Source organism: Syngnathoides biaculeatus, chromosome 20 (genome assembly GCF_019802595.1).
Source record: "Syngnathoides biaculeatus isolate LvHL_M chromosome 20, ASM1980259v1, whole genome shotgun sequence".
NCBI classification, from domain to species: Eukaryota; Metazoa; Chordata; class Actinopteri; order Syngnathiformes; family Syngnathidae; genus Syngnathoides; species Syngnathoides biaculeatus.
In genome coordinates this window covers 3549452-3621540 of record NC_084659.1, presented here as the reverse complement: position 1 = coordinate 3621540, position 72089 = coordinate 3549452, and the positions used below count along the sequence as shown (strand labels likewise).

General features: G+C 41.4%; 1 protein-coding gene and 1 long non-coding RNA gene across 8 annotated transcripts; both read left to right on the top strand.

The window, feature by feature from the left end:
- Positions 1-13323: 13323 nt before the first annotated feature.
- Positions 13324-46380, top strand: LOC133493615 (zinc finger protein 180-like). Of its 7 annotated transcripts, none has more exons than XM_061807159.1 (9): positions 13324-13508; positions 13816-13975; positions 28194-28586; positions 32484-32592; positions 32687-32827; positions 32908-32992; positions 33095-33271; positions 39556-39712; positions 44872-46380. In XM_061807159.1, the coding sequence occupies exons 3-9, from the start codon at positions 28244-28246 to the stop codon at positions 46038-46040; spliced, it is 2181 nt and encodes a 726-aa protein (XP_061663143.1). In that variant the 5' UTR covers positions 13324-13508; positions 13816-13975; positions 28194-28243; the 3' UTR covers positions 46041-46380. The 7 variants fall into 7 exon arrangements, with proteins under 7 accessions (XP_061663143.1, XP_061663145.1, XP_061663146.1 ...); XM_061807157.1 differs by lacking the exons at positions 13324-13508; positions 13816-13975 and adding exons at positions 14508-14712; positions 20160-20399; XM_061807156.1 differs by lacking the exons at positions 13324-13508; positions 13816-13975 and adding exons at positions 14508-14712; positions 18039-20399.
- Positions 46381-50677: 4297 nt separating this feature from the next.
- Positions 50678-65887, top strand: LOC133493661 (uncharacterized). The gene is made up of 4 exons (XR_009793091.1): positions 50678-50813; positions 51078-51150; positions 60128-60202; positions 65605-65887. It is a non-coding gene; the product is annotated as an uncharacterized LOC133493661 (long non-coding RNA).
- The last annotated feature ends 6202 nt before the right edge of the window (positions 65888-72089 follow it).

Sequence of the window (72089 nt, the reverse complement as noted above, 5' to 3'; positions counted from 1 at the left end):
GTGATGGAGAAGTATTGTTTAGGGCCAAAGGCCTATATAATACTTGTGTGTGAATGCAATGCATATCTCCAAAATCTGTATTTTCTGTTTTATTACAATAAGTTTGCAAAAACGAGTTACTGCACTGCTATCTGTTTCGCGAGTTGAGTTAAAAATGTAGCCGTGGAAGTGGAGAAAAAGGTGCAGGCTCCACATAGGAGTCATCCCGGTCAAACCTCGCTCTCTCTCCCTCTCAGTAACAAAAACAAAAATAATTCATTTACACCTCTTTCGTATAATAAGCATAATTTAACACAATGCTGTAATCACATGGTGGATATTTAAATTGCATTGTGCGGTACACTGACCTTAGCAGTGTGAAGACACAGGTTGCTTACAATGGATACCGCCGCATCACGAACCCAAACATTGATGAATAGGATGTAGGCCTCCAGACCTTTCTAATGCTTTAGCTGGTCCATGGTATAAGCGCTTGTTGATGAGAGGAGATAGTTGATGATGTCTGGATAGGTGAAGTCTTTTTAGCCATCATGGATCACTTTTAGCAGTCGTACGAACATTTCTGTAACTCGGGTCTGTATGCAAAAGTAAGAGAGTGAACAGCGCGTCGGTAGAGTGAACCCAGCCGACGTGGCCGAAAGCAGCATAGTGGACAGTATCTCCGCCTGTCACGTTGAAGACCGCCGTTCGATTTCCCAACAGGGAGTTATCAAATGTCTTTTTTTTTTCTGCTGGGCTCTTTATGAGAAACAACAAAGTCGAACAGCCATGTTGCAAACGTGGAGCTCGCGTCGTGTAAGGAGAGTACAAGAACAATAAAACTACGAGACGAAGACCAGGTACCTTCCCGTGGTGTCCCACGAGGGGCTTTCCTCCTAGCCTTACGAAGCTTGGTCACTTCACTCTCACTTGCGCCGTGGGTGGCGCTCTTTTCCCTGTGACTTCACTTCGATCACCTGCACCGCCTGCCGACGGGGGTTCCACAGCCAATATTCAAAGGGGACGTCCAGGCTTCGTTTCGATCTCCCCCACTAGCCTCGGTGGAACAGGCTAGTCAAAGCGCCTACTCTACCTGCGTTAAAAGGGGAACAAAGGCGGGTTCACCCACAAATTGTCAATCTCGAAAAACACTTGACAAAACAAGCATAATAATATGCGTTTCCTGACCGGGACACAAACTTGGGCAATGCGTCATCCCCAGCACGACGACACGGACCAATGAAAAATATATAAAAAAAAACAAATCCATCCATTTTCTTAGCTGCTTATCCTCACAAGGGTTGCAGGAGTGCTATCAGCCAGCTGTCAACGACCAGGAGGCGGGGTGGACCCTTAGCTGGTTGCCAACCAATTGCAGGGCATATAGAGACAAACAGCCGCACTCACAATCACACGTAGGGTAATTGACAGTGTTCAATTAATGTTTTGGGGAAGTGGGAGGAAACCGGAGTGCCCAGAGAAAACCCACGCAGACACAGGGCGAACATGCACACTCCACACAGGTGGGCCCGGGATTGAACCCTGGACCTCAGAACGGTTAGGCCGATGCTTTATAGCTGCACCTCAGTGCCATATGCCATTCGTGGTCCGTGGACTGTGGGCGCGATACAAGAGTGGGCGTCAAGAGTTGTTGTAATCACCGAGACCAGGCTGCAGTTCTGTAGCTCATTTTAATTCTGTAAAAGTAATCCTCCCTGTCTCCCAGAAATCTACAACTGTATCTGTATCAGAGCTAATTTGTTGCATGAGAGATCACTGTTTTCAACTGTTAGTAGTTACTGTCAAGTAGGAATCGTGATATTGTGTTGCTTCGTTTGCAAACATTTCGTTCAAAAGAACAATTTTTTTCAGTAAATGTAATGAAGTAAATTTATTTTTGAAGTGATAAATTCTTTGAGCTATGTTCATCTGAGATCTCACGTTGTGGCGACCCCTAACAGGACAAGCCAAAAGAAACTTACTTACTCACGAGATACGCCCACTGCTCTTAAAAAAAAAAAAAAAAAAAAAAAAAAAAAAAAAGACTGCATTAATCGCCAGTTTCGTGGCTGTGAGAAAACATTCCACAGGTAAGTTATAAAGATTTACTTTGACACTGTTAAAGTTTGTTTGTAAAGGGTTTTTTTATTTTGCGATGAGCTTAATTCACTTGAACAAAGTTTTGTTTACGGTTGGGGTTGTTCATTGTTCACTCTCTGCTTAACCTTTATTGGCCGACCGTTTATAATTAATATATATAAATATCTAATATTTTCCCAAACTTCATCAGTGGATAAGCCATAAAATTTTTCATCTTTCATCTTTTAATTTTTTTAAATTTCATAATACAAAACCCTGCAAATTAAATTTGATTTTTAAATTCGAGGAAACAAGTTTAAATTTACTGTCTTGAAGTGTGTTTTCTGCTCATATTTAGTCATGACTGTATAACTCATGTTTGAAGCATGCCAACTCATCAGATAACCTTAAGTGAATCTTGCTAAAATGTTTACTAGAGACCAGGACGTAGGAATATGCCCGTTATTACCAGATAGATTTGGTTTAGTCATTATGATTGTCGATATTTTGTAATGCTTTATGATGCGATTCTCATGTGATGCTCTTTGTTTTCCTTTTATACTTTTGTGATGCGGACCCTTCTGATAGTATAAGAATGCTGCAAGTCCTTTGTATTTTTGCACTTCTGATCTGCTCCAGCCATTGTCTGTCACTCATTTGTGCCTAGAATATTCTGTAAGTAAAAGCTTTGAAGAAACTGTTCATCTCCAACCTGTATTTGGATAACCAACATTCTCATGACCCGAAACTTAAACGAACACGCGGGGAGGAAAAAAGCGTCCTCCAACAATTGGTGACCCCGGACGTGATTTCGGACTGAGGTGTTGGTTAACAGACAGAACATCGGCCGGCCTACAATTGACAAGGTGAGAGGACATTTATCCTCCAAAAGTGATCTTCTGTTTGTTAACTGGTGTTTAGGTCCGTGTCACGTTTGAATTTGTGTCAGTGTGAAATTAATTTCTGGCTGGTTGAACAGTCGGGAAACTGTGGGTGGTATAGTCCTGGGTTAGAGGCCCTGGTGGGACCGGCGTGTCCCACCTAAATGGTTGAAAAGCCGTAGAGAGTGTGGGCGTACCACTCTAAAAAGGTTTTAGAAGTGCCCTGTGATGGGAGGTTGTGCCGACACAAAAAGGTTGTAAATCCCGTGACTGGCAGAAAAACCAATGGGTTGAAGCCAGTACAAAAGTTTCTGAACCGAGAGGTTGTCTCGTTCTTTTCGGAGAATCCTAGAGACTACAATTCCTCATTCGAAATCAAAGGACAAAGTGTGCACTATAAAAAGAAGAGATACCGGGATGAACAGAAGTTGAGAAGAGATACCCGGATGAACAGTGAATTGCGCAATTGTAATTTTTTGTTTCGTTCTTTCAAGAATCCTAGAAACTAGAATTCCTCAAATAAAATAAGATTTTAAGAGTACTTTTGAGAACAAAAAATCAAGAGGTTCGACCACTTTTGATAAAAGACAATTTGAATCAAAATGCAGGGAGAGTTTCATAGGGAAAGTGAATGGTTCGATTTGCGGCAAATACCAAACCATTCTGAACAATGTATGTTATGTGTGTTTTGTCATTTATTTGTGTAATAAGAATTTAATGAGTATTTGTTTTCTTTTGTATATAGTTCTGATGGCATACGTGGAATATTGTGGAATCAAGGCATCAAAGCATGCCTGAAAAAGAACGAGAAAGAAATTGAAAGAATGGATGAGGGAAATGTTGTGAGAATGGATGGTTTCCTCCAATGTCTTCAACTGTGTGTTTGGTGAGATTAATGAGGGAAACTGAAAAAGCTTGTGCTAAAAGAGCGGCAGCTCTCAAATTGGAAGTGGAAAAAAACTAACAGGTTGTCTCCAAAAGGTAGAAAGGTGAGAGAGAATGCTGAGAAAGTTGTGGAAATGAAAGCGAGAGCAAGGATGATGGCGATGGGATGTGCGTTAAAGTTGTCCCGTTTGGCTGTCAAGGAAGAGAGTGTTGGTCTGGTACCTTCAACACCCAAAGTGCCCTCCACGCCACCTCCTTACTTGGAGGAGAAACATCTTTTGGTGTTGTCTCCAAATGACCCATGTGTACCACCTTTCCATGACGCCAGGAAATTCCAGGCTCCAGTGTTGAATGTAACTGCCGGTCGACTTGAAGTAGATGTGGATAATCAAACGCCTCTCACTCACTCACAACAAACATCAATAGATTTGAGAGCTGACCCAATTACACGTTTGAATCGGCTAGGAATGTACAAGGCGGAATTAAATAGACACCAAGAGGTTCCACAATATATTAGAGATCAACTTGAGAGAATCACCACTGAACATGAAAACAGAGCGAACGCTGAAGTGGAGGAGCAGAAACATGCCCTCCGCGCAGAACAAGAAGCAGCGCGACTGAAGATAGAACAGGAATTTGTTGTCTACACTGGTAGAGGCCCTTCAAGTGGGGAAGTGGAAAACAGGTTGTACATTGATCAGTTACAGAACCAAATACCAGAATTAAAGTGTCATGTCCAGAATCTTTCAGGTTCCCACCACGACTCTGTTCTGGATCAAACCAGAAGTCCTGAAGACCCAGAGAAATCTTCCGAAGGTCCAGCTTCTCCTCATCGGCCTGTGACATGTTCCCAAATCTTACAGGCTCCCATGTTGGCCAAAGTTGATCCGGCTACTGGTAACTCTGCTATGTTTTACAAACCTTTCTCTCCCACTGATGTGAGTGTGTTGATGCAGAAACTTCCACCTATGCGATCTGGTGGTGTAAATTAGCTTCAAGCAGTGCAGAGAGCGGTTACGGGACAAATGTTAACAGCAGGTGATATCCATGTCCTTCTTACACAATCATGTCCACTTTCACAGTTGAATACTCTGATGAAAAATTCAGGTTTTTCTTCTCTCCCCGATCATCAGGCTCTTACACGAGAAAATTATTTGACCTTGTCTACAGCACTGGACGCTTTGTTTCCACTTCCCGAGTGTGTTATCTCAGATATGGTGTTTGCTCCTAAAGCCGATGAGGAGCCCGCGGCTTTTGTTGACCGTGCCCTCACTGATTATTTTCTGAAAACAGGACACGCTGCTACGGCCTCCGCTTTGCATTCGCAAGTGTTCCGAGCAGCTATTTTGAAGGGCGTTCCCAAGTCTGTGGCGCAGGCCATGGAGGCCAATCCAGACCTTCCTGGTGCTGAGGTTGACCGGTGGTTGTCACATCTTAAACATCATTTGAGGAGATATGCTAAAGAGAAAGAATCTAAGGTAGACAAACACAAAAGTACAGAAACACAACTTGCTATGTTGCAGTTGCAATATCTGAAAAATCAGGAAGAAGCCACTCATGCTGTGATCTCATCTCCCTCTGTCGGTTCCGAGTGCATGATGTATCAAGCAAGTTCATTCATAGGTCGAGGTGCACCCCGTGGTGGCCGTGACATGTGCTTCAATTGTGGACGGCCTGGTCATTGGGCCCGCGCTTGCAGACAGCCACCTCAAGTGTCCGGATGGAGAGGCAGAGGCCAACAACTTGCACGTGGCTACAATCGACGAGGTTACAACCAATCCCGAGAGGGAGGACATCTTACACAGCACCAGCAGCAGCAACAGGGATATCCCTCAGTGCTAAACCAGCAGTATCTACCGCCCTCTGGTGGACAGTTTCCGCAATGATGGTGCCCTGAATTCACATGTTTAGGCCTGCAGGAGCCTTTGATGATCCTGACGGTAGGAGGATTAACTTTATCATTTATGGTCGACACAGGAGCTCGGCATTCTACTATCACAGCCCTGCCACCTGATACGTCTCTTACCAGGAAAACCATCTCACTTGTTGGATTCAAGGGTGAAGAAACTGCCCTGCAATTGACCACTCTAGTGACTGTTCAATGTTTTTCACAGACTTTTTTGCATTCTTTTGTGTTTGCACCTAACTGTCCAGTCAATCTTTTGGGCAGAGATCTCCTCATCGTCACTTGCCCTCTCATCAAATGCAGCCCTGATGGACTTATCCTGGAATTTCCAGAAGGTAACACGTACTGCTGCTCTGCCGCCTCTGCCTACGGTGCCACCTCTCAGTTTCCGCTTGTTGAACAATGCCCTGTGGCATGCGCCACTGCTGACATCTATTGGGCAAGAGTCGATATTGACTCCAGTGGTTGGCTCGAGGCTGAGCACTTTTGGACTCTCTGGTCACCTTGGGTCCGTAATCTCAGATCTTATGATATGGTAACTTATTGAATGCATTGCACTCTGTACTATGACAGATCACGAGAAGAGATCTATAGCGAGGCATTTCAGGACATTGATAACATATGGGAATTGAACATGGGTGATTTGTTTGTGGGCAAACCAGGTGTTGCCTTTTCTGTGTTTTTGACTCCTGAACAACTCGAATGGTATATATGCCTCCTTGTCACCCACATGTCTCCTTGATGGTTTCGCCTCAGCACACAGCGAAGGATCTTGGTCCGTTTGTCCTGACATGCACACAGGCCACAAATCGGCAAAATTCATTTCACTCTCAATTGCTCTATTCCTCATCCCTTGATGCTTATTGGATTCAGTCTAACACATTTTTGACAACTTCTGTTTTGTAGCACTAGTTTCTGGATAGGCACCATGGACATGAAACACCAGCTTCTTGATTCCCTTCCTGCGTCGCTGTGGTCTACGAATCCCACTGATGTTGGTCTCTGCAATGTCTCACCTCTTGCGTTTCTGATGAAACCAGGACGAATATATGTTCCCCAATACTCTGTAAAAGAGGCTGGGATGGTTGGCATTTCGGACAAAAATGACGGCCTGCTCAAAGCAGAGGTGTTATGTGAAATTCCTGAATCTGATTATAAAACGCAAATTTTACCCGTTGAAAAGAAAGCACTGGAAAGTTTCGCATGGTCCATGACCTGCGAGCAATTAATGCAGCTGTTTTAACTCCCACTTTGGCAGTCCCGAACCCTCACTCGACACTGTCCCAAATTACATCAGCCCACACTCATTTCACTTGCATTGACTTGGCTAATGCTTTCTTTTGCATTCCTCTCCATCCTTCAATGAGGCAATTTTTTGATTTCACTTGGAATGGTGTTACTCCTACAATCGCCTGCCTCAAGGTTTTGTCCTTTCCCCCGGACTCTTCAACAACTGTCTTCGTCAGTTGCTGTCTCCGCTTGAATTGCCTAATGGAGTTCTCCTGGTGGAGTATGTGGATGACCTCTTGCTGGCAGCTCCATCTGAAACTTCTTGTCTTGAAGCTACCAGGTCTTTGCTCTCTCATTTGGCCTCTGTTGGCCTGAAGTGTTCCAAGTCCAAACTTCACATTGCCCGACCACAGGTTTCCTTTCTCGGACGACTTATCTCACGCTACGGCACAGGAATGTCTCCCTCTCACAAAGATGACATCCTTCATCACCCAAAACCAATGAATGTCAAAACCATGCTGGCTTTTCTTGGTCTTTGCAACTACTCCAGACATCATGTTCCAGACTTTGCTGAACTTACTTACCCGCTCCGACAGATGGTAAATGACCAGGGTATGCGGAACCTTTCTAATATACTTTGTTGGACCACGGAAGCAGATACTTCCTTCATTTCCTTGAAACAGCATCTTTCCGCTGCTGCGGCTCTTGCAATTCCTGATTACAACCGCATGTTTTATCTAAACGCATCTGAAAAGGTCAGCAGTTTGTCTGCTGCCCTTTATCAGAAGGGGGAAGGAGGAAGTCGACAAGTCTGTCTGAATGCATCCACTCCATTGCATCCACTCTGACAAGTCTGTCTGTATGCATCCACTCCATTGGAAGAATACGAGCAAAGACATCCAATATGTACTGCTTTCGCATCTGCTCTAGCCAGAGTGATTCAGAAAACATCTCACATTCTTCTCCATCACCCACTGACTCTGCGAACATCACACAGTACAGTCCAGTACGTCACAAGTCAAGCTTTTACCATGACCGGAGGAAGACATAGGAAAATTGAGGCAATTTTAACACAACCACATATTCTCTTTATTCATGAAGGAGTAAACATGGCTGAAGGTCTGCTTGAAGGAGAACCACATTTTTGTGTACGAAGAATTAAGAAAGAAGACTCACTTCGGACTGAACTCAATGAGACACCGCTTGAGAACCCGGACTTCATTCTTTTCACAGATGGATGTTGCTTCAAGGGCAACGATGGCCTTCAATCTGGATTTGCAGTAACCCAACCCACAGAAACAGGTTTTGAAGAAGTCCAAGATGTAAAAATTTTAGGCTCACAGTCAGCACAAAGAGCAGAAATTTTGGCAATGACAGCAGCTCTCAGGTTAGCAGAAAACCACTCAGTAAACATTTACAAAGATTCAGCGTATGCACACATGACAGTTCATGTTGCATTAAAAGAATGCCACCGAAACAATTTCCAAACTGCAACCGGTACACCCATTAAAGATCAGGACGACATTCTCAAATTGCAAGATGCGTTACTGCTCCCAACAGCAGTAGCAGTAATAAAATGTAAAGGTCACTCTCGAACTAATGATTTTGTATCAGCAGGTAACGAATCAGCAGATCAAGCAGCAAAAAAGGTTGCAGGGTACCGACCAACACTCCAACTAATTGACCCCTCCGTACAGGGCACTTAACCACGCCCCCTGAAGTGACGTCACGCCACGTGCGCTGACGTAAGACAAACAGTAAAAATGGCAACTACAATCCAATACATTCTGAACTGAGACAGACTCCATGCTTCTGATTTCATTCAAATCAACGATATATTATAGATTCTAAATACAATACATTCTTAACTGAGAGAGACGCCATGCTTCTGATTTCATTCAATCATTCACACGTAGCAATGTTATGCTAGCGGAGAACGTCTCATTCATTTATACGAGACGTGTATTAAAAATCAAATTTAGGGCATATCTTCGTGCAAACACAGTCTGGTTAAGCTTCGGCCGCGATCCAGCAAGAAATCAATACGTTTGTGCAGTCCGATCATCGCTAAATATCGCTCAACAAAGAATAAGTGTGTCAATCGTTCACACGCAGCAGTGTTATGCTAGCGAAGAACTTCGAATTCATTTATACGAGATATGTATTGAAAATCAAATATAGGGCATACCTTCGTGCAAACATATGTGCTCCGGTTGATATTAGATGGATTTAGTTGATGATGCGGTCTTCAACAAAGTTTGATCCATCGAAGGCATTTTTCGTACTGGGTCTTCGGTTTTGGAAAGGGTACAAATCGAACTCCACCAACTAGCCTTTCAGGATACCTGTCGTCACTATTACAAAGTCCGTGACTACACCTCTTAACCATATTTTTTGTTAAATAACCCAAATACGCGATAAAACGATAACTAAACCTATACTGGATCATGCAATGTTGTCTGAGAAAATGGCGGGAGCAAAAACGGGCTTTGGTTTATGCAGATCTCTGGCCTCTGATTGGTCAGTGACGCGGATTGCGCAATCAATTGACCCCCTCCGTACAGGGCACTTAACCACGCCTCCTGAAGTAACGTCACCCCTCTAGTGCTAACCTCAGACAAACAATTAGCAAAAATGGCGGAGCAGGAAGAAAAGACTAGAGCGAAATTGTCCGATTTACCAGCTGATTTCTCATTAATTCTTAGCAAATAGTGAAATATCGTTGAAAAGCAAACAGCAGGGCTTCAAGTATTTCAGCGAGGGGTATTTCAATGGTATTTACATGCATATTGAAGGAGAAACCATTGATATTAGCGCGTGTTCTTTCCGGAGTCAGAGGAAGACCGAGAAGCCACATAATATAATATATTATAACCCAAAGACGAATTCGTCATTGACAGTTTCCTATTTTCGTGTTACATATCACACTTGTGTGCAGAATCTGTATGTGTATCTGTATAGCGTTTGTGAACTGCTGTACGAAGGAAAAGAAGGCGAGGCTTGATTTACAAGTAGTTTCTCTTGCTTTCTTTGTGTAACGTCATGTGCTCCCCTCAATAATTATTCCTGAATTAGTGCCGAACCTACGTAAGTCCCGACCGAGTACGACAATCACTACTTTAGTGTCCTCAAACATCCTTCCTTCAGTCTTGGTGTCTCGGTGCACGTCGAAGGCTTTTAGGACTCGCTAGTCCGGTTTAGCTTCGCTCGCTAGCCGCCGAACAGAGACACGTTTGTGCAGTCAGATATAAAATATCACTCAACACAGATCAAGTGTGTCAATCATTCACACGTAGCTATGTTATGCAAGCGAACTGCTAATTCATTTATATGAGATATGTATTGAAAATCAAATATAGGGCATACCTTCGTGCAAACAAAGTCCGGTTTAGCTTAGCTCGGGAGCGCCGAACAGAGACATGTTTGTGTAGTCAGATCATCACAAAATATCGCTCAACACAGATCAAGTGTGTCAATCATTCACACATAGCTATGTTATGCAAGCGAAGAACTGCTAATTCATTTATATGAGACATCTATTTAAAATCAAATATAGGGCATACCTTCGTGCAAACAAAGTCCAGTTTAGCTTTGCTCGGGAGCACCGAACAGAGACACGTTTGTGCAGTCAGATCATCGCAAAATATCGCTCAACACAGATCAAGTATGTCAATCATTCACACGTACCTATGTTATGCAAGCGAAGAACTGCTAATTCATTTATATGAGACATGTATTGAAAATCAAATATAGGGCTTACCTTCGTGCAAACATATCTGTTCCGGTTAATGGATTCAGTTGATCATGTGGTCTTTCACAAAGTTTGATACATCGAAGACATTTTTCATACTCAGTCTTCTGTTCCGGTTGATTTTAGATGGATTAGGTTGATCATGCGGTCTTCCACAAAGTTTGATCCATCGAAGACATTTTTCGTACTGGGTCTTCGGTTTTGGAAAGGGTACGAATTGAACTCCACCAACTAGCCTTTCAGGATACCCGTCGTCACTATTACAAAGTCCGTGACTACACCTTGTTGGAATTTATTTCTAAATCATCATAAACTTAAGTTAGTAATCTGACTCCAATTTGTGACCTTACCCAACTGCCACTCATCCAACAATACGCGCGCTCGTTCTGCAATAGAAAGGTATCAGGAAGCCGGCATTTTCACAAACGAGTGGATTTATTCCTTCAACACACACCTGGGTCTCGGGTCCCTCTCATTACAACCCTGTACGTCTCTGTTCCCTCAGCCGACGTACTCTACATCCGAGTTTCCCAGAACAATTTTAAAGTACAATCTACTGATTCACTATTGGTTCTGTGTCTCCTGCTGGTATCCTTGGCGCTCTCTCATTGGTCTCCTTTGGTCCGCCGGATGTTGGCCCGACTCCTCCCCTGCAGACTCGCGTGCTGGCTCCTCCTGGTGGTTTCCTGACAGTAGTTTTCCACCAACTGTCTCTGAGTCCTGTCGTCTCCTCATCCTCCTTGCAGTTAGCACCGTCTGTTCTAAAACATTCCATTCTTGCACCACATACCCTGTTTCGTTCCACCAGTCACACACTCAGCACTTTACAGTCTCACACTTTCATACACAGGATGTAGCAACATCTAATGAACTACTTTAAGCTCAAACTCTTATATTCCTTTAACCTCTTCACCATATCTATTGTTAAAGAACCCAAATACGCGATAAAACGCTAACAAAAGCTATACTGGACCATGCAACGTTGTCTGAGGGAACGGCGGGTGCAAAAAGGGGCGTGGTTTATGCAGATCTCTGGCCTGATTGGTCAGCGACACGGATGACGCAATTTCTACGGAGGGGTCAATTCCGCCTTCAACCGACACGTTTACCTTAGCGGTCCAATTCAGGTAACCCACACAATTATTGACACTTTATGATACTCCATATACTGTAGTTTGGTTGTAGACTGCATACAAGTAAGTAGTAGATGAACTCCAATGTCCCATCGGTATGTAACAGTTTCTATGTTTTTCATGGCTCGTCCATGACTTGACAAGGTGCTTTTCATCATAATGTGTATACAATGGCACTATGCTTCCATAAGAACGAGACATTCGATGTAACGTTAGTTTACAAGCACACAAACACGTTGCCAGCAGACTAAATACTATGAACAACAAAATTGATAAAAGCCCACATTGAGGTTTTGTTTTCTGCACTATTAGAGTCAGTAATGTTATTGTGTACCAATAAGCAGTCAAGACATCACACAAGAACACAACAACGCTACCCTGAGGTTACTTATCCGATATCGTTAATTCTCTCGTGAATTCTGAGAGCACATATATCCTTGATGAACTAAAGGATACAATGACTTTGTAAGTGGGTGGGTTCAAGAACCAGTGTGTAATGGCGGCTCGAGTAAGACATTATCAGAGGTCTACCGATCCCACTACTACGTCGCTGGATGATATCCCAAAAAGATGGCTGGATTCTCTCCGGTCATTGTACTTGTATGGGTGGTCATGGAGAAGTGTGTTCACACGTGGCTTCTTTTTGCAGTCGAGGCTTCAGTAAAATTACGGTATAGCAAGACAGTTATCGAAGAGAGGTCTTACAGGTTACCGCCCTCTGCAGTTAAGTCAATTTTTTTTCTCTTAAAGTCTTTATAACAATTCTGTCATACTTTTGTGTACAATATATAATTTAAAGTCAATTTTTTTTCTCTTAAAGTCTTTATAACAATTCTGTCATACTTTTGTGTACAATATATAATTTATTCATTCCTTGTTGCCTCCAGTATTTAATTGAAAACGTTACGTGTTACGAAACTATCCGAGCAAACTTTATAATATCTGTTTGCTGGATTAGGAAGGAATCCTGCTTGGTTGATCCTCGACAACCATAGGTTCCGTCTTTCGACAGTCGCTTCGTTTTACTTCCCTGGTTTACAACGACCTTTGGAATATCAAAATACTACCTCTTTGTTTTCCCAGATTCAGCGCGGTTAGTACAGCCCCAAACTTGGCATGGGTGGCCCATATTAACGGACGAAAGGGGCTTCCTTGCTTTGTTGACATAGACGCTAACTAGCGTCAGACACTCAAAATGGCGGAGAAAGGACTGCGGTGACGTCATCTGAAACCTGTCCATTGGACCGCGACAGTAAACGAGTCGGTTGAAGGCGGAAGCAATCCGCCAGGAGTTACTTGTCGTTCACAGGTTCTCGCATGAGTTCGATGTGTCCTGATAGCGAGTTTTCTTTTCCTAAAATGATCAGGGGAAAACCGCGCCCCAAGCCATTTGATTGGTCCCTGCAACGCCCTCTTCTTCTCTTGGCTGCTTCTGCCTATTTGCCACCGAGTGCACTACACGCGACATCTTCGGTCACCGAGGGAAATACATCCCCGACGGATGCTTAACACCTGCTGACATTGTGAAACAAGGGGAAGAGGTACAAGTTGTAGGTGGTATTTCGCGCCATTAGAACACAGTCATTATTCACAGCAACATCATGCCGCGGTGTTTACACTGCAAGCAGCCAGAAAGTGGGAAAACCAATTGTCAACCTTTGGAGGTATGGACTACACTTAATGCTCTAATAATATTAACGTTCAAATAGATACGTTTACATTGTGATAGCAAATTTACTGCATGCACTTTGCTATGCATATGGCCGTTTGCGAAAATGCATGTTTTCTTCAGAAACCAAGTATGGTTTCCTTGCAGGATTCAGGGATTATTGTGCCATCATTGAAGTATGTTCAATAGAAACTATGATTTAATTGTGTTTGATGGGCGATTGGTGGTCGTAGAGATGGGTGCTTAAACTATTGAGGTAAAGTTCGTGTTGTAACTTTAACTATTCTTTTTTTTTCTTCCAGAAACTGCTACCTGAGGGCCATGAAGTGCAGCAGCATTAATACGTTTAGGGCTGTGATAATCTGTAATAATAATATATTATAGCTGTAATAATATCCATTGTTTTGGAATAGCGCGGAAAATCAATATTTACTTTCAGCCACCGGAGGAGGCGCATTCGAGGTAAAGAGACTTTGCAGGGACCAATCAAATGGCTTGAGGGCGCGGTTTTCCCTTGATCGTCTTAGGAAAAGAAAGGTCGCGTCCCGATAACAAGGGAAAAAAATGCTCGAAAAACAGAAAAATATTAGCCCGAAAACCAGGATTTTTTGGGTGAAAACAATACGCTTCCGTACTATCCGGTCTTTTTCTTTTTTTAAGATCAGTAGCTATGCAGCCCGCTGTGGCCGGAAATTGAAGCGTTCGAGTCGGCTGGGCAGGAAGCGGAAGCATTCTGTGCAGCCTCCCCTTGTCACTTGAATACGTAACTGTTGCAGTGGAGAAAATCCGGTCAGTTTCCACATTAAAATACACTGACGCGCAAATTGCAATACAACAAAAAATATATAAATTGGTCATTCTTTCTCTGTGGTTGTGATATAGCAGAGGTTTTATTTAATCAAATTATTTTAAATCCGGAGCATTGAATGCCCTGTCGGCCGAAGTGATACTTTCGTTTTGAAGGGACGGCAGGTTTGACTTCCGTTTGTGTCGAGTCGGTGGTCCGTCGCTGAAACATTTCCGGTGTAAGGCATCCTGGCTAATCTTTTTCCTCGCATTGCTGGAGAAAGCCCGATCAGCTTTTTCGTGTCTGGTTGGAGTCGATTAGTGCACGTTGAAGCTTTTCGGTCTAGTTTAGCGTAGCTTGCTAACAAAGAGAGAGACGCGTTGGTGATCTACGCTTCGAGGTAAAGCGTAAGGTAAAGTCTTAAAAAAAAAAAACCTAAAATTAATAATCTCAATTTTATGAGTCGTTGTCATAATTACCGTAACCATTATTCTGATTCTCAGGGTGGACGAGTGGTTAACTCGTCTGCCACACATTTCTGAGTTCTGGGGTTCAAACCCCGGTCCCGTCAGTGTAGCGTTTGGATGTTCTCTGGCTGTGTGGGGGTTTCTGCAGACACTCTGATTTCCTCTTCAAAACCTTTTGGCCGCTCACTGAGTTAAAAAAGAAAACGATGGGCGGACAACACAAAATAATTAGTTATTGCTTTTTAAATTACCTGTTCATTCAATAAATGTATGTTTATACTTCAGTGTCCAATTAAAGTTGCATGTTTTTGGGATGTGGGAGGAAACCAGAGTGCCAGGAGAATACCCACGTCAGCACGGGGAGAACAGGCAAGCTCCATGCAGGGAGGCGCGGGATTGAACCCGGGTTCTCAGAACTATGAGGCCAATACATTCGAGCTGCTTCACTGTGCCACCCACTTGTGTGCTTAATTTCTCTAAAATAAATTTTAGATTTACAATAATGCATATTTGTTAATGTATTTATGCCAGTGAGGCAAAGTGGCATGGCATACATATATCAAGCAAGCCTTACATAATATTTTCCTTCATTTTCTTATGATCCAATCAGCACACTCCTCTCATATTGCTGTCCCCAGGTCAAGAGTCGCATTTGAGTTGACAAGATCATGCCCAATGGTTGTAGAAATAATCATGAAAAAGCTATGCATGTCCTCTGTCAGCCTCCTTGTCTTTCCCATGTCGCACACTTTTTTTTTTCCAACAAATGTCAGATATTTAAAGTTCATCAAAAGACACGCACAAAAAAAAAACCCTATGAAATACGAGGCTTTACAACGATTTGATCTAATACAGCTCACGAGTCAACTAAACGTTACGTAGCCTAGTAAGCTAATGCTAGCACTTGTCGTTGTTTGTAAACAAGCTGCCGTTCTGTTGAACACACAAGACCAGAGCAGCGAATTCAAACCTTTTTGGAGCAGCGGTACTGCCATCTAATAGAAGAGCATTACATTGTTCTCTCAGTCACTATATGTTTATTATAAATATTTTGTTTCAAACAACTAAGGCGAGAACAGGAAATGAACAGGTCAAAGACAGCTATTGGAATTGGGGTTTTTCAAAACTCAGTGGATCAGCGCTGAAAATCCTGATAGTGTAAAGCCAAATAAATTGAACTATATGAAAATAAACTAGCTTTTGGATTCAGATAGACCAGGGGCGCCCAGTACTGTAATTCCCGGCCTACAAAGCGCACCTGGTTATAGGCCTCACACAACATTTGTAAAGGAAATACCAATTAGTACATACATACACCACAGCTGTGTAAAAGTCGCAAGTGCCCACAAACATGTGATACTTAATAGAAAGATGGTACAGAGAGATTTTAACGCTAGTGCCGCCATTTTAATGGTGCGCTAACAGGGGCCGTGACAAAAAAAAACATACCGGTAAAAATCACTAAGACACGGCAGTAAGACGCTAGAACAGTGCTAATGGGGCCGAACCGGTAAAAGTCACTTCCTTGCCACATTTTTTCCCCAGCCTCACTTTTAACTTTTTCCGCTCGAGTGCCCCCCTAGCAGCAGTTAGAAAAAATGCACAAATTAGCTGCATTACTCAGTGATGAAAGTCCTCCGGATTTTCCCGGAACTCCAGATTTTTAAATTTTCATGAAAATTGCTCCGGAAAATTGAGGAAAAATTGCCTAAAATTAATCCGGATATTAGTTGACAACATTGAACGAACATGCGTTTGAGTTCGTTGTTTTGCTTTCACGGGCATAGCCATGTCGAGGCACTAACACTAGTAACAGTAACGCCGCTTCCCTCGCATTCTCTCGAGACGTCGCTTATTTTGTGTGGTCTTGACATTAATTTACGTGTTTATTTAATAAACGTTAACTAAAGAGGTCTGCTCCAAAACAACCGGTATTCACCCGGAAACAGGAAATGCAAGTTAACCGTACTGAGCATGTACGGAGGAAGTACGAAAGCGCATGTTAAGAACTGCTTCACGTAATGCGAGCGCATTTACGTCGACAGTCATCAACATCATGAGACGTCAAAGGAAATTCAGTTACACCAGGGGTGCTCATTGCGTCTATTGCTCAGCAGTGTGATGGCGTAAAAAAAACAAAAAAAAAAAACAAAAAAACCCCAGACTATCATCCACCTCGTCGCTTGATTCAGGTGTGGCCAATACGTCCATTGCATGCACATAAAAGCTCGTTCTAGCAAGCCAGCCTCCTATTTACGGCAGTCACGTGGTGCCCCCCCCCCCCCCCAGCAATACGTCATGATTGCCAACAGAAAGGTTTGTTCCAATGTATCGCTAGCTTGTTGCCACGAACGCCGATTATGTTGTACTAAACTTTCAGCTTTTTCAAAACATTATGAGTATAAATCATTCGTGTTTATTCCTTGACAGGCCAGTGCATTTAACTTTTATTCAGATAGTTTGTCATATCAAAAATTTTTAGTGATGAAAAATTTTAAATACCGTTTTCTATCATGTTCAACTAATATCAGTTGAAATTGGAAATTATCATTTCTGAGTATTATATTTTAGTTTTCTATTTTAGTTATGTATTCGTTTATTTTGTTTTAAATTTACAGTTAGGTTATATTAATCCAGTAAGTTATTTTAAAGCCATTCCTAATCACACCTGCAACTTTATCTGCGACCATGACTGACCACACCCGTACATTTTTCAAATGTGTGTATATCAGTACAATGCGACGTCACAAGTTTGAGACTTCAACGTTAATAGTAATTACTACAGATCAACTTCTTTAACATGTTTTGCTGTACAGTGTAGAAATTCTAGGATATATTTTTGTGTATATTCTATATATTGCATATTCTAAGCACATTTTATTGACAAATGTGATTTTGTGCTATGCAGTGATAGGGGGATGGGGGGCAAAAAAATCTGGGCTTGGCCCTTGGGGATCTTCTGCCCAACTTTTTTTTTTTTTGGTTTGGACTTGGAAATTTTACTTTAAATTTTTGTCAGAATTTTGTTCACCGATATTGCCAAATGCACCACGGCCATCCATTAAAAAAAAAAAAAAAAATTCATGGGGGGGCATGCCCCCGGTCCACCGAGCAGAACTTCACGCATTCAATGGTCGCATTTGTATTTTCAGGAATTTTGACGTAAGTCCACTTTCATCTCTAATAAATGTGGGTGTGTTTGTGTGTGTGTGTGTGTGTGTGTGTGTATATATATATATATATATATATATATATATGATTGGACCAGCAGGATATACGGGGGTTTGTATCAACAATGGCACAAGGCAGAAAATGTAGTTTGCTGATTAATAATTTAATGACTTAATTCCCAGAAGGAAAAAAAATGTTTCCATGAATCAATTTTTGTCAGAATTTTAAAAAAAGATTTTCAGGGGGGCATGCCCCGGACCTCCCGAGTGGTCGCATTTGTATTTTCAGGAATTTTCGCAAAAGTCCACTTTCATCTCTAATTACTGCAGAAACCACAGGGTTGAAATTGTGTGAAAAAAGTCGTGGCTTTTAGGCTGGAAATTAGGGTAAATGTCCTTGGCAGAGCTGAGGCATTATTTCATTGTTCAGATCGCCAAGTTTGACATTAAAACTGATCGGCTGATCAGCGGAAAATGCAAATTATTGGAGCGCAAAATGCAAATTATTGGCAAATTCTGGTCATGTCGGTGCAGTTGGGGTAAAGTCTACTCAAAACATGCATGGTAGGTTACTTGAAGACCCTAAATTGACCCCTCCGTACAGGGCACTTAACCATGCCTCCTGAAGTCCCGTCACCCCACTGTTGCTAACCTCAGACAAACATGAAACAAAATGGCGTCGCAGGAAGAAAAGTCGAGAGCGAAATTGTCCGATTTACCAGCTGATTTTTCACTCGCATTCTTACCGAATAGTGAAATATCGTTGAAGAGCAGGCAGCAGGGCTTCAAGTATTTCAGCGAGGGGTATTTCAATGGTATTTCCATGCATATCGATGGAGAAAGCATTGATATTAGCGCGAGATCTTTCCGGAGTCAGAGGAAGACCGAGAAGCCACATAATATAACCCAAAGACGAATTTGTCATTGACAGTTTCCTATTTTCCTGTGACCTATCACACTTGTGTGCAGAATCTGTATGTCTATCTGTATAGCCGTTTGTGAACCGCCGCATGAAGGAAAAGAAGGTGAGGCTTGATTTACGAGTTGTTTCTCTCGTTTTCTTTGTGTAACATCACGCGCTTCCCTCAATAATTATTCTTGAATTAGTGCCGAACCTACGTAAGTCCCAACCGAGTCCTTCCTTCAGTCTTGGTGTCTCTGTGCACGTCGAAGGCTTTTCGGACTCGCGAGTCCAGTTTAGCTTAGCTCGCTAGCCGCCAACAAAAAGACACGTTTGTGCAGTCAGGTCCTTGCAAAGTATCGCTCAACACAGATCAAGTGTGTCAATCATTCACACGTAGCTATGTTATGCAAGCGAAAAACTGCTAATTCATTTATATGAGACGTATTGAAAATCAAAAATAGGGCTTACCTTCGTGCAAACAAAGTCCGGTTTAGCTTAGCTCGGGAGCGCCGAACAGAGACATGTTTGTGCAGTCAGATCATCGCAAAGTATCGCTCAACACAGATCAAGTGTGTCAATCATTCACACGTAGCTATGTTATGTAAGCGAAGAACTGCTAATTCATTTATATGAGACATGTATTGAAAATCAAAAATAGGGCTTACCTTCGTGCAAACATATCTGTTCCGGTTGATTTTAGATAGATTCAGTTGATCATGCGGTCTTCCACAAAGTTTGATCCATCGAAGGCATTTTTCGTACTCGGTCTTCGGTTTTGGAAAGGGTACAAATCGAACTTCACCAACTAGCCTATCAGGATACCTATCGTCACTATTGCAAAGGCCATGACTGCACCTCTTAACCATATCTATTGTTAAGGATCCCTAAGACGTGATAAAACGCAAACAAAAGCTCTACTGAACAATGCGACTTTGTCTGAGGTTATGGTGGACAACAACAATGGGCGTGGTTTAGGCAAATCTCTGGCCTCTGATTGGTCAGCGACACGGCTTACGCAATTTCTACGGAGGGGTCAAATGCCCGTAGGTGTGAGTGTGAGTGGGTGTTGTTTGTTTATATGATCCCTGCGATTGGCTGGGAAGCAGTTCAAGGTGTATCCTGCCTGAAGAGAGCTAGAAAAGGCTCCAGTACTCCCATGACCCTTTTGAGGATAAGCGAGTCAGAAAATGGATGTATTGTTTTACTCATCCAAATCTAAATCTTGGTATAATTAAGATGTCCAATTTTTACTCGGTTTTGTCATCCCTCTTATGTAGTGCAGAAAGTGTTGTGATCGTCGTGTGAAAATGTGTGCAAGAATTACAGGAGAGTACAAGGAAGAAGTTCGTGGGGGTTGAGTCAGGAAGGGCATCCGGTGTAAAAATTGTGCCAAACATATATGCGTTCATCTGAGATGATATGCTGTGGCGACCCCGAAAGGGACAAGCCGAAAGAAACAAGGAAGAAGTTCGTGGACCAAAAAAGGAGGAGGAGGCACAACGTCAACTACTTGACGCTGTGTTCAATCTTCAGCCTCGAAATGTCCTTCACATAGCAGGTTGGTTCACTTTTTGCATGGATTTGAATTTGAATAATATTCATGTTGACAGGGTCCATTTGACAATGTATTTTACGTAACATTATTAACATCCCTCCCTGCGCCTGACTGGCGACCAGTTCAGGGTGTAGTTCGCCACTTGCCCGAAGTCAGCTGGGATCGGCTACGGCACTCCCACGACTCCCGAGTAAAGATAAACAGCTTGGCCCCCCTGTGCAGCAATCTAATACTTAGGGCAGGTGAAAATAGTCAACAGTCCCTTAGCCAATCGGGATGCACCAAGTGATGCGCGTCTTCCCTTAGCGAGTTAAGTTACCGAACGCAGTGCCCATTCATACACTAAAAAAAAAATAAAAAACTCTGCTACACTGTAAAAAAGTACACACACTGACACACATTGACTTCCATTTCTCCATATGTGGGGCCCACACTAAGCTAGTACATTTGTGGGGTCCATTATTTCCAGTGGTTATACAGCTCTGAAAAAAATCAGGTAGAGTAAAAAAAAAAAAATCCCAAATACAAATATCAGTTTGAATCGCTGGAATTTTAAACTTTTTTTCCTCCCCGGTAGTTTTTTGGTCATTTTTGGGGCTCTGTTTCTACCATTCCCAACGTTGTGAGGTCCACTTCCACAAATACACACAAATCTATCATTTTTATGTTGTCACCGACACAAATACACACATATACAATTTTTATGTCATCGCAGGGACGTAAGTGTTTAGAATAGGTTGTGGTAATTTAATAATTCCTCCCACTTCATCCAACGACGTGTGGTTGAGATGAGGAAGCAAAGGCAAGGGACAGGCCATTGGTCCTCATTTGTCAAGCTTCATGCTACAATGGAAGGAAGGTGGCAAACGCCCTGGAAAAGTGTTCCTGGCAAACAGGTCATCTTTGATCTTTATTGACTAATTCCTCAATTGCTAGGGAATCCATCAGTTTCTCTGTAATTATAAACATGAAATTAGTTTCTCTATCATTTTTAACAATCATGCAACTCATCATTGCAAAGATAATCTATTTGGAATTATGTTAACCATTCTTTGACCAACCTCTATCTCAAAAACAAACATTCAAGCACCCTACAAGTGTGTAGCAACTGGAAGAAACTAGCAGCGAGTACTTCCAAAAGCACAAGGCATTCGGTGAACCAGCGTTTGATTTATTATAAGCGACACAGCTTAAAGTGTAACAAAAAAAAAATCAAATACCAAAATATACAAACAAAAAAAACACTTTTCATTGCAGCCTTCTTTTCTGAGAAATGATTCTGTTGTTGATATAGTATTTGACTGCTCTCCAGTCTGTTGTTTCAACTGCGTCAATATCTGCATCTATACAACGCTGACATTCAGCTTTACCTGGCACCTGGTTCTATTTTATGTACTTGCTGAGATCACTCTTCATGATATCAACTTCTGCAGGTGTCCAGCTTCGTGTAATCACAGCTTGCTTACCTATGTAGTCATCAAAACACATTAACCATGAAAGAAAGTTACATTTTAAGAACCGAAACAACTGGATTTGTGTAAATACTATACCCTCCAAAAGCAATCAATAGAAAAGCCAAGCCTTTAGTTTTATTGGGTGGTATAGTGGAGACATCTGTTTAACCTCAAATGAAGGCAAGCGTTCAGAACTTTGGCATTTGAAACTCGGAATTTACATTGACCAAAGGAAAAAGTTTTTTTGTGAATCTCTTTTGGTTATACGAAAAATAAAGGCACAAGAATAGTTCCCACTTTTTTGGTTTCTGATAATGCAACATCCATTGATCTATCTTCTACTGGTTATCCGAGGTTGGGTCCCGGGGGCAGTATCATTAGCAGGCACGCCCAGACTTCCCTCTCCCCAGCCACTTCATCCAGAAATTCCTAGGCCATCTGAGAGACGTACTCTCTCCAGCGTGTCCTTGGTCGACCCCTGGGTCGCATTCCAGCGAGACATGCCCAGAACACCTCACTTAGGAGGCATCCAAATCAGATGGCCCTGCCCACCTCATCTGGGTCCTCTCAATGTAGAGAAGGAGCTGCTAAATTGTGAGCTCCTCCAAGATGACTGAGCTTCTCACCCTCTCTTTACGGGAGAGCCCAGACACCCCGCAGAGGAAACTCATTTTGGCCGCTTGTATTCGGGATCTTCAGTCATTTGTGATCATAGGTGAAGGGAGGAATGTATATTGACCACTAAATTGAGAGCTTTTCCTTTCAACTTTTCTTGTTCACCATAGCAGACTGATAGAAAGTCCACTGCAGATGCTGCACCGATCCTCCTGTCGATCTTGCATTTCATTATCCCTTCAGTCGTGAACAAGACCCCAAGATACTTAAACTCCTCTGCTTGGGGCAGGATCTCATCTCCGACCTGGAGAGGGCCCGCCATGCTTGTCTGACTGACGAACATGGTCTCAGTTTGGAGGTGCTGATTCTCATTTCGGCTGTGATCCCCTCCAATAAGAGCTGGGGATCACGGTTTGATAAAGCCAACAGAACCACATCATCTGCAAAAAGCAGCTATGCAATATTGAGGCCACCGAATTGGACACCTTCTACGCCTCGGCCACTCCTAGAAATTCTGTCCATAAAAGTTATAAACAGAATTGGTGACAGAGGACAGCCTTGGCGGAGTCCTCATCCTCACCGGAAACTAGTCTGACTTAGTGCTGGCATTGTTGACCAAACTATGACACTAGTCGTACAGGGACTGTACAGCCCATACAGTGAAGAAAATAAGTACTTGAACACCCTGCTATATTGCAAATTCTCCCACTTAGAAATTATGGAGGGGTCTGAAATTTTCATCGTAGGTGCATGCCCACTGTGAGAAAGATACTCTAAAAAGAAAAATCCAGAAATCACAACGTATGATATTTTTTAAATGATTTATTTGTGTGATGCAGCTGCAAATAAGTATTTGAACACCTGTCTATCAGCTAGAATTCTGACCCTCAAAGACCTGTTAGGGTGCCTTTAAAAGTCCACCTCCACTCCATGTATTATTCTGAATCAGATGCACCTGTGTGAGGTCGTTAGCTGCATAACACCAGTCCACCCCATACAATCAGTAAGACTCAAACTTGTAACTTGGCCAAGACCAAAGAGCTGTCCAAAGACACCAGAGACAAAATTGTATCACTCCACACGGCTGGAAATGGATACAGAGAAATTGCTAAGTAGCTTGGTGGAGGAAAAAAAAAAGGTCCACTGTTGGAGCAATCATTAGAAAATGGAAGAAGCTAAACATCACAGTCAATCTCGATTGGAGTGGAGCCCTGTACAAGATATCACCTCGTGGGGTCTCAATGATCCTTAGAAAGATGAGGAATCAGACCAGGACTCTACGACAAGACTTTGTCAATAACCTGAAAAGAGCTGGGACCACCGTTTCCAAGGTGACTGTTGGTAATACACTAAGACGTCATGGTTTGAAATCATGCAAGGCACGGAAGGTTCCCCTGCTTAAACCAGCACATGTCAAGGTCTGTCTTAAGTTGGCCACTGACCATTTAGATGATACAGAGGAGTCATGGGAGAAGGTTTTGTGGTCAGATGAGACCAAAATGGAACTTTTTGGTCATAATTCCACTAACCGTGTTTGGAGGAAGATGAATGAATAGTTCCATCCCAAGAACACCATCCCTACTGTGAAGCATGGGGGTGGTTGGATCATGCTTTGGGGGTGTTTTTCTGCACATGGGACAAGAGGACTGCACTGTATTAAGGAGAGGATGACCGCAGCCATGTATTGTGAGATTTTGGGGAACAACGTCTTTCCCTCAGTCAGAGCATTGAAGATGGGTCGCAGCTGGGTCTTTCAACATGACAATGGCCTGAAGCACACAGCCAGGAAAACCATGCAGTGGCTCCGTAAGAAGAATATCAAGGTTCTGGTATGGCCTAGCTCGTCTCCAAACCTAAACCCAATAGAAAATCTTTGGAGGGAGCTGAAACTCTGTGTTTCTCAGCGACAGCCCAGAAACCTGTCTTATGTAAAGATCTGTGTGGAGGAGTGGGCCAAAAACCCTCCTGTAGTGTGTGTAAACCTAGTGAACAACTACAAGAAACTTTTGACACCTGTAATTGCAAAAAAAGGCTACTCTGCCAAATATTATTATTTTTTTCAGGTGTTCAAATACTTGCAGCTGTATCACAAATAAATTGTTAAAAAAATCATATATTGTGATTTCTGGAATATCCCTCATATAATAAATTTCAGATCCCTCCATGATTTCTAAGTGGGAGAACTTGCAATATAGCAGGGTGTTCAAATACTTATTTTCTTCACTGTATCAGAGGGTTCAGTACCCCATACTCCAGAAGCACCCCCAACAAGACTCCCAGTGGAAAACAGTCTTCTCCAAATCACCAAAAGACATGCAGATTAGTTGGGCCAACTCCCATGTAGCCTCGAGGACCCTGCCAAGGGTGGAGGGATAGTCCACTAGTCCACAGCCAGGACAAAAACCACATTGTTCCTCCTCCTGATTCTGAGATTCAACTTCCCGATGGACACTCCTCGCCAGCACCTCTGAAATGAACTTACTAGGAAGGACAAGGAGTGTGATCCCTCGATAGTTGGAACACATTTTCTGGTTCCCCCTTCTGAAAAAGGGAAGCCACGTCCCCAGTTGGCCAAATCAAAGGCACAATCCCTGATGTCCACAGGATGTTGCAGAGGTGTGTCAATCAAGACAGAGCCAAAACATACAAAGCCTTGAAGAACTGCGGGCGATTCTCACCCACTGGGACCTTGCGACTGAGGAGGTTTTTAAGCACCTCAGTGACCTCAACAATAGAGATGGGAGAGCCTGCCTCAGAAAACCCAGACTCTGGTTCCTCTTGGGATGGTGTGTCGGTGGGAGTGAGGAGGTCCGTTGGTGTGTTCAGGAATTGAAGCCATGACTGGTACTGACCATCTTACAGCCAAAGCTCTGGTCAGCTGCATCAGCAATGAAGGCGCGGAATATCGTCCCCTGCCTCATCCGGAACATGAGCAAAGTTCTGTCGGAGATTGGAGTTGCAACTCCTTTAGACGAGATTCTGCAAGCTATTCCCAAGAGACGCTCACAATACATTTGGGCCTAAAACGTTGGACCAGCATCTTCCCCCGTAATCGGAGCCAATTCACCACTAGGTGGTGATCAGTTGACAACTTTGCCATTCTCGTCACCAGACTGTACATGACATATGGGCGCAAGTCCAATGACACATTTACAAAGTCGATCATCGAACTGCGACCTATAGTGTCCTGGTTCCAAGAGTCAGATCCCTACATGAGGACCCCATTTGTGCAAGATGACAAAAATGTCTGTGTGTGAGGTTAACTGGGCCCCAGGAGGACAAGACTGGAAAGGTGTCGGTCTGGTAAACAGTTATTATGACAATCAGGAGTCTGTCACAACATGCAATGAGTAATTCTGTCTGTTCAGGTATTTTGGAAATGTCCCCATGTGACAATATAAATAATGTAGAGCACAGTTCCGAATGATCAGTGAAGACTTCTTTTCCTTTCGGCTTGTCCCGTTAAGGGTCGCCACAGCGTGTCATATTTTTCCATCTAAGCCTATGTCGTGCATCTTCCTCTCTAACACTCACTGTCATCATGCCCTCTCTCACAAAATCCATCAACCTTTTCTTTGGTCTTCCGTTCGCTTTTTTGCCTAGCAGCTCCTTCCTCAGCATGCTTCTACCAATATACTCTCTCTGACCTCTGCACAAACCATTGAAGTCCGCTCTCTCTCACCTTGTTTCCTAAACATCCAACTTTGGCTGTCCCTCTCATGAGCTCATTTCTAATCCAATCCAACTTTTCTACTCCAAGCAAGAACCTAAACATCTTCCTTTCTGTCACCTCCAGGTGTGATTCCTGTTGTCTTTTTGATGCCACCATCATGGCCAGCCTCACCACTGTTTTATAAACTTTATCCTAGCGAAGACTTCTGTCACAGAGAACACCAGACACCTTCTGCTAACTGTTCCACATCCTTGGACCCGTTTCTTCACTTCCTTACCACACTCTCCATTGGTCTGTTTTGTTGACCCCAAGTATTTGAAGTCGTCCTCCCTCGCTATCTCCTCTCCCTGGAACTACAGTCTTCCTCCTCCACCCCTCAGATTCATGCACATATGTTTTGTTTTACTTCGGCTAATCTTCATTCCTCTCCTTTCCAGTGCGTGCCTCCATCTTTCTAATTGATCCTCCGCCTGCTCCCTGCTTTCACTGCAGATCACAATATCATCTGGGAACATCATGCTCCAAGGGGATTCCAGTCTAACCTCATCTGTCAGCCTATCCATTACGACCGCAAACAGGAAGGGGCTCAGTGTGGATCCCCAATGCAGTCCCTTCTTCACCTTAAATTCTTCTGACACACCTACGGCACATCTCACCACTGTTCTGCTGCCCCCTGTTGCTGAAAAACACGGAGTTTCAGTTCCCTCCAAAGATTTTCTATTGGGTTGAGGTCTGGAGACTGGCTAGGCCACGCCAGAACATTGATATGGTTCTTACGGAGCCACTGCTTGGTTTTCCTGGCTGTGTGCTTCGGGTCTTTGTCATGTTGAAAGACCTAGCCATGACTCATTTTCAATGCTCTGACTGAAGGAAAGAGGTTGTTCCCCAAAATCTCACAATACATGGCCGCGGTCGTCCTGTCCCATGTGCAGAAAAACAGCCCCAAAGCAGGATGCTACCACCCCCATGCTTCAAAGTAGGGATGGTGTTCTTGGGATGGAAGTCTTCATTCGTCTTCCTCCAAACACGGTTTGTGGAATCATGACCAAAAATTCCATTTTGGTCTCATCTGACCACAAAACCTTCTCCCATGACTCCTCTGTATCATCCAAATGGTCATTGGCCAACTTAAGACGGGCCTTGACGTGTGCTGGTTTAAGCAGGGGAACCTTCTGTGCCTTGCATGATTTCAAACCATGACTTGTTTGAGTATTACCAACAGTCACCTTGGAAACGGTGGTCCCAGCTGTTTTCAGATCATTGACCAAGTCCTGTCGTGTAGTGGTGGTCTGATTCCTCATCTTTCTAAGGATAATTGATTATTGAGACTCCGCGAGGTGTTACCTTGCACGGGGCCCCACTCCGATTTGAGATTGACTTCCAATTTCTAATGATTGCTCCAACAGCGGACCTTTTATTTACCAAGCTGCTTGGCAATTTCTCCGTCGCCCTTTCCAGCCGTGTGGAGTTGTACAATTTTGTTTCTGGTGTCTGTGGGCAGCTTTTTGGTCTTGGCCATGGATCAAGTTTGAGTCTTACTGATTGTATGGGGTGGACAGGTGTCGTTATGCAGCTAATGACCTCACACAGGTGTATCTGATTCAGTATAATTCATCGAGTGGAGGTTAACTTTTAAAGGTGGACTAACAGGTCTTTGAGGGTCAGAATTCTTGCTGATAGACCGGTGTTCAAATGCATATTTGCAGCTGTATCACACAAATCGTTTAAAAAAAATTATACATTCTGATTTCTGGAGCCATCCTCCCAAGTGTTTGAACAATATCCAGCAAGGCAATAAGACCGCATCTTGTTTTTTTCATGGTGTGAGTTGCAAAAAGTCAAAATCATGTTGTGTGGTTAAAAAATGGATTAGTCCATTCCGGCTGCCTTTTTTTTTTAATTAAAAACATAACCCTAACCCTAAAAATAATGCTTTACGTGTCAGTGTCCCTTTAAACATGAAGCTAACCTGTAAGACACATCACCAAAGTTACACGAGAAAAGATTTATCAAACCATATGTGGTTCTTTCTTTGTCTTGCTGACATACCTGTAGATCTTCATTGTAAGTGGCAGGAGCCTGTGTCACTTCACCTTAAAGAGGAAATGGAGGACGAGGAGGTACACCATATTAAAGAGGAAGAGGAGCTGATTTCGATTAAAAAAGAAGAGGAAAAAGAGCGTCCCCACATTAAACAGGAAGAGGACGAGGATATCAGCAAGTTTCCATTGACTGGTGTCTCTTTAAAGAGTGAAGATGGTCAAAGAGAGGAAAGTGGAGGGGCTGAGCCTCAAAGCAGCAGCTTAAGTCAACACATGAGAACAGAAAGAGATGGAGACCACAATGGAGGATCACACCCGGGTGGACTCTTAGTGGCACTATCAGACCATGATGACATGACAACAGACTCTCCTGACACTGAGGATGATGATGATGGACAACGTGAAGGTGATTTAACATGTCACACTGAAAACAAATCAAATTGATTGTCGATTACACCATCACCAATACTACCACCAATATCACAGGGACTATTATCAGGACAATTCCTATCACTGTGATCACGATTACAAGTAGTGCAGTGCCTCGTGAAAGTATTCGGCCCCCTTGAACTTTTCAACCTTTTGCCACATTTCAGGCTTCAAACATAAAGATATAAAATTAATTTTTTTTTTTTTTGGTCAAGAATCAACAAGTGCAATGAAATTTATTGGATATTTTATACTTTTTTAACAAATAAAAACCTGACAAGTGGGGCGTGCAATATTATTCGGCCCCCTTGCATTAATTGTAGCGCCACCTTTTGCTGCAATTGACCCCTCCGTACAGGGCACTTAATCACGCCTCCTGAAGTCACGTCACCCCACTGTTGCTAACCTCAGACAAACATTAGACAAACTGGTGTCGCAGGAAAAAAAGTCGAGAGCGAAATTGTCCGATTTATCAGCTAATTTTTCACTCGCATTCTTACTGAATAGTGAAATATCGTTGAAGAGCAGACAGCAGGGCTTCAAGTATTTCAGCGAGGGGTATTAGTGCGAGATCTTTCCGGAGTCAGAGGAAGACCGAGAAGCCACATACATTGCATCTGCAGTTGAGTCCTACAAGGATATCTGAAGCTCACTGTACATGTCAACCAGGGTGAGTGCATTTGTTATATTTTGCATATTATACATTTGTGGAAAACAATTAACCATACGTTAATAGATCTTAATATAACCCAAAAACGAATTCGTCATTGACAGTTTCCTATTTTCGTGTGACCTATCACACTTGTGTGCAGAATCTGTATATTGTGTATCTGTATAGCTGTTTGTGAACCGCTGTATGAAGGAAAAGAAGAAGAAGGCAAGGCTTGATTTATGAGTTGTTTCTCTCGTTCTCTTTGTGTAACGTCACGCGCTCTCCTCAATAATTATTCTTGAATTAGTACCGAACCTACGTAAGTCCCGACCGAGTGCGACAATCACTACTTTATAGTGTCCTCAAACATCCTTCCTTAAGTCTTGGTGTCTCGGTGCAGGTCGAAGGCTTTTAGGACTCGCTAGTCCGGTTTAGCTTAGCTCACTAGCCGCTGAACAGAGACACGTTTGTGCAGTCAGATCATCGCAAAATATCACTCAACACAGATCAAGTGTGTCAATCATTCACACGTAGCTATGTTATGCAAGCGAAGAACTGCTAATTCATTTATATGAGAGGTATTGAAAATCAAAAATAGCTCTTACCTTCGTGCAAACATATCTGTTCCGGTTGATTTTAGATGGATTCAGTTGATCATCCGGTCTTCCACAAAGTTTGATGCATCTAAGACATTTTTCGTACTCGGTCTTCTGTTCCGGTTGATTTTAGATGGATTCAGTTGATCATGCGGTCTTCCACAAATTTTGATCCATCGAAGACATTTTTCGTACTCTCTCTTCGGTTTTGGAAAGGGTACAAGTTGAACTCCACCAACTTGCCAATCAGGAAACCTGTCGTCACTATTACAAAGGCCGTGACTACACCTCTTAACCATATCTATTGTTAAGGATCCCTAAGACGTGATAAAACGCAAACAAAAGCTCTACTGAACCATGCGACTTTGTCTGAGGTTATGGCGGATGACAACAAGGGGCGTGGTTTAGGCACATCTCTGGCCTCTGATTGGTCAGCGACGCGGCCCACGCAATTTCTACGGAGGGGTCAATTACAGCTGAAAGGTGCTTGTGGTACGTCTCTATCCGTTTTGCACGTGAAGAGACTGAAATTCTTGCCCATTCTTCCTTGCAAAACAGCTCGAGCTCAGGGAGGTTTGATGGAGAGCGTTTGTGAACAGCAGTCTTCAGCTCTGGCCACAGATTCTCAATTGGATTCGGGTCTGGACTTTGACTTGCCCATTCTAACACCTGGATATGTTTATTTGTGAACCATTCCATTGCAGATTTGGCTTTATGTTTGTGATCATTGTCCTGTTGGAAGATAAATCTTTGTCCCAGTCTCAGGTCTTTTGCAGACTCCCAACAAATTTTCTTCCAGAATGGTCCTGTATTTGGCTCTATTCATCTTCCCATCAATTTGAGCCATCTTCCCTGTCCTTGCTGAAGAAAAGTAGGCCCAAACCATGAGGCTGCCACCACCATGTTTGACAGTGGGGATGGTGTGTTTAAGGTGATGAGCTGTGTTGCGTTACGCCAGACATATCGTTTTGCATTGTGGCCAAAAAGTTCGATTTTAGCTTCATATGACCAGAGCACCTTCTTTCACATGTTTGGTGTTCTCCCAGGTAGTTTAAGGCAAACGTTAAACAAGACCTTTTAGGGATATCTTTGCAAATTGGCTTTCTTCTTGCCATTCTTCCAGAAAGGCCAGATTTGTGTACTGAACGACTGATTGTTGTCCTATGGACAAACTCGCCCACCTCAGCTGTACATCTCTGCAGTTCATCCAGAGTGATGATGGGCCTCTTGGCGACATCTCTGATCAGTCTTCTTTCTGTTCGAGGTGAAAGTTTAGAGGGACGGGCGGGTCTTGATAGATTTGCAGTTGTCTGATACTTTACTTTCATTTCAATGATTTTTTGCACAGTGGTCCTTGAGATGTTTAAAGCTTAGGAAATCTTTTTGTATCCAAATCTGGCTTTACACTTCTCCACAACAGTATCTCGGACCTCCATGGTGCTTTCCTTGGTCTTCATGATGCTCTCTGGACTTTAAACAGAACCCTGAGACTATCACAGAACAGGTGCATTTATACGGAGATTTGATTATACACAGGTGAATTCTATTTATCATCATTAGTCAACATTGGATCATTCAGAGATCCTCACTGAACTTCTGGAGTGAGTTTGCTGCACTGAAAGTCAAGGGGCCGAATAATATTGCACGCCCCACTTTTCAATTTATTTGCTAAAAAGTATAAAATATCCAATAAATTTCCTTCCACTCCACAATTGTGTCCCACTTGTTGTTAATTCTTGATTAAAAATGAAAATTTTAGATCTTTATGTCTGCAGCCTGAAATGTGCCGAAAGGTTGAAAAGTTCAAGGGGGCGGAATGCTTTCACAAGGCACTATACTTCAAAGTTTTTCACAATTGTATGCACTTTTGAAATACCAATCCCTATGTCCACGAGGCCAAGTATATAAGTTCTTTTGATTTTCCATTTTCTTTCATTTTATTTATATACAGTATTTTTTTTTTTTTTTATTACTTATGTTTTAAGGCAGCAGCGTTGACCTGACAGTTCTGAGGACCAGGGTTCAAAATACTGGCATGCTTGTGTCGATTTTGCTTGTTCTCTCCGTGCCTGCGTGGGTTTTCTCTGGGTGCTCTGGTTTCCTCCCACATCCCAAAAACATGCAACATTAATTGGACACTCTAAATTGCCCCTTGGTGTGATTGGGAGTGCGGCTGCTTGTTTCGATGTGCCCTTCAGGTAAAATCAACACTCCAAGTCAGAAATAATGGGTGCTAATTTACTGTCATTAAAAAGGAGCGTAAGGTCGTTTGCGACATTTAGCGAGAATTTGCACTTACAGTGCAAACAGCTACAAAAAATTCACAAAACGTTTTGAACATTGGTGAACAGATATGTTTGGCATAATCAGATAATTTGAGCTTCATTATCTTTTTGTCGGAACTTGTTTTTATTAGGAGTAATCCATATTTGTGAGAAGAAACACAAACCCTTTGTAACATATTCCCTTTGCCCCCACCATACAAAGTTCACTGTTAATGGATTTTCCGTACCATCACAATGTAAAAAAATGATCTCATGTTTTCAAATTATAAATCAAATATTTCTACACTGATTGCGTGTATGGGAAAACAATTAATCTGTTTTTTTAAACATTTAACTTTCAGAAATTGTAATCTGTTTTCCATGTGGGTGCTACCACAGAAGTGGAGTAGATGATTGCAGGTTTTCCAGTTTTCCACTGAAAAAGCAAATTTTGTGGGCAAGACTTTGCAGGTTGGTACATGATAACATGTTTTTACAGATGTATGAATGTTATAATTGGGATGTTAATGTTTATGACAAACCATTTCAATTTTGTATTCCATAGACGATCTGACAGACAATCAACACAGCCCAATGGTCGCCTATGTTGTTTCCACTTCAAAGATGGCTTGATGGAAAATGACCCAGTGTACTTTGTGCACAACCACAGAAAATGGATGGACTCCCCTGATCCAGGAAAGAGGAGGTATTGTACAGAAATTCTTACAAATGACAGTTGTGCGGCGACAACATATTGAAATTGTATTGTTTGGCTGTCCTCATCAGTCAGGAGCAATCGGAGACATTTGTCCATGAGATGGCAACAAATAGTCAACAGCTGGGAGATGAACCTGTCCAGATAGCTGATGATGTAAGTGGGCATCTATTTACATATGTGCTTCACATTTTTGCCCAGAAAGACATAGAGAGTAATAAAACATTTATATGCCTGTCTGCATTTTTCCATGATCAGGATCCACATGAAGATCACACCTATGCTGCAAAAGCTTGCTCCTCTAGATGTATAAGGTTGATGACGAAACTAAAAGAAGAAGTTAAACTACTTCAAAAAAATGTTGAGGACCTTCTGCTTGAGTGTGAAAAACGCAAACGTATGTCTATCTCCGACATAAAGGACCAAAAAGAAAAGGTAGAGATAATGATACACAAAGACTTTAATAACATTCAATATATGTAGCATGGATCTATAAAGACCATTCAAAATTTTTCAAAATAAGTTTTCTCTTGTTGCCTTTGCACCCGTAGTTAGGCATACTGGGTGGGAAAAAGTCATCTTTCGTTTTAATGTCTTTTTTCGTTGACTTTGGATGGTTCGGCCGTGGTCATTTAACATCTGTTTTGCTCTTGCATTTGTAGCTGCTAGCATGTTTCAAATAACAAAAGTTTACAGGTTTAAGTTACCCCTTTGCCCAGCCGACTAACGCCATGCTTGCAGGGGGACGGGAGCTTCTTAAGTCTGTGTCGAAATGAATTCGCCTCGGTGAACTAACTGCCTTTAGTTTTGCAGAGCCGATCCGGTCTGCCCTCACTTATCAGCCCTTAACGAGTAACCTTACAGAGTAAAAGGGTGACAAAGTGATCGCTCCGCTTTTACAGCAGCTTCATCTCTTATGAATCGATTCCACTTGTCAGTGACCTAGTACATTTAAAAATCCTTGTTAGGATCGTACAGATTTGTTTTTATATTAAGCCGGAGTTTATCAATGAGTGATTGATTAAAATAGAATTTACAACTAGATTGTGTTAATGTCGTTGACGATCGACCTACAACGAGGTTGAATGGTAAAAAGACAACTCATTATAAGAATGACAACGATAGATGAAAATGGAAGTTTAATTATTTAATAAAATTATAAAAAAAATGTTCAGATAACATTCATAACTCGACAGTTACTCCCTCGAGTCGCGGGTTACGGTTGCAATGTTAAGGCAAATTCTATGTTAAATGAACATAAACCAATAAAAGGAAATCTGATTAATATGATGGTACTGATGGTAAGTAGGATGAGATAAATGATAAAAGTAGTAAAAAGTAATAAAATGAAGTAAGATCAAAAGCATCAGAACATCATTTTTTAGTGAGCCTTTTTGGGGTTATCAAGTCCTACGAAGCTCGAAGCCTAATTTAGTAATAACGAGTTTTAGGATTAAGGATTAATTGTCAAGCCAATTTGCCCTTCTTAGGTAACCACGTAATATCGCTGGTATTATCCTGCCGTTACCTTATTAGAGTAGTTGTTTTACTCGTGCCCAATTGAAAATGAAGAAGTCAATAACAAGCATCCCAAGTTGCTCAAAGACTTCTCCCTGCGAGCTTGCCACACGACTATTACTCCCTGCAGAAAGGCATTCTCTTTGGTGTAGTTAGCGGTGTAGTTACCACAGTACTGTATGTAGTCATTTTAACCAGTGTCTACAGCTGCAATCCGCGGATCCATGTGTTTGCCACCAGAAGTGGATTTTTCAAAATGGCGGGGGCGAGACTTGCGCTCCCTATTAATTTCTCGTTCTTAAGTGTGTTCCCCACACTGAAACTTGAGAGCATGATACGACAGAACGGCACTATGTTTACATACAACTGCTAGTAAGCGCACTTGCAATAGTTAACTACAAAACTTAACGTTTTGTTGCCTGCTTCCAAGCTGTATCATATTAAAGTACGTGAACCTACGACATGCAAGCCTTACACCAACATGTTTCGCCCCAATTTGTTCTTATAATGCAATCAGTGCATGGCATTCATGTTGTAATCCCCGGGTCATGAGTCACATTTGAGTTGACAAGATACTGGCAGATGATGGTAAAAAATGGGATGCGGTGCTATCTGAATACAAGATTTTGTTGCAGTAATAATCATCCATCCATTTTCGGAGCCCTCTTTTCCTCACAAGGGTAGTGGGAGTGCTCGAGCCAATCCCAGCTGTTATCGGGCAGAAAACTGTACACCTTGAACTCGTTTTCACTCCATCGCAGGGCACATGGAGACAGACAACACTTGCACTCATCACACCTAGGGGCAATTTAGTGTCTCCAATTAATATTGCATGTTTCTTTGGGATGTGTGAGGGAACCCGAGTGCCTGGAGAAAACCCAAGCAGGCATGGGGAGAACGTGTAAACTCCACAAAGGCGGTGCCGAGAATTGAACCCCAGTCCTCAGAGTTGTGAGGCCAATGATCTAAAGCTGCTCCACCGTGCCTGCGTAGTAATAAATGTGAAAGGCAAATTTGTCTTGTCTCATCTCCGCACTACGTGTCCTCTGTCAGCTGCTTCGTCTTTCCCATGTCGCCGACACTTTTTCTTCAACAACTTTATTGGGCATCAGATATCTATTGTACAACATCAAAAGAAATAAAAAAAAAGCTGATATACGAGACTTTATAATGATTTTATCGTTTTTTATGCCATAATTCGATGACGTCATTGACTGAGAAAGACATGTACCCATACTCCGCTTTACCGTCGTGTTCAATAAATCTGAATCTCAAATTGTTTATTTTTATATAGTAAGTTTTATAGTTTTTTTCCGTCCTTTAATGCAGTACTTTAAATATCTGATGGTCAAAAAGTCGGCACAATGGGAGAGAAGAGGTGGCAAAGAGATGGCACGCAATGCACAGATCAGTATGCAAGACAAATTTGCTTTTTTACGATTCCACGATGTCAGACGTCTGCAATAAAATCTTGTATTCCAATACCACCATCTTTTATTTATTTTTTTTACCATCAGTGGGCTTTTATCTGGTCAACTCAAATACGGCTTTATACACTCGTTACCATGGTGAGAACAAGTGCTGATCAGCCCGACTGTATTATCAGAAGTAATTGAGGGGAAAGGGGCGTGTTGGTAGTCACTCGTGCTCAGGACAGGAAAGGACTTCTTGTAAGAGTTGCTTTAAGTGCCACTGACACCAAAATATACATTTTAAAATAGGCATTGTTATCAAAACTACATATAATATTAATCACTTTGATGATAATACGAGTCCAAAAAAGTGAGCTGGGAGCATTTTATAAAAGCGCAAAGTGCCAAAGTCTGACTCAATACAATGCATATCTCAGTGGAAGCCATATTGTCTGTGACGTCATGTGACGTCTCGTTCATGCATTAAACTAGAGTCCTGGCATTGAAAACACGGTGTTCCGAATGCAATGGCAGATGAACGAGAGCAATTTTCGGATTTGTCTGACACCTCTTCTGAGAGTGAAGCCCTTTTCGAGGAAGAAAACATCTCAGAAGAGAGTGAAGCGACTGGGGGTACTTTACCATATCGTTTTGAGCCATATTTAGACAATATGCGAATTACTTCTCCACTGACAACCAACTCCCCACAGACAGACAGACAGACGAGGAGAACGAATGACCTGATGAAGTATTCAAATTGACTGGGCCATAATTGTTCGATTTCCTAACCCTTTTACAAGTCTTGTGTATGTAGCGTATTCATGAGTACCCATTCCAGGCGAAGTAAATACGTCACAGGTGCCCACACACCAGTGACCGGTGGAGAAGAGAGCTCCTTTCTCCTCCCCACCAGACAGCCTCCCAGCCCGACCCAGCTCCGCATCATGGGAAACAGCCACTGGTCGCGGCAGCCCGTGTGCTTCGACATAATGAGCACCCCTGACTTTATTAAGTTATTATGACACCGATCTTTTGTTCCTATATATTTATTAATACTGCTACAATCATTCACTTATGAAAATTGTACGGGCGGGGTCAGTCATGCTCGCAGATAAAGTTGCGTGATTAGGGATGGAATCTCAAAACCTTAAAGTAATTTACCGGATTAATATAACATAACGGTAAATAAAAAAAAATACATAACTAAAATGGAAAACTAAAATTTCAAAGTCAAAATTGATCATTTCCAATTTCAATTGATATTTGTAGAAGATGATATAAAATATTTAAAACATTTTCATCAATAAAAATTCTTAATCTGACAAACTTTATATGAAGAACAGTTAAATTCACTGGGCTGTCAAAGAATTAACATGAACGGTCTATACGCGTAATGTTTTGAAGATGCTGAAAGTTTACTCCAACATAATCGGTGTTAGTGACAACAAGCTAGCGATACATTGTAACATTCCCGTTGCCCATGATGATGTATTGTTGTGAGGGGTGAACCCATCCCGGGACTCCCGTAAATAGGAGGCCTGCTTGCTAGAATGCACCTTTATGTGCATGCGCTCAACATATTGGCCACACCGGAATCAAGCAACAAGGTGTATGATAGTCTGTCTTTTTTTTCGTGTAGGGGGGCATGCCGTCACACTGCCTCGCGATCGGCGCAATGAGCACCCGTGGTCCAACTGAATTTCCTTTTACATGGCTCATTATTTTTTATGACTTTTGACGTAAATGCAATCGCAGTACGTGAAGAAGCTCTGAACGTGCGCTTTCGGTCTAACTTCCGTACATGCTCAGTACGGTTAACTTGGATTTCCTTTTTCCGGTTGAATACTGATTGTTTAGGAACGGGCTTGTTTGGTTAACGTTTATGAAATAGACACATAAATTAATGTCAAGACTACACAAAATAAGCAACGTCTTTCAAAACCTTTTTTTTTTTTTTTTTTTTTTTTACTCCTAAATTTTACACGCGTTATATTTCATGCTCGACTGTGCAGATTTGCGAGCATGGAGGCGCGCGAGTGCGTTCATGCTTGTCAAATGTGAGTGACTGCTGCTGTTTTAGGACAAGTAACACGGACACCACACTGCCTTTCTGGAACATTCGCCTATGTGGAACATCAACTATGCTGATTATACATTTTTTGGCTAGTTAGCTTTTGTTACGCGCTACTAAAAGGTTTTCTACTTTGTTTTGTCTTGTATTGTGTGTGATAAAATTGTCTTAAATGCAATACAAGTGCTTTGGTATATTTTGCTGGTTTGACCAAGGGGATTTATTCTAAATTCACACGTAACATCTGCTATAAACTGTGAGACAAATTCGGCCCCCAACTATTTTTTTTTTTTTTAAATAGCTCTATCAACACCTACCTGTCACTTGGAACACACAAAGCTCCTCTCCTTTGGACCTGTGCAATACATTTTTCACGGTGAATCAGGTCTTTTAAAAATGTGTGAAGAGTGAATCCATCCTCCCGAGTCGTTGAGCAAAATCCAGTACTACGAGTCGGCATTTTGGCTAAAACAATAAAAAAAATAGCTAATCTCTCGCCAGTACAATAGGTATAGACACTTGATCTCGCTACTCTAGGAGTCTGCAAAAAATGTCACTTCCTGGTTCTTGTTCAACACAAAAATCTCAAGAGATTTTTCAAGGTGGGAGATAAAAAAATCGATATATGGCATACTTCTGACGTGCTGTAAACAATCGGATGAGTCCATTCTGGCTCTTTTTTTTTCCGTTGAACAACATGCTAAATTTCATGTTTTAGGTGTCAATAGGTCTTTAAAGTATGTTTATTTACTCTTAATGCGATACAGCTTGGGAGGCAACAAAACATTACGTAGCATAGCAAGCTAATGCTAGTCCTCATAGTTGTTTCTAAACATGCTGCCATCTGTTGAAGGCATGATGAGACTAGAGCAGCGAATTCCAACCTTTTTGAAGACGAGGGACCTACTTTACACCTGAAAAATCTCAAGACACACCAACAATTAAAATTTCACAAAAAAGTAGATACATTAATTGCTGATGTACTTACTGCCACAAAATAGAAGGTCTTTACATAATTATTATTATTACTCACTGGCATATATATATATATATTTATTTATTTATTTATTATTATTATTTTTTTTTAGACAATTCAGGCCACAAGAATATACAATAAACGAAAAAGTCATTCAAAAGGACTCATAGTGATCGGACCATTATAATTTTTTTTAAACTCTGATCGGCCCCAAAAATCCTGATCGTGTAAAGCCAAATAAATTGTACTGTATCAAAATAAACTAGCTTTTGGATTCAGACACTGTATACTGTCCAACACTGCAACAGGGAGTAAATGTATTTTGTAGAGCCGATCAATCATGTCATTGTTTGGATCGCAAATTTTGACATGAAAATTGATCGATCGATGAGCAGAAAATGCTAATTATTGTCCAATTCTGATCAGGTTGATCCAGTTGGGGTAAAAATTACTAATAACATGCATGGTAGGTAAATTGAAGACTCTAAATTGCCCAGAGGTGTGAATGGTTGTTTGTTTAAATGTTCCCTGCGATTGGCTGGCAAACAGTTTATGGTGTACCTTGCCCGATGACAGCTAGGATAGGCTCCAACTCTCCTGTGACCCTTGTGAGCCTCAGCGGCTCAGAAAATGGATAGATAGATAGATAAATGAATGGATCGATGTACTGTTTCACTCATTATATCCTAAACTGAATCTTGAAATAATTAAGATGTCCGATTTTCTCATCCCTCTTATGTAGTGCAGAAAGTGTTGTGATCGTCGTGTGAAAATTTGTGCAAAAACATCAGTAAAGTACAAGGAAGAATTTCTTGGACCAAAAAAGGCAGAGGAGACACAATATCATCTTTTGGACGCAGTGTTCAATCTGCAGCCTCGAATTGTCCTACGCAGAGCAGGTTGGTTCATTTGATGCATGCATTCTAATTTGAATGGTATTTTTATTTACGGGCCGAACTTGATAATGCATTTTTCGTCCCATTGTTAACATCCCACCCTGCAACTGACTGGCAACCAATTCAGTGTGTAGTCCGCCGTTCGCAAAAAACGCAGCTGGGATACGCTCCGCAAATCATTATGGCAGCGCTTTTACGCTTCTTCTGCTTTCAAAATTATTCCTCTGTGCTTTGTGAATCCATATTTAATGCTGTAGTCGATGTTTTCGCCGATAAGAAATTTGACTGTTAGTTCGCTTCCACTTGTCTTGGACAACTGGATATACAGTGAAGAAAAAAGGTATTTGAACACCCTGCTATTCAAATTCTCCCACTTAGAAATCATGGAGGGGTCTGAAATTTTCATCGTTATCAAGAAATATTTATATTTAGTATAGTATTAATAATGCCAAGTTGACTAATTTGAGAACAATGCGTATTTAAAAAAGAAAATAAATCTGTTGCAAAGAAGGTTTACGGAGGTGTACATGTGCCAGCGATACGCTTCTGTGTATGGAGGAGCCGACTTGCTGTTTTTTTTTTTTTTTTTTTTTTTCCAATCATAGTTAATGAATTCATGTATTGGTCTTGAAAAAAATCCGTGTTGGTCCATCATTGTGTGGGACTTATTCCTGATTTAGAACAGATCCAGCAATGAAGTATTTGTATGCGTCCAGACTTTTATACGCTTTCTAACTTTTTGTGTAGATCTTGACGACTTACCAGATACACGTGTATATCCAGTTCGATAAAAGATAAGTGGGAGTTAATTAACAGTCCAATTTCTTATAGGCGAATAGATCGTCTTTTAAATTCAATATGGGCCCTTTATGCCAAGTGCCTCTTAATTTTTCCACATACCTTTGCTTATTATCACCCTTTAAATGTTTAACAGTATCGGACAAAACTCTGGGTGTCGTGCTATCAGACATATTTTTGTTGCATCTCAATGGGATTCAGTTTCAACAATGCTTTGTTTGACCGGCAGTATGGCGGCGTGAATAAAAATCACGTGATTTTTATGACGTAGGCGCATTCCCTCTATACCGTGCGACTTGGTGAAAGAATCCAATCTTTTGAGTGAATGTACCAAAGTATAGCTGCTTGAATTAATTTGTTCCTTCCTCATTTAGTTGAGCACAGTTGCGAGCCTGTGACCCACACAAAGTTACCCACAAAAGGCGCCACATTCGCAGAAGCCGACAGCAGTGTATGAATGTGCACACGAACCGGCACCATGGCGGGTTTTGTAGAGGGTGCAAGTGTCAGAGTTTTGCTGGACAGCAGCGATGATGCTCCGCCAAAATGTCTTTACATGAAACCGGACCATGTTGCAAAAAAGATTCGGTGTCACAGTTCTCGAAGTGTAAGCAAAAATCAGATGACCAGAGAGTCCCATACTTGAAGCCAGGGGCGCTGCTACGTTAGCTTGAATCACCCCCTGTACAAGACCCCTGATGCCCCAGGCTATGATGTCTATTAATTATGACTCCCATCAAATTTTTTTGGTCAGTTTATTCTGATGGTGACAAGTACAATATGCAACCACGGCGTGACTTGATTCGTTGCTTGTCATATTCGTCAAGGGACAGAATTCCTCAGTGATTTAAGCAATATGAGACAAATGGTCAGTGTACGAGCATCGTGTCTGCAGTTGGCTACATTTTGAGTCAAGTGCTGTTTGTGAGAGGTAACATTTGTCAAAAAATGTATTGTTTCCTCTCAGGCAGTCTTTGTTTTCATCAGAATCTGCTTTAATGGCTGAGTGTGTAAAACACAAAGGATTTTTCTCCAGCAGTCGATGCTGCCCTGTTATGAGAATCAGAACATGGAACAACACAGCAACAAGAACAAGAGACGTTTCTATTTGTAGGAACTACTCCTCATAAAATGTGCAGGATGTAAAATCTATGTAGAATAAGTGTCAATCATGCAAAGGGAGCAGTTTAAAGTGACGAATTTTGTGGTCTCCAAAATACAAAAACACTTAAATAAATAAGTCAGTGATGAACGTCCTCTGGATTTTCCCAGAATTCCAGATTTTTGAATTTTCATGAAAATCCCTCTGGAAAATTGAGGGAAAATAGCCTAAAATTAATCCAGATATTAGTTGACAACTGTGAACGAACATGCCTTTGAGTTCGTTGTTTCGCTTATTTTGTGTAGTCTGGACATTAATTTACATGTTTATTTCACAAATTTTGTTAACTAAACAAGCCTGCTCCAAAACAACCGGTTTTCACTCTGAAACAGGAAATCCAAGTTAACCGTACTGAGCATGTACGGACGTTAGGCAAAAAGCGCATGTTCAGAGCTGCTTCGCCTACTGCGAGCACATTTACGCCGAAAGTCATCAACATCATGAGCCCTGTCAAAGGAAATTCAGTTACACAAGGGGTGATCATTGCGTCGATGGCAAGGCAGTGTGCCGGCGTAAAAAAAAAAAAAAAAAGACGTTAGACTATCATCCACTTTGTCGCTTAATTCAGGTGTGGCCAATACGTCGCACGCACGCACATAAAGGCACGTTCTAGCAAACCGGCCTCCTATTTACGACAGTCCCGTAGTGCTTGTCCCCGCCACAACAACACATCACGATTGGCGACAGGAATGTTTCTTACAATGTATCGCTAACTTGTTGCCACGAACGCCAATTATGTTGAACTAAACTTTCAGCGTTTTCCAAAAATTGCGGGTATAGATTGTTCGTGTTTCTTCCTTGACAGGCCAGTGCATTTAACTTTTCTTAAGATAAAGTTTGCCAGATCAAGAATTTTTACTGATGAAAAAATTTAAATACCGTTTTACATCATGTTCTACTAATACCAGTTGAAATTGGAAATTATCATTTCTGAGTTTGAAATTTTTGTTTTCTATTTTAGTTATGTATTTGTATATTCTATTTTTAATTTACAGTTATCTTATATTAATCCAGTAAGTTGTTTTAAGGCCATCCCTAATCACACCCGCAACTTTATCTGCAAGCATGACCGACCTCACCTATTTTTCGTGTGTGTGTGTGTGTGTGTGCGTGTGTGTGTGTGTTTGTGTGTGTGTGTGTGTGTGTATTCATTATACTATTAGTATTACTAGATCTATATCTGAGATAGTGAGCAATCTGGTCGAGTGTATCAGTACAACGCGACTGAGACTTCGTTAATAGTAATTACTACAGAACAACTTCTCTAACATGTTTTAATTATATATATATATATATATATATATATATATATATTTTTTTTTTAAGGATAGTTTAATGACAAATGTGATTTTGTGCTATCCAGTGATAGAGGGATGAAAGGCAAAAAAATCTGGGCTTGGGCTTTGGGGAGCTTCTGCCCAATTTATTTTTTTGGTCAGGACTTGGAAATTTTACTTTCAATTTTTGTCTGAATTTTGTTCACCGATATTGCCAGAATGCACCACAGCCATCTTTTTTTCCAAAATTTCATTGGGGGGCATGCCCCCGGACCCACCTAGTAGGACTTCACACCTTCAGTGGTCGCATTTTTATTATCAGGAATTTTCACAAAAGTCCACTTTCATCTCTAATAAGTGTGTGTGTGTGTGTGTGTGTGTGTGTGTGTGTGTGTGTGTGTGTGTGTGTGTGTGTGTGTGTGTGTGTGCCCCCGTGTGTGTGTGATTGACATCTGTTTTCAAGACAATGAGTTCAAAGGTAGAAGAAGCAGGTGGTGATGTGTAACCAACTACAGTATGTACAAAATGAGAACATAGTGACACCATCCATTAATTTTCTGAGCCACTTATTCTCACAAGGGTGCTGAAGCCTATCCCAGCTAACTAAATCCAGATGTTTTTGCCAGCCAGCTGCCAAGCCTTTATTCATTTATATGTTTATAGTTTCTCTTTACATCGCAGAAGTATTGTCATTTGGCTGTCTGCTGTAGTACAAGAGCGGCCTCAACTATAAGAGGCAAATTGCTTGTGTTTTTCACATACTTGGCTCATAAAAATGATTCTGATTCATGTTGTGTACAAAAGAACATAATCTGGGTGGGAATGTAAGGAATGAAGTTATGTTGTTGATTTATGATTTTCTTCTGTTTGAGTGGTTTTGTTTTGAAGCTCCTACAGGTGGATGTGTTTTTATTTCCAGATGAAACAGAAAGTTGTTCTTTGGCGATGGTGAATGTGCAAATGTAAAACAGACCTAAACGGAGAAAATGGTTAACAAAGGTAAAGGAAAGAAAGAACTGTTATTAGATGGTTCAAGTGTCTGTTGAGGAAGGAGACAAGTTCTTACGGTGGTCATAGGAATGACAGATATTCAAGGCGATTTGATGACTCTGTATTCTGGACCTTAAATTCAACCAGGCTGCTACAATACCGTTTGTTTTTTTTATTTTTCAGCTTTTCAAATCAAACATAATTTAGGGGTACTGCGATGTTCATGTGCGTGTGCAACAGTATATCATAGTAATAAAAAGTATCAGACCAACTCTGACAAAGTGATGTTTAGAAGCTCGAGATTTTTTTTTTATTTCCATGAAAACTAGTCAAATTGGAGGTGGTGAAATTCTGCCCGAGCGCGACTTTATATAAAATGAGTTTGTACTGCCCTTTCAATAAATTAAATTTTCCACGCCAGCTACGCAGTGAATTTGGTCTCCACTGCTGCCATTGATCGTTACATCAAGACGGCTCAATTTTTGTGATGGAAAAAGTGTCTCAGGTGCAATTAAAAGTGATACTGCTACAAGATACTATATTAAGATCATTTTTTTGGGAATAATAGACCATGTAAATTATTTCCCCATTTCAATAATGGATTTTTTTATACTCGTGGCTAAAGACCCGACTTGGACCTGAGAGAAGTATTTCGCCCACCCCCACCCAAACTATTATATGTCCATTTTGTACTATTATGTCATTTGGAACCCACGAAGCTCTCGTCCTTGGCACCTGTGCAATCCATTTTTCATGACAAACCGGGACACTGAACATTTGTCCTCTGTCACAATAAAAGTCATTCATTCAGTGGAAATCTGCCACAATTCTGAGTTTCTGAGTAATAGCACTTCCTCTGCTACATTGTGCAGTTGCAGTTGAATACTGTGAACAAATTAGATTTAACCACTTTGTGTTTGTCATTTGTCTTGCAGATGTCAGTGAATATCTTAATCCAGGCTGGCACCAGTCAGTGCCCAGTCACATCAAAGAAGAAGGTGAAGAGGTTCAATGCATTAAAGAAGAGAAGGAAGAAATCCTCCATGTGAAAGAGGAAGAACAGGGGGAAAGCATCCAGGTTCCATCCAGTGGTGTCCATTTGAAGAGTGAAGATGGTCAAAGTAAGCAGAGACAAGGGACGGAGCATCCAACCAGGAACACCTCAAGTGATGGAGACCATTGTGAAGGATCACAAACAGATAGTCATGATGATGATGAACAGTCAGAAGGTGATAGGACATGTCACGCTGCCAACAAATGCTGGAAATGTCCTCGGTGTAGGAAAACTTTGGCTTGTATGAGGAATTTCAAACAACATGTAAAAATACACACAGGTGAGAAGGCTTTTGCATGCTCAGTTTGTGATAAAAGATTCACTCAGAAGGGACAATTAAAAATACACACAAGAACACACACTGGTGAGAAACCTTTTTTCTGCTTAATTTGTGGTCAAAGATTTACTCGGAAGGGAGATTTAAAAAGACACACAAGAACCCACACTGGTGAGAAACCTTTTTCATGTCCAGTTTGTGATAAAAGATTCACTGAGAACGGAGATTTAAAAAGACACACAAGAACACACACTGGTGAGAAACCTTTTTCTTGTCCAGTTTGTAATAAAAGATTCACTGAGAAAGGTAAATTAAAAATACACACAAGGACACACACTGGTGAGAAACCTTTTTCCTGCTTAGTTTGTGGTCAAAGATTCACTCGGAAGGGAGATTTAAAAAGACACACAAGAATCCACACTGGTGAGAAACCTTTTTCATGTTCAGTTTGTGATAAAAGATTCACCGAGACAGGACAATTAAAAATACACACAAGGACACACACTGGTGAGAAACCTTTTTCCTGCTTAGTTTGTGGTCAAAGATTCACTCAGAAGGGTGATTTGAAAAGACACACAAGAACCCACACTGGTGAGAAACCCTTTTCATGTGGAGTTTGTGATAAAAGATTCACCGAGAATGGAAAATTAAAAATACATACAAGAACACACACTAGTAAGAAACTTTTGCCTACTCCCTTGGGTCAAACATTCTCTTCTAAGTACAACAATCCCTCATTTTTCGCAGTTAATGGGGACCAGAACCCTCCATGACATTGTGTACGCAGACATGTCCTGGTAGCTACATTTACTGACTGTTTTTTCTTTCTATTGAGGACTATTAACCCCAATCATGGCTCCAAAGAAGTGAGACTAGATAAATTCTTTGGGAAAAGAAAAGAACTTCCAGGGGGCTTGTCACCCCCACCGAAGAGATTTGATGGTGAATAGTTTTGCGTTGCTTTTTTCTTGTCCTTTAATAATGCTCTGTATGAGCATTTCTGCATTTTTGTTTTGTTTCCAAGATTTTGTTAACTTGATTTACAAGTTAATGTTTTTGTATGTTACTTTTTGTAAAAATAAAAACGAATTTTGTTTGCTTTTTCCCCCCTCATTGTTGCTTGTTTAAAGTTATTCTGGACTTTTGTGAATTAAAAATAAATGCTTACAAGGCTGGGTGCTGAGTCGCTACAGATACGGCAATGCACCCCCAACCGAGCCTACTCTTCTACTAAAGCATACAGTTTAAGCAAAAAATAAATATCTCTTCAATTATTTCATTATATGAAGTATTTAAACTATACATGTATTTCTACTATGCAGTGTATTATCAGGAAAAGCGAAAAATGCTTTGAAAAGCCCATTTTTTGGGGGCTTGGAACGCATTATTTCTTTTTCCATTAATTGTAAAGGTAAATATCAATTTGGATTTCGAACAAATCCCTTCTCAAACCGCCTTCTGGAGAAAACGTTTTCTTTCGGGTTGTCTCGTGAGGGGTCGGCACAGCGTGTCATCTTTTTCCCATCTATCTCGTGCATCTTCCTCTCTAACACCCACTGTCCTCTCTCACAACATCCATCAACCTTTTCTTTGGTCTTCCTCTCGCTCTTTTGCCTGGCAGCTCCATCTTCAGCACACTTCTAACAATGTACTCACTCTCTTGTCTCTGAACGTGTCTGCTCTCTCTTACCTTGTCTCCAAAACATCCAACTTTGGCTGTCCCTCGAATGAGCATGAGCATATGTTCCCGTGCTGTCAAGGTGTTCAAGGATGAACTGCAGACACATGTTGACTGGATCATTCATGGACCTGTCCAACTTTGGCTGTCCCTCTAATGAGCTCATTTCTAATCCTATGCAACCTTTTCACACCAAGCGAGAACCTCAGCATCTTCATTTCTGCTACCTCCAGTTCTGCTTCCTGTTGTTTCTTGAGGGCCACCGTCTAATCTGTACATCATGGCCGGCCTCACCACTCTTTGATAAACTTTGCCATTCATCCTAGCGGAGACTCTTCTGCCACGTAGAACAGCAGACACCGTCCGCCAACTGTTTCATCCCGCTCGGACCCGTTTCTTCACTTCCTTACCATACTCACCATTGCTCTGGACTGTTGACCCCAAGTATTTGAAGTCGTCCACCCTTGCTATCTCTTCTCCTGGGAGCCTCACTCTTCTTCTTCCGCCCTTCTCATTCACAGGCATATATAGTTTTACTTGGGCTACTCTTCATTCCTCTCCTTTGCAGTGCGTACCTCCATCTTTCTAATTGCTCGTCTGCCTGCTCCCTGCTTTCACTGAAGATCACAATATTATCTACGAAGATCAAGGTCCAAGGGGATTCCAGTCTAACCTCGTCTGTCAGCCTATCCATGACTACCGCAAACAGGAAGGAGGTCAGCACGGAACCCTGATGGAGTCCCACCTCCACCTTAAATTCTTCTGACATAGCTACGCCACATCTTACCACTGTTCTGCTGCCCTCATACATGTCCTGTACTAATCTAACATGTTTCTCCGCCACAAAAGACTTGCGCATGCAGTACCACAGTTCCTCTCTTGGTACTCTGTCATTGGCTTTTTCTAGGTCTACAAAGACACAATATAGCTCCTTCTGACCTTCTTTGTACTTTTCTACGAACATTCTCGAGGCAAATAATGCATCTGTGGTACTTTTTCTAGGCATGAAAACATACTGTTGGTCGCAGATACCTCCGTCCTGAGTCTGGCCTCCACTACTCTTTTCTATAACTTCATTGTGTGGCTCATCGTCATTCCTCTTTAGTTTCCACAGTTCTGAACATCGCCTTTGTTCTTGAAAATGGGGACTACCACACTTTTCCTCCATCCTTCTGGCATCTTCTCTCCCGCTAGTATTCTATTGAATAAGTTGGTTAAAAACTCCACAGCCATCTCTCCAAATTGCTTCCATACCTCCACTGTTATGTCATCAGGACCAACTGTCTTTCCATTTTTATTCTGTTCAGTGCTTTCTAACCTCTCCCCTTACTAATCATTTCCTGGTCATTCATGCTTGCCTCTTCAACTCTACCTTCTCTCCCATTGTCTTCATTAACTTCTCAAAGTACTCTTTCCGTCTACTTAGCACACTACTCGCACCAGTAAACATATTTCCATCGCTATCCTTCATCACCTTCACTTGCTGCACATCCTTCTCATCTCTATCCCTCTGTCTGGCCAACCTGTTAAGATCCTTTTCTCCTTCTTTCGTATCCAACATGGAGTGCATGTCATCATATGCCTCTTGTTTAGCCTTCGCCATGTCTCGCTTTGCCCTACGCCGCATCTCACTGTATTCCTTACTCCTCTCCTCAGTCCTCTCCATGTCCCACTTATTCTTCGCTGATCTCATTCATTGGATGAATTCCTGTATTTTCTACCACTAAGTCTCTTTACCTTTCCTACCTTTGCAGTAGTATTCCAGTCTTCCAGGATCTTTTCCTGACCATCTCGATCCTTTCTCACCTCTTTTCGAAAGGGCACACAACATTCTTCCTTTCTCAACTTCCACCACCTCTGCTTTACCTTTTGTCTTCTTAATCTTCGTACCCACTACCAGAGTCATCTTACACACCACCGTTCTATGCTGTCGAGCCACACTCTCAAGAATTTCTACCTACACCTAGCAGATTAACATTTCTGGGGGTGGGTGTAGAAAGCCTGGGCAACCAACCTAACAGTTATGGAATTCGTATGATGAACGCTCATATATATTTGGCACAGTTTTACACCGGATGCCCTTCCTGACACAATCCTCTGCATTTATTCGGGCTTGGGACCGGCCGGCAGGTAGCACAATATTGTGCTGCCCAACGGGCTCCAGATAGTCAAAAAGAAGAAGCAATCAAACAAAGTCAGCACACAAGATGCACATTTCACATACTAGCTAATCTATGCTAAAGTTAAGCTCAAATGAAATCACATAAACACATTCAGCACATAAGGTACACAAATCACATGCTACCGGTGTTAAAATATAAAGGATATGGCAATTTAAAAGGATATGTGGATGGAAGAGATTCAAACCACAATGGCCCTCGCTCTAGTCGTTGAAGGTTGAGTCCAATTTCGATGTTTGGTTCTCATTGTAAACTCTATGTAGGTAATATTGTTACCACGCTAGGCTAACTTGGGCCGGGCAGCTTCAACGCGAACGATACGGCACCTATTTGGGTACTAAGATAAGACTTGTTAAATTTCCCATAAGTCCTCATGGCTTTTATCGTACAAGTTATGAAGTTACTTACGTTCGATGTTTCTTCAACGTCCATGAATTGATCACAAACACGTCTCTTTGTTAGCAAGCTAAACTAAGGAATACTTGGCCAATAAGCAAGTTTAAGTTGGCGTATCCCCTCACCCAACTTCTTATGAGTACTCACTATCCTTGTAGTATACGTTATGTACATTTTGCAGGACGTGTAGATACTAGCGTTTGATGTTTTCCTTCTCAGCAAATATTAGAAAACAGACGCGTTTTGTTGTTAGCGGTCTAATCTAGTGTCAGGTTCACCAATCAGACATTCATTAAACAGGACAAAAAAAGGAAGCAAAGACACCAGTTCAAGTCTCGCAAGGAGAGAGGAGAGGAACTGTCTCGTACAATTCACCACTGCACTCTCTGATTATCCTCTCCTCAGCACCTGTATTTATTTAGTTTCAAGACGCCCCTTATTTTCATGGATGTTACAAAAAGGAGATGGCAAGCAAAACAGTTGGAAACAAAGTGTACATGTGTGGAAGATTGCTGAATACATGTGTGGTCATCATTTCTTTAACAGGCAGCAGTTCTAACAGTTCCAAAGATTAGATGTTTTTGTTCTTGCTATCTCCTGCTAGGAGGCTGCCACGTTATCTAGAGCAGAGCAAAGAATTTCTTTATTGGAAGCAGATGTATGATAATTATGATCACAATTATTCCTACACTTAGTCTAACTTGGGCCCAGCAGCTTCGACATGAATGATAGGGCTCCAATTTGGGTACTAAGATTGCTCAGATGGTGATTTTATTCCACTGAAGTCGTCGCCAGGAGCGTCCTATGTCAAGTATTCACAACATTTGGTCTAAATTCAGCAGTATTTATTGAATTACGATCGGGCTGGTCAGAGCCTTCAGTTTAAGCTGCTACCAGTTTGAAGACCGGAAGCAAGCCACACGGAGAAAACTGATTGCTTTAAAAAACTTCTTCACTGTGATAAGACAACAAGCGTCTGCCTTACAAAGCTTGCCTAACAATATGGTGTCATAAACAAAAGGTCATGTGGTTTTGTGACATAGCTGCAAAACCTCCATAGAGAAAAACTATTGGACACGGCCAGTGGTGTAATTAGTGCCTGAAAACCATACAGCTGTGTAGTGCATTCCGAAACCAGGGACCTTTTAATCTTCAGTCTAACGGTCTCCCAGGTGAGCCATTTCAGCTTGGTTCCTGAGAAAGCATCGCCTGGTTGGAACGCCTTTAACTGACCTATAAACCCATGCTGAAACCAGGGATTGAACCAGAGATGGTGATGATAATAAATGAAGGTACGTGAAAAAAAATGAGACACTTGGCATAGAGGACGCGTATTTATTGCTGAAGTGGATGTTTTTGCCGATAAGAAATTGGACTGTGTCAAAGATGTTCCTAGAAAAACAGCTAATACAAGCCTGAGGAATGTAGAGAATGATCTCAAACCAACCAAGATTGTATTTCTCGCGAGGGACAGATGGAAGACACCATGTGTGAGTACGCTTTCTCGACTGCCAAAGTGATTGTCCCTGTCTGCTCTTTCTTTATTGCATTCTCAGGTCAAAGGGTTACATGGTTACACAGTGAAAATGCTGACACAGATGGCTACACCAACAACACATAAACACTAAGGTACATGTTTCTTCAAGGCTGCAAGAGTGTCCTGATAAACCCACAAGAGAAAAACCATGGCATTGTTTAAAGACATGTTTATGGCATTTGGGAGTATCCTCTTGCGGTAGAAGGATGTTATCTCCTCCCAGTGTTGAGGAGTATCTGCTTAAGGTCAGAAGGGAAACATGCTGAGGTCAGGATGGAGACATCGCTTCCCAGTGTTCAGGAGTATCAGCTTGAGGTCGGCAGGGGGGCATCGCCTCCCAGGTGTCACTGGGTCACACTTGAAGACACACACGCAGCTCACAGAGAACAATTCAAACTAAAACTAACAGAAACAAACACATGATAAAACAATCCTAACAGCAACTATAGTAGTAATGATATACTTTTATCATGATAACTAACATAGTAATAAATTCTTTATCAGACTGTTAATTCGCTTCCGCTTGTCTTGGACAACTGGATATATACATGTAGCTGGAGAGTAAGTCGTCAAGATTTACACAGAAAAGTTTGAAAGCCTATAAAAGTCTGGACGTATACAAATACTTCATTGGAATAAATCCGACATAGTGACGGGTTGACGGCTTGTGCACGCAAAAGCGTATTCAGCTACACGTGAACTTTTACTGCAATCCATCGATCTTTTCAGCTAGTATTCCATGCAAATACCAATATTTAAATAAATGACCCCTGGTTTTACACAAACTCTCATTCATTAACTATGATTGAAAAAAAAAAAGACGGAGTCATCTCCACAGAACGTACATGGAAGCGATTGGAGCCATACATTAACCTGTCTGCTGCGACAGATGGTTTATTTTCTTTTTTTAAATACACATTGTTCTCAAATGAGCCAACTTGGCATCATCAATACTTCTTTGTAATTTGAGATGATAAAAATAATTCCTACCTGCAATGAAGCGATGGCTACACTGGCATGTGTGTATTTTGGTTGGGCACCATCCATCACGTTTAATTTCCGAAATCTATCGATATTTTCTGGTCTTTTTAGCTAGTATTCCATATAATGGCCTCTTTGAATATCTGTCTCGCCTGTTGTGACAACCAACAGCACAACAGGTCTTGAGCAATTTGAAAAATCTGCTCTGGTTCAACGGCTCCCGCAGTGCAGAGGAGCTAGATTTGATCGGCAATATGGCGGTCCGTGCAAACTGTGACATCATGTGCAGGAGCTCTGTTGGGTTGCCAACCGTTCAGAGTGCACCCCGCCTCCTCCCTGCCCTCCCATGACCAGAGTGAGGATAAGTGAAGCGGAAGATCAATGAATACATGAATTATACAAACAGAACATTAGAGCAACAACTGCAATTATGCTTTCAAAAAAAGTCTTCAATACAGCGGGACCACGATAATTGATCCATTATATAGTTGGCTGTACTTGGTTACTTTCCACCATTGGGGTCAAATTTTCAGACTCAAGTCTGAATTCACATGGTATGAACAAATGCAACACAGTAAATAAGATAGCTAGGAGTCAAATATAGAATTCTTTGATCTATACTCAGATGTGTTATCCAATAGCCTCAGAATGGCTTCAACCCTTACCCAAGCCCATCTTGAGGATTGTCACGGTGCCATGCAAACTATAAACAGCAGCACTATAAAAATCAACTTGAGGGATTCATTCCCACCATGACCCAGGTTTGAACCGGGGTTGCTGCAGCCTCAACACTGTACTAGTCACTCTTTGATCACAGTGGGCCTAGGATGTTGACTTGGCAACAAGACTGAAGCCAGTTGAATCAGCACCAGTTAGACTGGGAAACCCTTGATAGGTATTAGAGTGTCGATCAAGTAAATCATAACATTTTACTGTATTGCTCAGAACATGAATAAACATTTTATACAGATTACCATTTCAAGTCCCTTTACGCTCAAATCTGTCACTCTACCCACTGGATCCTATATTTTTGTTTTATAAAATAAATATGGAAGCCATAATTGATTAACAATAACACAAAAATATGATTAGTTCATTTATTATGCATAATCATTTTCATCCAATTTCATAGAAGACTGAAATATCTATCCCACATAATGTTCTTGACCAGTCTGACCTCTTCACTGCCCCCACGGGGTCACCTAGGCCCTTAATGACCCTCCACAAGTGATCTCAATGCTTCTTGCTGTTGGTAATAACAATAATCATTGGAAGAGATATATTCTTAATACACAATGGCAATCCATGTAAGAAAATACCATAAATTTCAAACACACCCACCTGGGGGTTTCACGCTTCCTTTTATCAAAGAAATCATGCCCATTTGTATATTTCAATTGATGTATAAAGTGTAAATAACAGAGTCAGGCCACACACAGTAAACCCGGCAGAGATGTTTTCAATAGATAGGATCTGAAGTATTTCACAAGATTGCATTGCAAACTGTTCGGACAACAAATATATGGTTTGGTCGGTGCAATATTTTGCTATTTTCCCACTGAGCCCAACTGTAGTCGTGCTCCAAAGAAAAGATCTGACAATCCTTGCACATTATGGCCCACATCTGACGTTGGGACAGGCATTTATCACACAAAGTGTACACAAAACGTAATTTCTGACCCACAAAATGCTTATTGCTGAAATTCAAAATTAACATTTTTGCTCAGAATGCCACAGAGTGAAATTGTAAATCTGGAAATTATCAGTTAATTTGGTTAAAGTAGGGATTATATCTGTTGCTTATTAACCAATACAGAACAATGGAACCCTGATCAGTTAGCTGTCTGCAATTCAACTGGCTACAATTGACTGTCTGAAATTCACAATCTAAATTCAGTGTTCAGTATTAAGAGCACCTGAAGTAATTAACTGAATTTAGACGGTGGATTTCAGACAGCAAATTGTAGCCGGTTGAATCTCGGGAGACTGAAAATACTGTTTGTGTTTGAATTTTGATTGAAATTTTTTATATGGTATATTTAACATTGAAAAGTTAAACTGAAATATAGCTATTGAAAATATGATCACTTTGAAATATTGTGAATTTTACAACATAAAATTTTCAGTGGCATTTTTAATTCAAATCCCGGTGGCACATATTTTCTTACAAAGAAACAGCACCCTTTGCATCTCTTGTCATGAAACTGTCTGAGGTTTGCTGGCCTCATTAAGTCTCAAGAGGTAAAAGTATGATTTTTCCCAGCATGAGGTCTCAGATTATCCAAATACCAGCCATATGGCCACGTGGCAGCAGTGCCAAAAGAGAGACAGTTGTCCAAAATAAGGAGAAATGCGGTCATTGCAGAGATCAATAGGGTGACATTTGGGTTTGTACCCAAAAGACAGCAGCAGAAATAGTCTAGTTCAGGTGGTCAATTAAATCAGTGATGTTTTACACAATAACTCATAACTCAGTTCCTTCCAGAATCTTATTTAATGGCCAACTATTTAACACACAAGGAATTTGTCTCTGGCAGTCAGTGCCACCCTGGTCGGACATTGAGTACTGAGAAAAAAGAAAAAAACATGAATAGACAGTCAATTCTACAAGCTTAAAACAGTCCCATTAATTTTAATGTTCTGTAACTTAGATCCCCGTCCTTTGAGTTTAAGTTTAATATGGATACTATTGGAGAACCAAGGCAAAATATTCATTTCAGTCTAACCTTCAGGCTGAGAAAGTTGAATACTGAACTTTGACCAGGCCACCTAAAAATAAAATAGATTGGAACTCAAATTCAAAAAGGCACAACCCAACAAGTAAGAAAGCAAGGTACTTTTTTTTTTTTAATTAAAATCGTTCAAGCAATAATCACTTCAGCAGGAATAGCCAAATGTGGCAAATTGCATGGTCCGGGTTGTTCAGCCGTGCTCTGGACACACAAGCTTCTGGACTTTGGTGGAACAACGGCCTGCATACAGGTTCTGGCACATCAGCTGGGTAGAGGCCTGGATTCTGTGGAGAACAAAAGTTAACAATGAGGTGCTCTGTCTACAAGTAAAAGTAACACATTGGTAGACTTACTTTTGGGGAACAGAATTCACACTCAAGTTTTCCCCACTTGTCTGTGCAAGTTGTAATAGGTTAGACAAAAGGCATGATTCTTAAAAATTGACATGGAACCAGAGCCATTTATATATGGATCGGTTCATCTAGGATTAGTCATTAGCATGAAAGTAAACTCACAGCTCTGTCTGGACAGCGAGGCGTGCAGGGCACAAAAGAATTCCTAGCACCTATGGGACACGTGGTCTCAACCAGGGCAAACTTGAGCAATGTAACCGTGCCAATGGATGGAAAAACTGAGATGGGAACAGTTAAAAAGGATGTGACTGAGTAAGCAAAATGTGGGAGAAGAGGGGAAAAAAAATATTATCCCCCATTGTCACATGAGCCACTTCCATAAAGATGAAGTAGTTCTGGTGTTGACTTTCCCAGTTGAACTTGACCACAGAGTCATCCACAGCCTTCACAGCTGTTAGGTCATCCAGAGGTAACAACTTGGGGCAATACAGACAAACTGTCTCCAGCTCCTCGTTGGCAAGTTCTGCGCACAGGTGGCACGTTAAAGTAAAAAGCATGGATCTTAAAAAAAAAAAAAAAAAAAAAACAAAGTCAAGATCCGATACCAGTTTAGTGGTACGACAAAAAAAAGGTGCATGTGTTCAGGAGCTTGGAACAACAATCCAACATTTGTAACAGGAACTTCAAAATATTTCACGCTGTCTCCAGTATGGCTCCAAAATGAAATTTGCAACGTCAAAAATTTCTCTGGTCTAATCTAGTTATTGTTTTTTTAAGATAGAAATGTTACATTTATCCCAAACCTACGTTCCACGTTCATTTAGGTTTAATCAAGTCATTTAAAACAGTGAACTCTGCACCTCACTCAAGTTTCAACTAAGGTTTCTCTGAACCCGCCGACCCTCTAAAATATATCTGTTCATCCCGTCACCACAACTCGCATTGGTTATCAGGTTTGGGGTTGGTTGAAGTGACATTTGGTCTGCATGAGCTTCACATTCACATCTGTATGGCAACCTTCGGATACCTCGATGGAGGAACAGACATGATCCAAAATTGTTTATTGCCACAAACAGCCATCTCATAAGTCAACCCTTGTCGGACTTTCTGGTTAGGCTATTTGATTCTATGCACACCATTCTAGTCTGTTACATTTGATCAAAATGTTTTAAACTCAATATTAGCATTAAAATTACAACAGATTTGAATACTTTCCAAAGTGGGCATGCCACAGTGCATTGAGGAGAACCCACACACCACGTTGAGTGGAACCATCATGATTTGGCTACTAGTGATGTTACAAGCTGTGCCAGCGCTTAAAGACCTATATGCAAAAAACAGACTTGCTTCATCTGGGGGAGGGGCCAAAAATGATATCTGAAGCCTTGCTTTCCCAGCTGCACCACGTGAGAGAATTGGGACGTGGTTCACTGGTTACAGGCTTGATTTCAATGTTTTAATGCCATGTAGGACGTTTCTTTATTTTTGAAGAATCCATGAAAATTTCCCAGTTCTGTACATTATTGTCCATGTTACACAAGCATGCATCATCTAAATTCCACACCCACTGTAAATATAGGAAGTGACAATTTGGGGGAGAGGGGGAAAAAAAACTTTACAAGCTTTGAGGAACAAATTTAAGACCTTCAACTTGGGAAATAAAAATCTCCAAATATTATTTTTACTCAGAATGTGTGTATGTGGGGTTTAACCTTTTAACACTGGGCTGGAATCTTTTATAGATATAAGATGTTCATATTTTTGTTGTTGTTGAATTTATAGATTCTTACACTTTGTCAAGTCATCATTTTGTATTGAATGCTTTGGTTGGCAGATGTCATAATTGACCCCTCCGTAGAAATTGCGTAATCCGCGTCGGTGACCAATCAGAGGCCAGAAATCTGCATAAACCACGCCCCTTGTTGGCATCCGGCATTACCTCAGACAAAGTCGCATGGTCCAGTATAGCTTTTGTTAGCGTTTTATCACGTATTTGGGTTCCTTAACAATAGATATGGTTAATAGGTGTAGTCACGGACTTTGTAATAGTGACGACAGGTATCCTGATGGGCTAGTTGGCGGAGTTCAATTTGTACCCTTTCCAAAACCGAAGACCGGGTACGAAAAATGTCTTCGATGGATCAAACTTTGTGGAAGACCGCATGATCAACTGAATCCATCTAAAATGAACCGGAACAGATATGTTTGCACGAAGGTAAGCCCTAATTTTTTTTTTGATTTTCAATACATTTCTCATATAAATGAATTAGCGGTTCTTTGCTTGCATAACATAGCTACGTGTGAATGATTGACACACTTGATCTGTGTTGAGCGATACTTTGCGAGGACCTGACTGCACAAACGTGTCTCTTTGTTGGCGGCTAGCGAGCTAAGCTAAACCGGACTAGCGAGTCCTAAAAGCCTTCGACGTGCACAGAGACACCAAGACTGAAGGAAGGATGTTTGAGGACACTAAATTAGTGATTGTCGTACTCGGTCGGGACTTACGTAGGTTTGGCACTAATTCAAGAATAATTATTGAGGGGAGCGCGTGACGTTACACAAAGAAAACGAGAGAAACAACTCATAAATCAAGCCTCGCCTTCTTTTCCTTCATACGGCGTTTTAAAAACGGCTATACAGATACACATACAGATCCGCGTCACTGACCAATCAGAGGCCAGAGATCTGCATAAACCAAAGCCCGTTTTTGCTCCCGCCATTTTCTCTGACAACATCGAATGGTCCAGTATAGGTTTAGATAGCGTTTTATCGCTTATTTGGGTTATTTAACAAAAAATATGGTTAAGAGGTGTAGTCACGGACTTTGTAATAGTGACGACAGGTATCCTGAAAGGCTAGTTGGTGGAGTTCGATTCGTACCCTTTCCAAAACCGAAGACCCAGTTTGAAAAATGCCTTCGATGGATCAAACTTTGTGGAAGACCGCATCATCAACTAAATCCATCTAATATCAACCGGAACACATATGTTTGCACGAAGGTATGCCCTATATTTATTTTGATTTTCAGTAGATCTCCGCTGGCATAACACTGCTGCGTGTGAACGATTGACACACTTATTCTTTGTTGAGCGATATTTAGCGATGATCGGACTGCACAAACGTATTGATTTCTTGCTGGCTCGCGGCCAGAAGCTTAACCAGACTGTGTTTGCACGAAGATATGCCCTAAATTTGATTTTTAATACACGTCTCGTATAAATGAATGAGACGTTCTCCGCTGGCATAACACTGCTACGTGTGAACGATTGCCACACTTATTCTTTGTTGAGCGATATTTAGCGATGATCGGACTGCACAAACGTATTGATTTCTTGCTGGCTCGCGGCCGAAGCTTAACCAGACTGTGTTTGCACGAAGATACGCCCTAAATTTGATTTTTAATACACGTCTCGTATAAATGAATGAGACGTTCTCCGCTGGCATAACACTGCTACGTGTGAACGATTGCCACACTTATTCTTTGTTGAGCGATATTTAGCGATGATCGGACTGCACAAAAGTATTGATTTCTTGCTGGCTTGCGGCCAGAAGCTTAACCAGACTGTGTTTGCACGAAGATATGCCCTAAATTTGATTTTTAATACACGTCTCGTATAAATGAATGAGACGTTCTCCGCTGGCATAACACTGCTACGTGTGAACGATTGCCACACTTATTCTTTGTTGAGCGATATTTAGCGATGATCGGACTGCAAAAACGTATTGATTTCTTGCTGGCTCGCGGCCGAAGCTTAACCAGACTGTTTGCACGAAGATATGCCTTAAATTTGATTTTTAATACATGTCTCGTATAAATGAATGAGACGTTCTCCGCTGGCATAACACTGCTACGTGTGAACGATTGACACACTTATTCTTTGTTGAGCGATATTTAGCGATGATCGGACTGCACAAACGTATTGATTTCTTGCTGGCTCGCAGCCGAAGCTTAACCAGACGGTGTTTGCACGAAGATATGCCCTAAATTTGATTTTTAATAAACGTCTCGTATAAATGAATGAGACGTTCTGCGCTAGCATAACATTGCTACGTGTGAACAATTGACACACTTATTCTTTGTTGAGCGATATTTAGCGATGATCGGACTGCACAAACGTATTGATTTCTTGCTGGCTCGCGGCCGAAGCTTAACCAGACTGTGTTTGCACGAAGATATGCCCTGAATTTGATTTTTAATAAACGTCTCGTATAAATGAATGAGACGTTCTCTGCTAGCATAACACCGCTACGTGTGAACGATTGACACACTTATTCTTTGTTGAGCGATATTTAGCGATGATCGGACTGCACAAACATATTGATTTCTTGCTGGCTCGCGGCCGAAAGTTAACCAGACTGTGTTTGCACGAAGATATGCCCTAAATTTGATTTTTAATACACGTCTCGTATCAATGAATGAGACGTTCTCCGCTAGCATAACATTGCTACGTGTGAATGATTGAATGAAATCAGAAGCATGGCGTCTCTCTCAGTTAAGAATGTATTGTATTTAGAATCTATAATATATCATTGATTTCAATGAAATCAGAAGCATGGAGTCTGTCTCAGTTCAGAATGTATTGTATTGTATTTGCCATTTTTACTGTTTGGTCTTACGTCAGTGCACGTGGCGTGACGTCACTTCAGGGGGCGTGGTTAAGTGCCCTGAACGGAGGGGTGAATTCAATACATCACACATGAAGGGACAGCTGCCTGTCATTATACACACGGCCAGCAGGTGGTATCATGTCCAAATGAACCAAGTACCTTCTCAAACAAAGGCTGCAGGAAACTTCATTATCACCATCACTAGTTTGTATTTATTTAAAAGAAGGACGGGGATAACTATTATTAGCTTGTATGAATACATGAAAATGCCAACCACTTGATATTTGCTGCTCTGGACCTCCTGCAGCTTGAAACTGAATCCATGCTTGTGCTTTCCATTCATGTGTCAGACACCGTAACACGCAGCCGCCATCACGTTTTCCTTGTCACAGGTGACTGGGCGGCCGAGATGGCACCACAAGTAGACCAGAAAGCGCTGCAGCACGCCACAGCAGAACTACAAAGAGGTGAGTCCTCAGGATGAGGACAAAGAACATGAAACAGCATACATGACACGCGACCCAAATTTAACCAGGCTGAGGACCTCTGAGGACCAATCACAGTGGAGGACAAATGCCCAACACCTGTGTCCTAATTAGTGGTGGTTGTCATTTCAATCAATCACCTTCCTTCTCCTTAGCTGAGCACTTTTGGAAAGAAAACATTAACTGGAGTATCAGTTTTAAAAATACAACGTGTTCCAAAAAAAAATGTATACATTGAATAATGATATTTGTAAATTCTTGTTAAAAATTGTTTGAATTATAATAATTTTTAAAGTTTTTATCCATCCATCCATTTTCTTTTTGCCGCTTATCCTCACGAGGGTCGCGGGGAGTGCTGGAGCCCATCCCAGCTATCATCGGGCCTGAGGCCGGTACACCCTTAACCGGTTGCCAGCCAATCGCAGAGCAGATAGGGACAAACAGTTGCACTCACAATCACACCTAGGGGCAATTTAGAGTGTCCAATGAATGTTGCATGTTTTTGGGATGTGGGAGGAAACCAGAGTGCCCGGAAAAAACCCACGCGGGCACGGGGAGAACATGCAAACTCCACACAGATGGGTCCGGGATCGAACCCTTGACCTCAGAACTGTGAGGCCAACTCTTTCCAGCTGAGTCACCGTGCCGCCAAAAATATGAACATTTTTGGAAAAAAAACATGTACCTTATAAAAATTATATATTTTTAAAATTTACATTTTTCAGTTTAGAAAAATCACTGGTCATAGATTTATGTTGCAAGACAAAAAAAACAACACTTAAAGTATTTTTTCAAGAAAATATTTCAAAGAAAGTAGATAGTAGATGTATGATGTAGAAAAACTGTAATTTTATTATAATAGTTTTATGGATATGAGTATTTAAAATGGTAGATGTGGTTTATAAAGGAGTTCTTGTGTTATCAAGAAAATGTGTTATCTGGTTAGTATTTTAAAAAGAATTTTTTAAAATATTTTTTTCCACAAGAAATAAATGTTTTCAAGACCAGTTCCTCATTATGTCAGAATTAGTATTTTATTTTTTCAAGTGAAAGGTTGTACTCTTCTGACAATATGGTTTCAATAAAATCATCCACCCAATCATTGCTTATCCTCACAATGGTCGTGGGAGTGCTGGAGCCTATCCCAGCTATCTTCAGGCAGGAGGGGGGGGGATACACCCAGAACTGTTCACCAGCCAAGAGCAGGATACATACAAAGAAACAACCTTTCACACTCACACCTAATTTAGTCTTCAATCAACCAATCCACCAATCATCCATGTTTTTGGGATGTGGGAGGAAACTGGAGTACCAGGAGAAAACCCACGCAGGCAGAAAGAGAACATGCAAACTTCACATTGATAATTTGCCCATATGTATAGATATGTTACTGGTTGTTTGTTTATTTGTGCTCTGCGATTGGCTGGCCAACAATTCTGGGTGGACCCAACCTCTTACCTGGAGATAGCTAGGACAGGCTCCAGCACTCCCACGACCCTTGTGAGGATAAGCACCTGTGAAAATAGATGCATGCACAACACGGTGGGTGACTGGTGAGCACATCTTCTTCACAGCTGTGAGGGCCAGGGTTCCAATTCCAGCCTTCTTTTTGTGGCGTTTACATGTTCTTCTCATGCCTGAGTGTTTTTTTTTTCCCAGGTACTCTGGTTTCCTCTGGCCATAGAATTACTTTGAAGTGAACTTTAGATTTCCTTTGAAGTAAAATTACTCAGGGACGTTGTCTATCTTGTTTTCTAAGATCAGAGGTGAATTCTCATCACTCAGGTTTTATCTAATGCAATGCTAAAATACACTACATTTAAAAAAAAAAGCCCGCTGTATGGGGTGTTTTCGCTGATGTCACATTTGTTGCTGAATTACCCACACACCACTGCGCGCCGCCATTTCACCTCTCTACCTCACGCGTACCCAGTGGAGAAGTCTACGGAATACTCTCGGTTATTGTTTGTGTTTTTGTGTTTCACGGGCGTCTCGGGGATAAGAGAGGACTTGCTAACCATCAGAGAGCCTTCCTCTGACTTCTGACTATACTTCGACAACTCTCGCCAATTTTCTGAAGCTTTTTCCAGAGTTGCTAGTCGGCGCGCTCTTCAAAGTCTCGCAATCCGTTACACAAGTCCTGTTGCGTAGGTGGGGACATCGTCTAACATTTCTGACGAAAGACTTTGGACGTTCTGTGGCTCTATGCTTCACAGAGACTTGGCTTTGTGGACGATTACCCGACACTGCTATCACGCTGCCAGGTCTCAACCTCCATCATGCTGATGTGTCGCTAAGCTAACAAGCTTAATCGATACTCTTTTCGGAAGGCCAACATTACAGTTAAGATCGTTTTTTGTTAGTCACTTGAAAGATTTGAGAATTTTGTGAACTACTGGATTTGTACATTCTTTTGTCTTTCTGCCATTTTCATCAAATTTTAAACGAATAAACTTTTCACTTTGCTTGTGGTGAACTAACATACAGGTTTTACCTTTTGAAAAAAAAATGAATAAATGGAGTTTGCCTTGATATTAAAAAAATAATATTCCACCGCCTTTCGTTTTCCGTGTTACCATACAGGTAAGTGCCCGTATATATCAACGAGGAATGGTACACGGATGTTACATAGCTCAGCACACACTGCAGCAATTTTCATTAGCTACAACAACCTAAATATAAAAAAAAGACTGAACTAACCATTTACGAAGTGTCTTGAGCAGACAGGTGTCCATCCCACTGCTCCTCCTTTGTGATTTCTGTCACATAGAGTAAAAGATCAAGGGCACAATATTGTCCTGAGTCCCATGATGTGTGTATGCCAGTTTGCCTGGGAGTCAGTCTGGGCTTGATGTGCTGTCGGTCGTGTCTTTACTAAATGGAGTTAGAAACATAATGTCATCCATCTTGGGTATGTATGAGTAACGGGAGCTCGCCAATTGAAAATTGCCGCCGTTCAAGGCAACACAACAGGTGATGTCACGTGAAAAAACCCATTTAAGGGGCTATAAAGCTTGTGGACCTACGTCATAAAATCACGTGACTCGCCTTATTGCTGGTCAAAGAAAGTGTTGCAAGTTAATTCCGTTGAGACGAAACGAAAGTATGTCTTGTAGCACGACATCTAGAGTTTTGTCTGATACCGTTAAACATTTAGAAGGTGATAATAAAAAAAACAATAGAGAAACTTGGCATAAAGGACCCATATTTAATGCTGAAGTCAATGTTTTCGCCGATAAAGTGGACTGTTAATTCGCTTCCGCTTGTCTTGGACAACTGGATATGTATCTGGTGAATAAGCCATTGAGATTTACACAAAAAAAGTTTGAAAGCGTATACTTATACTTAGTTGCTGGATCTGTCCTCAATCAGGAATAAATCCCAATCAAATTTCTTCAATACAAATACCAATATTTAAATAAATGACCCCTGGATTTACACAAACTCGCATTCATTAACTATCCATCCATCCATTTTCTTCACCGCTTATCTTCCCAAGGGTCGCAGGGAGTGCTGGACCCTATCCCAGCTGTCAATGGGATAGGGTCCAGGAGGCGAGGCACACACTGAACTTGTTGGCAGCCAATCACAGGGCACATAGGGACAAACAGTTGCACTCACAATCACACCTGTTGCAATTTAGAGTGTCCAATTAATGTTGCATGTTTTTGGAATGTGGGAGGAATGCTCGGAGGAAACCCATGCAGGCATGGGGAGAACATGCAAACTCCACACAGGCGGGTCCAGGATTGAACCGGGGACCTCAGAACTGTGATGCCAACGCTTTACCAGCCGATCCACCGTGCCGCCCACATTCATTAACTATGATTGGAAAAGAGGACAGGAAGCGTATTGCTGCCACAGGTTAACTTCCGTAAAGCTCTCTGCGACAGACAGTTTTTTTTTTTTTTTTTTAAATACGCATTGTTCTCAAATGAGTCAATGAAAATATAAATACTTTTGGATAATTTGAGATTGGGAAGAACAATTCCTACCTGAAATTAAGTTATCGCTAAACAGACGTGTGTATTTGGTTGGGCACCATCCATCATGATTAATTGCTGAAATCCATTGATCTTTTCTCATCTTTTAAGATGGTATTCCATAGAATGATATCTTTGAATATCTGTCTCGTCTGTTGTGACAACCAACTGCACAACAGGTCTCTGGCATTGTGAATATTCTGCTCTCATTCAATGTCGACACAATGTCGAGCCGCTCAGGTTGACTAGCAATATGGCGCCGTGAAAATGGTGACATCACGTACATGAGCTCTATAGCGCTTCTGAGGACCATCCTCAGGTACGTCGAGTGACTCAACAACAGCACCAGCAATGCTATCTGAATTCCATTCAACTTGTTGTGTCCAAACCCAGATTTGCTGCTGAATAGCTTGGACTCTGTCAAGTAACTCTTGCATGCTTACTTCCTGTTTTCCCCCACAGGATATTTATTTTCAAGCACGGTAAGGCGTGTGTTGAAGTGCCGCTTATATTTGAGCTTTTACTCATTGCAATTTTATCATTACAAAGTCAACACACAGCAGAACTTTCTCTCTCCACAAAGCCTGTCCAGTTTGCCGAAAACCACAGTGCTCGTCTTTTTTTTTATTTGAGCAAATGTTATCAAAAGTGCCTGCACACATGTCATCTATGGCAACTCCACTAGGACAAACTGTCTCTGCCACGTATGTGTTGCTTACGGGACAGAAATGACATGTAGATTATGTCGTTATGAGGGCTGTGCGAGGCATATGCAACCATCAAAACAGCCTGATATGGCTGGTAGGTACAGAGGTTCCCGACCTTTGTGTTACAGGATGGTGTGTATTATACCACAAACCTACAGTGCAGTCTCCAAAGTCAAACATTTGGGTTCAAACTAGCATGGAATGTATTCATTGAATTGAGGTGGGTTTATACAATTAAATAAACCAGATGAGACTGAAAGTTTCTGATTGTGTAGTGGTACACACCTGACTTTGGTGTGGGCAGACCAGTTCTCAGTGTAGTTTGACTTTTGCCTGATGTTACCTGGGATATACTCCAGCACTCAAGCAACCATTGTGGGGATGAGTGACTTAGAAAATGAATGGATGGATTCGACTGAAACATACCAGGATAGATATGTGAAAGGAATAGATTTCAAGGACACATTTTCTTGGTTGCCTTGAGCCCTAGCAAGAGTTGGTCGTTTTTTTTTTTATCTCCACTGAGATAACCGGAGCTACTTTTATTTTCACACATGCACACTTTTACTTCCCATTCAGTGTACGTGCAGACACAAATCCTAACAATGACGACAGACTTCGGTATGAATAATAAACCCACAATCCATTGCATATTTAACTTGCCAGTAAACTGTATCCTTTTTCCGGCCAACAGAAACTGATATTCTCCCTGGGGGACCAGCGGTTCAGAACCACAGATGAAAAAGAGTTGGCACGATCTCCATGTGGGTTTTTTCCGGCCACTCCAATTTCCTTGCATACCATGAAAAAAAAATCAATGGGAGGTTGATTGAAGAGTCATCATCATCATCATCACCATCTCCTCTTCACTTTTTAAATATTCACTAATTTATAAATAACAGATTTAAACACTTTAACCTTAAATGAAAACTGTAAATGAAGTGTGCAGTGCTGTGCATGAATGGTTTAACGCTGAAACCGGAAATTAAAGATTATCTTGACAATATGGTGGTGAGTGAGGGGTGACTCATTTGAGTGCAAGAAGACCAAGAAACCCATGGAAGGAAAAGAAAAGCAAACTAAGCGTCCAGGCAGCTTTTTGCCACTAATATTTTGTTGTTTTTGTGTATCAACACTAATTCCACAACAGTGTTATTTTGATTTCTGCTTTTTTGCTTTAACTTAAAGGTCAAGTGTTGTCAAACGGATGATTTTTGGTATATTATTAATGAAAAACCCACACCCAATATGGTCCCATGTGTTTTTTCACCACAAAATATGATTTTGACGAATATAGCTTTTTGTAACTCTCGCAATGAAAATCCGCTCAGGGATTTGTTTTCGAGAAGAAGCAGGAAGTGACGTAAAGGACAGCAGCGCCCCCCTCGTGGACTCGTTTGTTTCCATTAGTTTTACCGCCGGGAAGGTAGCTCGTTTTCCTTCGTGTTAGCCAAAATGCCGGCTCATTGGCATTGGCTGGACATTGCTTGAACACTCGGGAGAATGGAATTACCCTTCATAAGTTTGAAAGAGACCCTGTTTGTTGGGAAAAATGGATTGCACGGGTGCAGAGAACGAGAGCTTCGTGGGTTCCAAATAACAGGTAGGTGTGTAAATAATAGTTTGGGGCGGACCACGTAATCGGTCTCTCTCATAACGTAGCAAAAGATCCGCGTATGAAATGTGTTGATGTGCCCATACAGCTACTAAAAAAACTAATAGTTTGGGGCGGACCACGTAATCGGTCTCTCTCATAACGTAACAAAAGATCTGCGTATGAAATATTTCGATGTGCACGTCGCCCAGCCAACAATGTCTCGATAGTGTTCATCAAGTACTGCGGCGACTTTGAACATACCCCTAAAAGCAACATAGCTTGGTTCCACCTCCTCCTTATATGCCACCACAGGCGCAGAAACTCAACCACACCGGCTGAGGCGCTGTGTTCGGAAGTCACAGCTTCTGCGAAAGCTGCGCGTCGGGCTTTGAGACGGGGACAGCTCTGAAGAACCCAGGCGAGAATGCGTTAGGGTTAGGGATAGCATAAATTGCCCCGGCTCGACTATGACTAAAGCAGCACCGCTCGGCTCTGTCATAAGCCACACCGGCCGGCTGAGATGAACCGCGATGGCTCATATCCGCCACGGGAGTGGATCGGACGGGATGGCGTGATCGGATATCATCTGAATATTGCTCAAAACAATAGTGTAATATTGCCCTGAGGGCTCAAAAACAATAGTGTAATATTGCCCCGGTAACTTCACTCAGTTGTGTTCTTGTTGTCCTTTTCGAAAAGAGCTTCGGTGTCAGAAGGGGCGTCGGAAAAATCCGAATATCTCTGTTGTTCGGCTTCCATAGTAGCAGGCACTGCCCGTTTTCAACGGCGGAAGTGACGATGATGTCAAGGATAGAGGACGCGACTAATATGGCGACTACTTGGATGTCGAGGGACACTCAATTGCGCAACTTTGTGCATGGATGACGCGCTCTCCGCTCACTTTTTTTGTGTGTAGACATTGAAGTGAATCCTGTTATATGTATTTTTCATTACAATATCTATTTTAGAATGTTTATAGGGATGTGAGTCCCAGTTTAAATTTGCAAGGAAAGTCAGGCTTGAAAACTTGTTTCTCCTGAATGAGAAGAAAAAGATTTTTATCTGAAATAGATGAAATGTTTTGTTTTGTTTTTTTGCAGTCAAACAACATGGTAGTTTCCAGTGTAGCGGTCCTTCCTTCCTTATTTTCTTTCTTCCTTCTGATGTTTTTTTTCCTTCCTTCCTTTTTGCCATCATTTTATCCTTATTTTTCTTACTCAATTCATTATTTGCTTCCTTCCTTGTTACCTTCCTTCCTTTCCTGTTTTTCCTCTCTTTGTCTTTTCCAGTTCCCCTCCTTCCTCATTTTGTTGTTTGTTCCTTCCTTCTTTTCTTACTTCCTACATCAGCTCTCTTACAAGCAAGTAACAGAACAATGAAGGTTTCCTCTTTCGTTCACTTTCACAAACATGATTTTTGTTTATGTCGCCATATTGCCGATGCATTGTTGCAAGTTAAAAGTTGAGACGAAATGAAAATATGTCTTATATATAAGCAGGGCTTATATAGCACAACACACAGAGTTTTGTCCAATACCGTTAAACATTTGAAAACTAATGGAAACAAACGAGTCCACAAACACGAACTTGGCCTGTGCCACTAGATGATCTGACTAGGCTTTATACAGCCAACTTTCGTGGCAGTTTCCACAAAGCTGTGATCGGGTAGTGGTTAATTCTCTGTGTTGTTGCCACAGCAATTCTTTTTCAATTCTGGGTCACAGCAGTAATAAAGCCCCTTAGTCACCTATTCTGATCCTGCTATTTGACAGTTTTGAGACAGTGAAAATTGTTTACCTGGGTTTTCAGAAGCTGCGTGTCTTCTTGAAGGGCTAGTAACCCAATGGATAATGTGTCTGCCTCCACATCAGAAGATTCTAGGTTCAATTCCTGGCTAGCTTGGCTGTGTTTTTTGCATGTGGTATTTAAGCCAATTCAGAATGATGTTTTAGGTGTGTTCACCTTAAATGTCTTCTGTGAAGATCAGATAAATATTTTTTTCTTGATTACACAAGAACTCCTTTATAAACCACATCTGCCATTTTAAAGTAATTATATAGCAGAGATGCATCAATTAAATCATGAAATATGATGCAGAATGCGCATTCTGCTTTTTGCACCCCGTGGCTGACAATCTTCGTCTATTTCCAGTGCTGAGACGTCACGCAAACCGAACGTCCTGTTTATTTGCTGTGTGCTATTGTTCATGCTGTTGTTTCTGTCCTTGTCCTTATTTGTTGTCGTATGATTTATAAAGATCATATACAGGTGTGTCAAACTCATTTTGTCACAGGGCACTCTGTAGTTATGGTTTCCCTCAGGGCTTTTATGAAACCATAAAAATCTTTAATCATATTTACAAATACAATTTATGAACTTGTTTTGGAATTAGATATCAAGGGTCATGGGATTTTCAACTATTGTTGATGTTTGATAACACAAAAATGCTTGTAACATTGAAATGTTGTCATTTATGATATGATCATTTGAAATTTTGATCCAGATTTTCCCAAGAATTATGGAATTTGGCACACCTACTTAACATTCGCAGGCCAAAACATAATCATGTGGTGGGCCGGATCTGCCCCCAGGGCCTTGAGTTTGACACCTGTGATTTATGGTGTGGCATTTGGTGTTACAAATGGTTCAGGCAGCGGCAAAAGTTGTATTTTTTTCTTTTGGCAGGCTTTCCAAGTGAAGAAGGAATAGTGAAAGTCATAGGGGAATAAACGTGCTCAGCTATGCGTGCCTGACAAGTATTCCAAACGCTGTTCCGATTACTTTGAACCGTTATGTTTTGCGACAGCATTGGATACACAAGTGTAGAAACCAGATGCGGTTAGTGCCAACTATTTTTTTCTTACGGCCATCAAAAACATTGGGACATGGCATGATTTCAAGCTATGACTGTGTAGAACGACATGCCTTTGACATAACGTCACTTGGAGCCAGTGGCCACTTTTTTGGTTTTACAGATACTATTTGGCTACTTTTCTTCATCACTGTCAGGTTTGGACAACTTTGGCTTCTCCCTTTACGTACTGCTGCTATGTGTCCATGTGGCTGACATTTGTATACCATCTGAGAGGTCGTACAAACCCTCACAATACGTTTGTCCCTGCCACATCCGACCGAAATATAAACCCTTTATCACATTTCCCTTAACTGGTTGACAGCCGATCGCAGGGAACATCGAGACAAACAGCTGCACTCACAATCACACCAAGGGGCAATATCAATCCCAGACCCATCTGTCTGGAGTTTGCATGTTCTCCCCGTGCCTGTGTGGGTTTCTTCCAGGTACTCCGGTTTCCTCTAACATCCCAAAAACATGCCACATTTGTTAGACACTCTAAATTGCCCCTTTAACTCCCCGTCGGGGAATCGAACCCCGGTCTTCTGCATGACAGGCGGAGATACTGTCCACAAATGAATATTGTAGAAAACTCACTTGATTTCAGGTCTCTCACACACACACATATATTTATGACACACTTGGAAATATACTTGTCAGAGCGGAAATTACTGGCTAAATTCTAGATTTAAAAAATGTATAGTATAATAATTACATGTTTCTTCATAGGTTGTTACATTTTTATTTCTAGAAGTGGTGCATTTGGAGCTCTCATTTGCTGTAAGCTACTGTATAATCATCAAAATTATACATGTATTTAAAAAAATGGTGCATCTCAATGAGTTTCACATTTTGCATTGAAATGAAACTTTGAGATCATTATCATTTATTGAGATGCACCATTATGGAAGCTTGTGGAATGTGTTTGTCAACTTTGGAAAACGTAATCAACCCTCGTTTATGTCCTGAAGAGGAGGAACTTAAGTGAACTGAGTGATTCATCACTAAACTTGTGTACTGAAGAACTTAAGACTGATTCGTTTGGTTGTGATCCACCAAGGCGTGATGTACTCATATTAGTATGAGTACGATGAGTGATTTGTTTCTCAGAGGAACGGCATACTCTGCAGTGACCGTATGCTTGAGAGTAATTGCTAAATTCTAACTGAATATTGGTGAGAGGTCATGATATTTTTGTGGAACTTGTGAGAGGTCTACTGGTGAGGCACCAGGTGACACGTTTTTTGGAGCAGCAGAAAGCAAGCAGTGGGAATGACAATGAGGACTCCATCCACTGGCAGTTCAATTAGTCCAAACTATTGTGGGCCTCTGAATTTGAAGCCACGGAATACCACGAACCACAGATATATCAGGGGAAGTAATGACAAAGACGGATATGGTTTCAGGGTGATTGCCGGAGATGAGGAGCATGATAGGCACTGTTTGGTGACAGAGGAGATGACCCAGCCATCCAGGGCCATGATGAGCCCAGCTATGCCATCTGTAGTGCTTCAGTATGCTGCAATAATACAAGTTGGTCATTTTCTCAAGGTGGTTCGAGTGCTTTTGCTAAATTAAGGTTCGGGTATTTTTGTTTCAGTTGTATCAAGTACTTTTCAGAAAAAAAGAGGATAGAGCACTTTTGCTAAATGAAGGTTCGAGTACTTTTGTTTGGATGTTATCATGTACTTTTGAAGAAAAAAAAAGGTTCAAGTGCTTTCGCTAAATGAAGCTTTGAGTACTTTTGTTTGAGTTGTATTAAATACTTTTGAGAAAAAAAAGAGGATCGAAGCACTTCTGCTAACTTAAGGTCCGAGTACTTTTGTTTGACTGTTTGTTATCAAGTACTTTGGAAGAAAAAAGATTTTTGTGTTTTTGCTAACTTAAGGTTCGAGTACTTTTGTTTGACTAGTATCAAGTACTTTTGAGAAAAAAAGAGGATTGAGCACTTTTGCTAAATTAAGGTTCGAGTACTTTTGTTCTACTGTTATCAAGTACTTTTGAAGAAAAAAGGTTCGAGTGTTTTTGCTAAATTAAGGTTCGAGTACTTTTGGTTGACTAGTATCAAGTACTTTTGAGAAAGAAAAATAAGAGAATCGAGCACTTCTGCTAAATTAAGGTTCGAGAACTTTTGTTTGACTAGTATCAAGTACTTTTGAGAAAATAAAGAGATTTGAGCGCTTTTGGGGAGCGTGTGTGTCTGTGCAAACGAAAAGGGACAATTTAACTTGAAAGGATTGGAAATTTGTTTAAGCACAAAGCCCAGATAAGCTAAAACATTTAGATATATGAATTACAATATACAACTGTGCTAGCCGGCTTAATTTGCAAAAATAATTCAGTTGAAAGATGACATGAATTGTAGAGATAAAGGTGACCTGAATAAAATGGTCCAAGATGGGTATGACAATACCCAATGGTAGTTTAAAAAAAAAAAGCGTCGTTCGGCATCTGCTGGTTCGCAGGTGAGTGTCTTGCGCGCACGCACACACGATTGTAGCATGGTGAGGCAGGCGTGCGTGTGTGTATGTGTGTGTGTCGGAGAGCGAGATCAACGGAGGCGACACTACTTGTACGTTTGCTGTTCTCATTCCTGTTTTTTCTTTTTTTCTTTTTTTTATATTTTTAAATACCAAACCATTTTGAACAAGTGTTGCTACATGAACAAGTGAAAAATGGGTGTGATGTGTGTGTGTTGGAAGGTTGCCTGGAAAAGAACGAGATAGTGA

Bases quoted from the DNA above. Each gene is read 5' to 3' on its own strand.
- LOC133493615 (XM_061807157.1), top strand. From the start codon at position 20,261: ATGCTGTGGCGACCCCGAAAGGGACAAGCCGAAAGAAACAAGGAAGAA. The intron at 28,587-32,483 runs GTGATTTAACAT...TTTAACTTTCAG, and splicing joins TGATGATGGACAACGTGAAG to AAATTGTAATCTGTTTTCCA. The intron at 33,272-39,555 runs GTAGAGATAATG...CCTCTTATGTAG, and splicing joins TAAAGGACCAAAAAGAAAAG to TGCAGAAAGTGTTGTGATCG.